This window comes from Castor canadensis, chromosome 14, assembly GCF_047511655.1.
Source record: "Castor canadensis chromosome 14, mCasCan1.hap1v2, whole genome shotgun sequence".
NCBI lineage: Eukaryota > Metazoa > Chordata > Mammalia > Rodentia > Castoridae > Castor > Castor canadensis.
In genome coordinates this window covers 36,183,675-36,245,780 of record NC_133399.1, presented here as the reverse complement: position 1 = coordinate 36,245,780, position 62,106 = coordinate 36,183,675, and the positions used below count along the sequence as shown (strand labels likewise).

Sequence of the window (62,106 nt, the reverse complement as noted above, 5' to 3'; positions counted from 1 at the left end):
TTATTTATTTATTTATTTTTGCGTTGCTGGGGTTTGAACTCAGGGCCTACACCTTGACCCACTCTGCCACCCCATTTTTTGATGGGTTTTTTCTTTTTTTTTTTTTCATTTTTCTTTTATTATTCATATGTGCATACAAGGCTTGGTTCATTTCTCCCCCCTGCCCCCACCCCCTCCCTTACCACCCACTCCGCCCCCTCCCGCTCCCCCCCTCAATACCCAGCAGAAACTATTTTGCCCTTATCTCTAATTTTGTTGTAGAGAGAGTATAAGCAATAATAGGAAGGAACAAGGGGTTTTGCTGGTTGAGATAAGGATAGCTATACAGGGCATTGACTCACATTGATTTCCTGTGTGTGGGTGTTACCTTCTAGGTTAATTCTTTTTGATCTAACCTTTTCTCTAGTTCCTGGTCCCCTTTTCCTATTGGCCTCAGTTGCTTTAAGGTATCTGCTTTAGTTTCTCTGCGTTAAGGGCAACAAATGCTAGCTAGTTTTTTAGGTGTCTTACCTATCCTCACCCCTCCCTTGTGTGCTCTCGCTTTTATCATGTGCTCATAGTCCAATCCCCTTGTTGTGTTTGCCCTTGATCTAATGTCCACATATGAGGGAGAACATACGATTTTTGGTCTTTTGAGCCAGGCTAACCTCACTCAGAATGATGTTCTCCAATTCCATCCATTTACCAGCGAATGATAACATTTCGTTCTTCTTCATGGCTGCATAAAATTCCATTGTGTATAGATACCACATTTTCTTAATCCATTCGTCAGTGCTGGGACATCTTGGCTGTTTCCATAACTTGGCTATTGTGAATAGTGCCGCAATAAACATGGATGTGCAGGTGCCTCTGGAGTAACAGTCTTTTGGGTATATCCCCAAGAGTGGTATTGCTGGATCAAATGGTAGATCGATGTCTGATGGGTTTTTTCGAGCTAGGGTCTCACAAACTTCAAACCATGACCATTCTTATCTCTGCCTCCTGAGTAGCTAGGATTATAGGCGAGAGCCACCAGCACCTGTCTGGACAAAAGTTATTGAGACCGCATCTTAATCAATAAGCCAGGTGTGGTGGTATGCACGTATGGTCCCAGCTACTGTGAGGCCTAAGTAAGAGGATGGTAGTCCAGACAGGCCCTGGGCAAAATACCACCTAATCTGCAAAAGAACTGAAGCAAAAAGCATTGGTGGAGGGGCTCAAGTGGTAGAGCACCTGCCTAGCAAGCGCAAGGCCCTGAGTTCAAACCCCAAAAAACCCAACAACAACAAAAAACCCAGCTGTGCACTTAATGTACTCCAGCTATTTTTCTCAAGTGATTGTGTTTTCATTTAATCCTAGCAGCAAGTCTGAGTGAGGTCAATATTGGAATTATTCTGTTTTACAGATGACATCAGGATGGAAAGAAGCTAGTATGGTGCAAGTTCACTCAGCTGTCTAGACAGAGCTGGGGTTTGAAACCAGGGTGTCTGTCTTTCAGCTGTGTTCTCTGCAGCCATGCATGCTGCCTTTAGTAAGAATGAATGGTTCAGGCTGGGGGTGTAGCTCCACGTGCTTAGCGGGTTCAAGGCCCTGGGTTCCACCCCTAGTGCTGTAAAAAATAATAACTTTAAAATTTTTCACAATAAAAACCAGACATGGTGGCTCATGCCTATAATCCTAGCTACTTGGGAGGCTGAGATTAGGAAGATCACTGTGCAAGCCCCAGCTTGGGCAAGTAGTTCAAGAAATTCCATGTCCAAAATAACCAAAACGAAATGGACTGGAGGTGTGGCTCAAGTGGGAGAGTGCCTGCTTTGCAAGAGACTGCAGTTCCACAATTCTTTTCCAGGGTACACCCTCAGGAACCTAAACATTTCCCATGAGGCCCACAGCTTTTTTTTTTTTTTTTTTGAGACAGTGTATCACTATGTAGCCCAGGCTGGCCTTGAACTCACAATCCTCCTGCTGATCTCAGTCTCCTGAGTGCTAGGATTACAGGTGTGCACCAGCACTCCCAGTTGGCTCTACACCCTAAAGGTCTCTATCAGCTCCCAATACCAACACCCTGGAGACCAAGGCTATGCATATGAATCTTGGGAGAGCTTTCCTCCAAACTATAGTGTCATTACAACATGGCAGCCAAGCAGCTGCACAATCTGCTGCCTGTAGCTGGAAACCCTGTGCTGGAGCAGGTCATGTAATTAGTCTGAGACTGAAGGCCCAAGAACCAGGAGCAAATGGATGTCCCAGTTCCAGAGAGACAGAGGCAGAGTTTGTCCTTCTTCCACCTTTTTATTCTGTGTGATTCTCCATGGACTAGATAATGCCCACCCACATTGGTGGGGATGGATTTTCATTACTCAGTCTATTGATTCAAATGCTAATCGATTCCAGAAATCCCCTCAAAGGGACACACCCAGAAATAATGTTTTATCGGCTATCTGGGCACCTCCTAGCTCAGTCAAGTGGGCACATGAAATTACCATCATAGACACCGTCAGCAACATCACCACCACCACCAGGCAAGGAATTGTGGTTGCTATTGTTTGAATGTGGTTTGAGTGCATCCTCCAAAGATTCATATGTGGGAAGCTTTATCCTGGGGTTATTTACGTTGAGGTGGTTGAAACTGTAGGGACTAAGGACTTATGGAAGGTAGAGAAGTCATTGGTCTGCTTAATCCCTAAAAAGATTAATGTTGTTCTGCAAGATCCCAGCTAGTTCCCATGAGAGTGAGTTGTTATTAAAAGAGCAACCCTGGCCCCTGAGTCTGTCTGGCTTCTGGTATTGCCATGTAATCTCTCCATCACAAGAACTCCCACCATGATATCATCCGCCATGTTGTGATGCAGCCAAGGGGGTCCTTACCAGAGGCTGAACCCATGCGGCTACTCGATCTTGGACTTTCAGCTTCCAAAACTATGAGCTACATCTTTGCTTTATACATTACCCAACCTCTAGTATTTTGTTATGGCAACAGAAAATGGAGCAAGACAGATGTGTTTGTGTAATTTCACATATTCCCTTCTCAACCATGCTACTTATGGGGGCCCAGGACTCCAATCCCACTTTAGACAGTTATCTTCTTTAGGACCACCCTTACAACAGCCAGTGCCCAGCTTAAATGCACTTTTGACTTAAAATATTTTCAATTAATGATGGGTGTATTAGCCCATTTTTAATTTCCATAACAAAATGTCTGGGGAGGCATACTTCACAAAGAAAAAAAGGCTTAGCTGGGCGCTGGTGGTTTGTTCCTGTAATGCTAGCTACTCGAGGGGCAGAGATTAGGAGGATGGCAGTTCAAAGCCAGCCCAAGGCAAATAGTTCCTGAGACCCTATCTTGAAAAAAAACAATATAAAGTAGGACTGGTGGAATGGCTCAAATGGTAGAGCACCTGTCTAGCAAGCCTAGCAAATGTAAGGCCCTGAGTTCAAGCCTCAACACCGCCAAAAAGAGAAAAGAAAAAAGGCTTATTTTTGGTAGAGCACCTGTCTAGCAAGCCTAGCAAGTGTAAGGCCCTGAGTTCAAGCCTGAGTTCAAAAAAAGAAAAAAAAAAGGCTTATTTTTGGCTCATGGTTCTAGTCTAAAGTAGAGGGCCCATATATTGTAATGGCCTTCTTGCTGGCAGAATCCCCAGGTGGTGCAAAGTGTCCTGTGGCAAGAGGTGGAACAAGTCAGGACCCGATGCTCATACCTGTAATCCTAGCTAGTCAGGAGGCAGAGATCAGGAGGATTGCAGTTCGAGGCCAGCCAGGGGAAATAATTTGCAACACCCAACCCAAAATAGGGCTGACAGAGTGGCTCAAGTGGTAAAGTACCTGCCTAGCAAGCATGAGGACCTGAGTTCAAACCCCAGTGCCACCAAAAAAAGAAAAGAAAATACAAATGAAAGGGCTGGGGATACGGCTCAAGTGGTAGAGTGTTTGCCTTGCATGCATGAGGCCCTAGGTTGAATTCCCAGTATGGAAGAGAGAGAGAGACAGACAGACAGATACTGGAAAGGGACTGGGTCCCACAGTCCCCTTCAAGGACATCCCTAATGACTTGAAAACCTCCTGCTAGGCCCCACCTCTTAAAGGTTCCACCACCAACCCATGGTGCCAAGCTGGAGACCAAGTCTCTAACACATGGACCTTTGGGAGATATTCAGGATCCAAATTATAAAGCTGTGCATGGTGGCACATACCTATAATCCCAGCATTCAGGAGGCAGGAGGATTGGTTTTCTGTGTGTGTGTGGTTCTGGGGTTTGAACTCAGGGCCTACACCTTGAGCCACTCTACCAGCACTTTTTTGTGATGAGTTTTTTCGAGATAGGGTCTTGTGAACTATTTGTCCAGGCTGACTTCGAACCGTGATCTCCTGATCTCTGCCTCCTGAATAGCTAGGATTACAGGAGTGAGCCACCAGTGCCTGGCAGCAGGAGAATTTTGAATTAAAAGCCAGCCTGGGATGCACAATGAGGTTCTTTCTCAAAAAAAAAAAAAAAGCAAAACAAAACAAAACAAAAAAACAGCACCAGTGTTTCATGGCTATAATCCTAGCTACTCAGGAGGCAGAAATCAGGAGGATCGAGGTTCAAAGCCAACCCTGGGCAAACAATTCATGAGACCCTGTCTTGAAAAAACCCATCACAAAAAAGGGGCTGGTGTAATGACTCAAGGTGTAAGCCCTAAATTCAAGCCCCAGTACTGCAAAAAAAAATTATATATATACACACACACACAAAATACAAATGCATATACATAGGTATATATAAAATACACATCAGGGTGTCTCTGTATGTACAATAGGGACATCTGAAAGATATACATACATTTATAATGCACACAAAAGTATTTATATGGAAAGAGTCATATGTACAGAGAAACACATATATGATATACCCACATATATTACACACACACACATATATATAATACACACATAGAAGCATATGTTGTAAACTGAGTATGGTGGCACATGTCTATAATCCCAGCACTCTGGAGGTTGAAGTAGGAGGATCACAAGCATGAGGCCAGCCTGAGCTACACAGTGAGACCCTGACTCAAAAAACCAAAGAACAAAGAAAAAAAGAAACATATATTTGTGTATATATATATATATATATATATATATATATATATATAATATATGAAGGCCCATATACACATATATGCGTGTTAATCCATATAACACACAGAGAGAACATACTCTCTCACACACTCACCCATCACCTTTCTCTGAACCACGGGAGGGTGTGCTGCACAGGTATGTGTGCCTTCCGCCCTTTTGCCCTTTCCTGAAAACAGGAGCATGCTCACGTAACCACAGTAGAGTCAGCAGCTTCAGGAAATGTAACCCTGACCTAGTACTTTTATCTAATCTATGGTCCATAATCCAGTTTCATCAGTGGTCCAATCAAATGTTTCACAGTTGTACTGGTTTTGTTTTCTTTCCCCCTCCATCAGGATCCCATCCAGGATCCCAGGTTACATGCCGTTGTCATGCCTCTTTGGTTGTCCTTTGTCCTTTGGGACACTGAAGTTTCTGAAACGTACAGCCAATTATTTGCAGAGCACCGTTCACTGTGCTTTTCTCTGAAGTTTCTTTCCTACCAAGTTCCCATGATGCATTTTTGGCAGTGATGTTGTGTCCTTCTCAGTGCCTAATTTGGGAGACATAGGATGTCCCTCTGCCCCTTCTTGGCACATTTATCATGATCCTTTTAAGCACATAATTTAAATCCCAAATGACCAATGCTAACATGAAAGAAACACTAACAGGGAATGACTCCTATGAGGTAAGGCTCCCAGAGCTGAGGCCCCAAGGCTGAGGGATTCCTGAGATGTATCTGGACAAAGAATTTAGGGAACAAGTGACCCAAGCTAGGAAAGAGCCTAAAACACATGGGGTGAGGTGGAGCAGGTTTGTAATTCCAGTTGCTGAGGAGGCTGAAATTGAGGTCAACCTAATGAGATTCTGTCTCAAAAAAAAAAAATTACTTGCTGGGAGTCAGGGGCTCATGCCTGTAGTCATAACTACTTGGGAAGCTGAGATCAGGAGTCTCAATGTTCAAAGCCAGCCCAGGGAACTAGTTTGAGAGACTCTATTTCCAAAATAACCAGAGCAAAGTGGACTGGAGGTATGATTAGAGTGGTAGAGCACCTGCTTTACAAGTGTGAAGTCCTGAGTTCAAACTCCAGTCCCACAAAAATAAAATAAAAAGCACTCTGGTCTCAGAGATAAACCCAACTCTTCCCAGAGGAGCCTATAAGATCATTGGGGCTATTTATGTGGATCATCTGCCTAGAAAATGGCCTTTACTGCCCTTGACAGCTGACCATGGTATTTCCTACCCTATTTTGTTCACATCCAGGTCACCAATAAAGGTCAGCTCTAGGGCAGGGAGTTCAGAAAAGATGACTCAGAATCTGAGCTGGGGTTCAGACAGGAATGGAGCCACCTCTGTCCCTTCCTGAACCAGTGCCCTGACCCATACTTTCTTCCAGCTTCGGAGCTGGTCTTAGCCCCTGAGTAACTAAGAAAATAATTACTATAGCAGTGAACAGTGACAGCCCCTCTTGTACACCATCAGATATTTGTGCAATTCATTTTATGTCACCCCAGATCAGTTCTAGAAAAGAGAAAGGTCCTTCCTTTTCACAGAGAATGTGAGAAATTAAGCTTCCAAGACATCCAGGCACTTGGCCAAAATCACACAGCTTTCAAGGGCAAAGGTCTGAACCTAGTTCTCCCTAGTTACATTTTTTTGTGTGCGTGTGATACTGGGGTTTGAACTCAAGGCCTCAGATTTGCTAAATAGAAGCTCTATCCCTTGAGCTACTCTGCCAGCCCTTTGGGTATTTTTGAGATAGGGTTTTGCTTTTTTTTTTTTTTGCCTAGGCTGGCTTCAAACTGTAATCCTCCTGATCTCTGCCTCCCAAGTAGCTAGGATTACAATTGTGAGCCACTAGTGCCAGGCTACTTGCATCATTTTCTAAAAATAAAACTTAATTTGTGATCTGCAGTTTTAAATGGACAATGTGTTTTGTTTTGTTTTTTTTCCTTTTCTTTTTTTCGGTGGTACTGGGGTTTGAACTCAGGGTCTTGTGCTTGCTAGGTAGGCACTCTACTGGGTAATACATTTACATCTCACCAAACCCCCAAAAGTGTAGAAAGCATAGCTAGAAAAAAAAAATCTTTCCTCTCTAATCACAGAAAATCTTATTCAAGAATATTTTAGGGGGCCAGGCATGGTGTTGAGTGCCTGTAATCCCAGCTACTCAGGAAGGAAAGATTGGGAGAATCACAGTTCAAGGTCAGCCCAGGCAAAAAGTTAGTGAGGTCCTATTTCAATCAATAACCCAGACATGGTGGTGGGCGCCTGGGATCCCAGCTACTCGGAGAGCTTAAATAAGAGAATGTCGGTCCAGACCTGCCCTGGCAAAAAACTCAAGACACTGTTTCAAAAATAACTAAAGCAAAAAGAATTGGGGACATGACTCAAGTGGTAGAGGGCCTGCCCAGCAAGTACCAGGTCAAGTTTAACCCTCAAAATAGCCGAAAAAGAAAAAAATATTGGGGAACATGGTGGTTCACATCTATAATCCCAGCACTTGGAAGGCTAAGGCAGGAGGATCTCGAGTTCAAGGTTAGCCTGGATTACCCAGCCAGACCCTGTCCCAAAAAGCAAAAAGAGTAAAAAAAAAAAGGAATATTTTATTAAGAATCACTTTCAACTTTTTTTGTATGCGTTCACATTTTCATTTTACAAACAGTGGGAAAATGTTTTGGCACTTTATTGAAGCATAATTGACATGCTATAATTTGTATGCATTTTAAGTGCACGTTTAATAGACTTTGACATGTGCTCCCCGTGAAGTCATCACCATCATTAAAGTAATAGACACATCCACACACCCAAAAGTTTCCTGGGGCTGCTGGAAACTTCTCCCACTGGCTCCTCTCCCTTCCTGCCTGCTTGCTTTCTTTTCATTATGACCTGTTTTTTGTTGTTTTTTTTTTTTGCCATTCTGGGGTTTGAATTCAGGCCTTCACCTTGAGCCACTCCACCAGCCCTATTTTTATGAAGGGTTTTTGAGATAGGGACTCTGGCACTATTTGCCTGGGCTAGCTTTGAGCCACAATCCTCCTGATCTCTGGCTCCAGAGTAGCTAGGATCCCAGGCATGAGCCACTGGCTGTCACTTGCTTTGTTTTTTTTATGGCACTAGGGTTTGAATTCAGGGCCTCACGCTTGCTAGGCAGGCATTCCACCTTCTGAGCCATGCCCCCAGCCCAGTTCATCATTTGTTTTTATTGCTGTTATCAACGAACATGTTTGTGTGTGTGTGTGTGTGTGTGAGAGAGATTGGGGTTTGAACTCAGGGCTTCACACTTGCAAAGTGGGTGCTCTACTGCTTGAGCCACAACCCCCAGTTCATCTTGCTCTGCTTATTTTGCAGATGGGAGTGTCTCTGGAACTATTTGCCTGGGTTGGCCTCAAACCATGATCCTCCCAATCTCAGCTTCTCAAGTAGCTTAAAGGCGTGAGTTACTGCACCTGGTCATTTTATTCTGTTTCAAAAATTAAAAATTTTAATTTAAATCTCTCTAGCACTCCTGTCCCCCAGCTGCCTGCTCACACATGATCACTGTCAATAGTTCTCTCAAGGACTGGAGGTGTGGCTTAAGCAGTAGAGCGCCTGCCCAGCAAGTGTGAAGACCTGAGTTCAAATCTCAGTACTGCAAAAAGAAAAGTTACTTCTCTGTCCACTTTGAGTTCATTTATACAGATGTTAGCAATATTCCTCACTTTTTACACAGAGGACAGAACATCAGACAGTGTTTTCTGGTTTGTTTGGGGCAGTGAGAATGCACCTCAGGACCCCGTGTATGCTACAGCTCTTGCCTCACAAGCACAGTTTTTCATTTCACATGAATCTCAGAGCTCGTTTATATTTTTTGGCCATCCATGCTGGGCACCAAACCCAGGGCCTTGTGCCTGCCAGGCAAGTGTTCCACCACTGAGCTATACCCCCAACTTCTCAGAGATTTTTTTCCTATCAACATGTAGAAGGGTCCTCATTTTTTATAGCTGTATACTATCCCATTTTCTGTTTATACTGTAAAATTGATTTACCCAGTTCCCTATTGATGGGTGCTTGCATTGTTCTAAATTTTTTCCTATTACAATGAACAATTGGGGGATTTTTGACCACGCTGGGGACTGACCCCAGTGCCTTCCTTCTGCCTGCTAAGCAAGTGCTTTGCCATTGAGCCACACCCACCCCCAAGTCTTTTTCTTTTCTTTGTGTGTGTGTGGTTTTGGGTTTTGATCTCAGGACCTCGCGCTTGCTAGGCAGGTGCTGTACTATTTGAGCCATTCTGTCAGCCCCTTCTTTGGCCTTTGGAAATAGGGTCTCACTATGTAGCCAGGGCTGGACCAATTTTAGGTCTCCTTGCCCCTGTCTCCCAAGTACTGAAATTAAGGCCAGTAATGACTAATCTAGCCTGCTGTTATTTTTGTGCATGTACAATTATACCTGTAGGCTAAATTACCCAAAGTGGAATTGAATTACTGGGTGAAAGGACATGCATATTTGTAATTCAGATAAATGTTACTGAATCATCTTCCAAGGACATTGGACTAACCCATCCCAACTGTGTATAAGAGCTCTGGCTTGTTTCCCCCGAGCCTTGTCAACAAATTATTTCATTAAACTTTTGAGTTTTTGCCAATCTGATAGGTGGGAAATGACATCTCACACAGTTTTAATTTTCATCTAAATACAAGATTGTCTTTCCAAACATTTAACAGCCATTGCTATTATCTTTGTCGAATTTTCATTGCTACACTTGCTACATTTTATTCTTCAGTTTGTCATTTGCATTCTGAGTTGGTTTTGTTTGTTTTTATATTGTGGGTCTGGGGTTTGAACTCATGATGGCACTTGTGAAACAGTTGCTCTATGGCTTGAGCCACCTCCAGTCCATTTTGCTCTGCTTATTCTGCAGATAGGGTCTCACAAACTATTTGCCCAGGCTGTCCTTGAACCGGGATCCTCCCAATCTCAGACTGCCAAGTAGCCAGGATTCCATGCAGGAGTCACTGGCGCCTGACTGGCTGATTTTTTTTTTTTCCCCTTGTGACAGGGCCTCAGTATGTAACAGGCTGGCCTTGAATTCTTGATGAACTCTCAATCCTCCTGCCACAGTCTTCCACGTGCTGGGATTATGGGCGTGCACCACTATGTTTAGCTGTTTTGATTTTTTTTGGCAGTACTGGAATTTGAACTCAGGGCCTTGCACTTACTAGGCAGGCTACTCTATCAATTGAGTCACTCCACTAGTATCTATCTTTATTTCCATTTTATTCTTTCTTTTGAGACAGGGTCTCACTAGGTATGGCATCCCTAGCAGACTAATACAATAACAAAAATAAATGATAACATTTGTAACACAATTGAAAATGTGAACACCTACTGAATATTTGATGATATTAAGTTTTAAAAACTATTTATGCTAGCCTGGTGCTGGTGGCTCACATCTTTAATTCTAATTGCTCAACAGGCAGAGATCAGGAGGATCGAAGTTCAAAACCAGCCTGGGCAAATAGTTCGTGAGACTCTATCTTGAAAAACACCCATCATAAAAAAGCACTGGTGGAGTAGCTCAAGGGGAAGGCCCTGAGTTCAAGCCCCAGTACTGCAAAAAAAAAAAAAATTTATGCTATTACAGTATTTTAAAAGAAATCATGCATGTCTTCTGCAATGTAAAAATATTTGCAGGTGATGGTATGTCTGGAACTTGCTTTGAAACAATTCAGTGCTGAGGTAGTGAGAAGAAGGGAGGAGATGACACAAAATTGAGTTGGTAATTTTTGGTGAGACTGGGGTTTGAACTCAGGGCTTCCAGCTTGCAAAGGAGGTACTCTATTGCTTGAGCCACACCTCTAGTCAATGTTTTTGTTATTTTGAGACAGGGTCTTGCTATGAACTTGGAATCCTCCTCCTTCATCCCAAGGGCTGGAATTACAGGGGTTCACTACCATGCTGGGCTTGTTTGTTTGGAGGGCTGGAGATGACACCCAGGGTGTCAGCTATGTTGGACAATTGCTCTACTACTGAGCTAAACCACTTCAGCCATTCTTCTTTTTTTTTTTTTTTTTTTTTGCAGTAGAGGGGTTTAAACTCAGGGCCTCCATCCCGAGCCATTGGTAATTATAACAGCTCAGAGAAATGTGTCAAGTACATTTATCTACTATTTTGTTGCTTAAAACTGTCTAAAATAAGCCAGGCACAGTGGCTCAAACCTATAAAGCTACTTAGGAGGCAGATATTGAGAGGATTACAGTTCTTGGCCAGCGTGGGCAGATAGTTTGGAAGACCCCATCACCAAAATAACCAGAGCAAAATGGACTGGAGGTGTGGCTGAAGTGGTAGAGCGTTTGCCTGGCAAGTGCAAAGCCCTGAGTTCAAACCTCAGTACCACCAAAGAGAAAAAAAATTAAAAATTTGATTACGCAAGTTATAAGCAATGTAAAATCTGACTTCCTAGAAGTGATTGGGTTCTCAGTGAACAGATTTATATTAACTTCTTTAGAGTTCCTTAATTTCCTATAATGTGTATGTTATTTTTCAGAAATGTATAAATTATTTTTATGGCAAAAAGAGGAAGCAAGTGGTGTTTTTTTGTTGTTGCTTTTTGGTTGTTTTTCTCTCTGAAGGAATTCTTACAGGTAGATGGCTTAGGTACCTCTGGTTTAGCAGGCCAAAGCGCCCCCTGGTGGCGAATCTGAGCGCAGTCTTGGAGGTCGTTGAACCGTATCCTTTCCTTCTGTTCCCAGGCCCGGGAGGAAGGACAGCGACTCTGGCGGCTCCTAAAGCAGCTAGGCCACTCCAGGCAGATGAATGAATTATGTCCAAGACTTTGACTAGGTGCTAGAGCAGGAAATAGAAATAATGAGTAGTAAGTTTTCTCTTTCCCTACTTTTCATTCTTCCCATTTTCAATTCATCGCATTTATTTAACAGTAATTCATTCGTCAAATATTTATGGAGCACCTGTCCTGTTCCGAGCACTAGGGACAAAGGTCTTGATCTTAATGGAGCTGACACTACTACATAATAAACATGATAAGACAGGAAAACGTACAGCATGTTACATGGTTATAAGCTCTAAGGAGAAAAATTAATTCAAGAAGGGAGATAGAGAGATATGGAATGGGAGAGGAATGTTTGCAATTTTAAATAGCGTCATCAGGAAAGCGCTCATTAGAAAGAGAGCATTGGAGCAAAGAGGTGAAGAAACAAGCCAAGCAGATATCTGGAGGAAGAACATTCGGGCAGAGGAAATGGCCAGTGCAAAGGTCCTGAGGCAGATACATGCATGATTATTGGATGATAGTAAAGAGGCTGTTGTGGCTGGAGCAGAGAGAGAAGAGGGGAAGGCAGGAAGATGACAAGGGAAGATCTTTATAGGACACTAGAAGGACTTGGGCTTTTACCAGTGGTGGGAGCATGGAGGGTTTATATGATAAGTTTTAGATGTTAAGAGACTCCTCCAGCTGATACGTGTGTGGGGGTCTAACATGGAATCTAGGTGAGGAGGGAGGAGGTGATGTCACTAGTCTAAACCCAACAAACTATGATGGGGGCTGGACCCGGGTAGGTGGGAATCTTGGTGGTTGAAAGAAATACTGGATACTGGATAGATTTTTTTTTTTTTTTGGCAGTACTAGAGTTTGAACTCAGGACCTCACGCTTGCTAGGCCGGCACTGTTAGTACTTGAGCCACTCCATCAATCCTTTTTTGTGTTGGGTATTTTTCAAGATAGGGTCTCACAAACTTTTTGTCTGGGCTGGGTTTGAACTTTGATGCTCCTGATACCTGCTTTCTGAGTAGTTAGGATTACTGGTGTGAGCCACCAGTGCCTGGCTTCATTCTTATTCTTTTATTCTTATTCTTCGCATTCTCCTCCTTTCCTTCTCTGTCTTCCTCACCTCCCTCCCTCCCTCCCTCCCTCCCTTCTTTTTAACACGGTTTCACCATGCAGCCTAGGCCGGTCCTGAACTCACTCTTATCTTTCTCCTTGATGAGATCCAGGCAAATGTCACAGAGTGATACTGTGTCCTTCTCTGTGCGTCTTATCAGGAGGCACATAAAATCCCTTCTCCCACTGCTGGCAATCTGAACTATGATCACTTGTTTAAAGGGGGTTTATGTCAGTTTTTCCCCTGCAAAGATAAAATCTCTCCCTTTTGTAGTTCCTGCATATTATGGGCTGACACACTGAAGCTATGCAAATACCCTGTTTCTCCCAAAACTCAGCAGTAGCTTCACAGCTGAGTCCTGACTAAATCCATTGATCTGAATGACTGCTTTTAAGAGTATTTATTTATTGTTCACTTTGTGGTGCTAGGACTGTAACCCAGGGCCTCACACTTGCTAGGCGAGTACTCTACTGCCAAGCTACACCCGGGTGCTCAGTAACAGTATTGCATAAACACTGAGCGGGTGCTGGCGGCTCGTGCCCATGACCCCAGCTACCCAGGAGGCAGAGGCCGAGAGAGCCAAGCAAATGGCTCATGAGACCCATCACAGAAAGGGGCTGGTGGAGTGACTCACGTGGCAGAACACCTGCCTAGCAAGTGTGAGGCCCTGAGCTCAAACCCCAGTACACCACAAAATAAATAAATAAATACTAAGAACAAAAAGCTCCTTTTAGAATGCATGTGAGGGGTAAAGAATAATGAGAGAAGGCATATTTGTGTAACTTTCCACCAAAGTAAGAAAGAGAGGTCAGCAGAGCCACGTGTCATGGTACACATCTGTAATCCCAGCTACTTGGGAGGCAGAGGCAAGAAGATCTCAAGTTAGAAGTTAGCCAGGGCAAAGTTAGCAAGGCCTGCCTCAAAAACAAATTCCTGGACTGGTGGAGTGGCTCAAATGGTAGAGCACTTACCTGGCAAGCATGAGACCCTGAGTTCAAACACCAGTATTGGAAAAACAAACAAACAAATACAGGGTGTGGTGGTTCACATTATAATTTCAGCTACTCAGGAGGCAGATATTGGGAGGATCATGGTTGGAGGCCAGCTGGGGCAAAAAGTTAGTAAGACCCCCCCTCTCAATCAATAAGCTGCATGTGTACCTGTGGTCCCAGCTACCTGAGAAACCTTAGGTAGGAGGATCATGACCTGAGGCCAGCCCCAGGGAAAAAAATGCTAGACCTTATCTGAAAAATAACTAAAGCTAAAAAAGGGCTTAAGTGGCAGAGTAAACACTAGATTACTCTGGTTCAATCCCCAGTACACACACACACACACACACACAGAGAGAGAGAGAGAGAGAGAGAGAGAGAGAGAGAGAGAGAGCGCATGCTTCTGCATGGTAACATAAACTGTTCAGATGGAGCTGAGGACAGGAGCAGGTACAGTAGAGCTTCAGGGATGAGACAGTCTTCCACCCCTAGAAGTAGGAGACAGGAGTGAATTCCAGAGCTGTTCAGGCGAAATGGACAGATGTGACCGGCTGCATTTAGAGCCCAGGGAGAGGGTGGAGGGTGAGGCTGGGGGCTTCGTGGATGGAGATGCCTTTCCAGCCCACATCCTGGCCAGCAGCTCTCACTGTGAGGGTGGGAGTGCCGAGCGCAGCCGCAGCCTCTCCTGGCAGCCTGGCATTCCGGGTGGGGTGAGGGTGCTCTGGACTTCTGGAAGGTCCTTGAAATGGCAAAGGGGTTGAAAGTGGCTTCCAAAGGCTTCATGTACTTTCTGGAGTGACTGTCAGATTCCTTGTCCCTCCCTTTCTCTACTGACTCAGCCCTGGGGTGGGGACAGCGTGGTAGAGAGAAGGGTCACGTTTTCTCCCATGGACATGAAGGGTATCAGGAATGGGGGTAAGGAATTTTTTGGGGGTGATACTGGGGTTTGAACTATCTCTCTCTCTTTTCCTTTATTGTTGTGATGGGTGAGGGTACATTGTGGCAGTTACACAGGTTCTTACAATATATCAAATATATTATCCTCTTTCTCTTCTTCTCTTTTCTTTCTCTTTTCTCCCTCTCCCTCTCCCTCGCTCTCTTTCTCTTTTTCTGAGACTGGGTCACACTATGTAGCCCAAGCAGCCTTTGAACTTGCAGCGTCCTGCCTCCACCTCCAGAGACCTGGGATTATAAGCATGTACCACCATACCTGGCTTAGGCTGAGATAATCTTGCAGGGCCCTGAAGAAATCCCTGATCCGCAGGAAGCTCAAATTTACCTTTGATCCCTTCTGTTCAGTGAACAAGCTTATTATTATTATTATTATTTTGTTGGGACTGGGATTTGAACTCAGTGTTTCAAACTTGCAAAGCAGGTGCACTACCACTTGATCCATACTCCAGTCCATTTGCTCTAGTTATGTTGGAGATGGGGCCTCACAAACTATTTGCCTGGGCTAGCCTTGAACTGCAGTCCTCCTAATCTCAGCCTCCCAAGTAGCTAGGATTACAGGTGTGAGCCATTGGCACCTGTTTAAGGGTTTTGTTTTGCTTTGTTTTTGCTGCTGGGAATGGAACCCAGGGCCTCAAACATGCTAGGCACGTGCTCTTACCACTGAGTTACACCTCCAACCCAACAAGTATTTACTGAATACCTACTGAGTGTCAGACACTGTTCTGGGCTCTGGAGAACAGGTAGTGGATAAAACAGACAAAAGTACATGGCCTCATGGGGCTGACATTTCAGTAAGGAAGACAAGCTGGGCGCTTGTGGCTCACACCTGTAATCCTAGCTCCTCAGGAGGCAGAGATGAGGAGGATCAAGGTTCAAAGCCAGCCTGGGTAAATAGTTCTGGAGATCCTATCTTGAAAAAAACCCATCTCAAAAAGGGCTGGTGGAGTGGCTCAAGGTGTAGGCCCTGAGTTCAAATTCCAGTACCAAAAAAAAAAAAGACAGTTGTAATGAAGTAAGTGTGTGAAATGGTTTCAAATGCAGGCTGGGCACAGTGGCTCATATCAGTAATCCCAGCTACTTGGGATCTGGAAGATCAGAAGAATCTCAATTCAATGGCAGCCTAGGCAAAAAAATTAGCAAGACCCCCATCTCAACAATGACCTGAGTGTGATGGCATACACCTGCCATTCCAACTTCTTTTTTTGGGAGGGGGGGAATCTGAGGATTGAACTCACATTTGCTAGTGAGTGCTCACCCACTGAGTCATGTCCTCAGCCCCATGCCAGATTCTTGGGAGGTGTAAATAGGATCTTGGTCCAGGCTGGCAGGGGCAAAAATGTAAGACCACATTTGAAAAATATGCAAACTAAAGCAAAAAGGTCTGAGAATGTGGCCCCAAAACTTAAAATTAAAAAAGAACAACAAAAGAAGAAGAAGAAGAAGAAGAAGAAGAAGAAGAAGAAGAAGAAGAAGAAGAAGAAGAAGAAGAAGAAGAAGAAGAAGAAGAAAAATTTTAGTGCAAAGGAAAAAAATAGTGCAAGCTAGTGGGATATTGTGAGGTGACGCAAAAGAGGTGAGTGAGAAGCCGGGCACAATAATATGAATCTAAAATCCCAGCCACTTGAGAGGCTGAGGCAGGAGGATCCCTTAAATCCAGGAGTTCAAGGCCAGCCTAGGGAACATCGCGATACCCCATCTCAAAAAAAAAAAGGCAAGTGGAGAGAGCACATGCAATTGTTTTCAGTTGCATGTGGAAGTATCGGTCTTATTATTCTGAGAGTGACCTGTGAGCAACGTTTATTAAAGTAAATGAGTAATTAAGAGGTACTCTTTTTTTTTTTTTTCAGTACTGGGGTTTGAGTTCAGGGCCTTGCAGTTGTTAAGCAATTGCTCCATTATTTGAGCCACAGCCCCAGTCCAAATTATGGGATGTTCTAATTATGTGTTCTGTATTTTTAAGAACCAGAATTCCTATGGAAGAAAGGAGAAATGGACAGAAGAATATTAGTATTAGTTTTCCATAGCTGCTCTAACAAATGGCTCCAAACTTAGTACCTTAAAACAACACAAGGCTGGGATGTAGCTTGGTGCTAGAGTGTGTGCCTAGCATCCATGAGACCCTGGGTTCCATTCCCAGCACCCCAAAACAAAACCCAAACAAACAAAAAACCCACAAAGCCAGGAATAGTGGTGCACACCTGTAATCCCAACTACTCAGAAGGCAGAGGTAGGAGAATTGTGGACAGAGCCTGTCCTGGGCAAAAGTGTGAAACCCTATCTCAAAAATAACTAAAGCAAAAGAGGCTGGGGTATCTCCAGGTGGCAGAGAGCTTGCCTAGCAAACAGTGACCCCGAGTTCAAACCCCAGTACTGCAAAATAGTAATAATAATAATGAATAAGTAATAATAATAAATCAAACATCACACATGGATTATCTCCCGGTTATGGAGGTCAGCAGTATGGAAATGGGTCTCCCTGGGATAAATTCAAGTGTCATGGGAGCCTTTGGGAGGCACTGGGTGGGGGTGGGGCGGTTTCCAGCTCCTGGAAACCACTGCATTCATTGGTTTGTGGCAATTGAACCATTCTGTCCTCTGCTTCCTTTGTCACATCTTTTTCCTGACCTGGACCCTCCTCTCTGCCTCATATAAGGACTCTTGTGATGATCTTACCCCCCCCCCAGATAATCCGGATAATCTTCCTGTCGAGGTCCTTAATTTAGCCACATCTGCAAGTCCCCTTTTCCCTGCAAGGGGACACATTTATGATTTCCAGAGATTAGGATATGAACATCTCTGGGGAGGTGTTTTCTACCACCACAAAGAGGTTAAGGGGAAAAAAAAATCACATAGGCCTGAACTTGAATTGGAAATATCAGAATGAACTCACAAAGTGGGATTTGTCGTCAGCCCTCCGTGTGTGTTGGTTCCATATCTGCAGATTCAACCAATGACACATCTAAAATATTTGGAGAAACACCGCATCCATATTGAACATGTACAGATTTTTTTTATAGGACTGGGGTTTGAACTCAGGGCTTTGCACTTGCAAAGCAAGGGCTCTCTACCACTTGAGCCACACCTCTAATCAGTCCATTTTGCCCTGATTTGTTTGCAGATGGGGTCTTGGAAACTTTTTGCCCAGACTGGCCTCAAATAGCCATCCTCCCAATCTCAGTCTCTCAAGTAGCTAGGATTGCAGGTGTGAGCCACCTGTGTCCAGCTAGACTTTTTTTCTTTTTTGGTTATTATTTGCTAAACACCATTTAATATTTTCAGACTGCGGTTGATTACAGTTAAGTAAAGCCATGGAAATTAACTTCATGGTGAATAGGGGGAGGTTGTGTGTTTTGAAAGTGGATGTATAAAGGGAAAGAATCAAGCTCTTGCCTTTCCACCATGAAGGTACTACAGTTAACTGAATAATGCATAAGGGGAAACACCTGCAAAGGAAGATGTCTTGCTGACAAATGAGGAAAAAATACAAAAGTCAGGTGTGCTGGTGAGCACACCTATAATCCCAGCACTCAGGAAGTGGAGGCAACAGGATCTTGAGTTTGAGGCCAGTCCAGGCTACATAAGTAGACCGTGTCTCAAAAACAAATGCTGTGAGTTCAAACCTCAGTACTGAAAGAAAGAAAGAAAAGGAAAGGAGGGAGGTAGGAAAGAAAGAAAAACATAGCTGCAAACTAGATTCAACAACACATCAAAAAAGTCATATATCATGATCAAGTTCATTCTGTACAAGGGATGCAAGGATGGTTCATCACACGCAAGTCAATGAATGTAATATAGCACATAAGTAGAATTACAAATAAAATCAAGAAAGAAAGGAAGGAAAGAAAAAGGAAAGGCTTCCCATCTTCTGGGTGCTGGCTGAGCACCGGTGGCTCACACCTGTAATCCTAGCTACTCAGGAGGCAGAGATCAGGAGGATCAAGTTTCAAAGCTAGCCCTGGGCAAATAGTTCTGGAGACCCTATCTTGAAAACACCCTTCACAAAAAAAGGGCTGGTGGAGAGGCTCAAGGTGTAGGCCCTGAGTTTAAACCCCAGTACTAAAACAAACAAACAAAAAAGCAACACTGAAGGTATCACAATACCTAATGTCAAATTATACTACAAAGCCATAGTAACAAAAGCAGCATGGTACTGGCACAGAAACTAAACAAAGACTAATGGAATAGAATAGAAGACACCAAAATAAATCCACACAGCTACAGCACTCTGATCCTTGACAAAGGAGCCAAAAGCAAATACTGGAGAAAAGACAGCTTCTTTAACAAAGGGTGCTGGGAAAAGTGTATACTACATGTAGAAGACACACTAACCCCCTGCTTCTCACCTCATACAAAAATCAATTCAAAAAAAGGAAGGAAAAACAGCCAAACATCCCAAGTCTCCTCTGCAAAACCACAGTAACACCAGTAAGTGTGCCAATGCAGTTGAAGTGAAGTCTCATCCCAGTTCTAGAAACAATGCCACTGTGCTGGGAAGATGGAGAATGAGTGATCAGTGACATAGCTGCACTATGGAGATGAGAATGGCAGGCGGTAGGCCCTGGGAAATGCTTCGTAACAAGCAGCCAGAGTTGTGCAATGGATTTATTGTAAGGAAAGAAAGGGCTGGAGGGGGATCTGAGAATGAAAGGGTTTAGGAGCTGAGGGCATGACTCAGTGGTAGAGAACCTGCCTAGCGAGCATGAAGCCCTGAGTTCGAACCCCAGTACGGGGGCAGGGGGAACAAAATAGAACAAACAAAAACTAGTCACACCATTGGTCACCCTGGGGAGAAGGGGCTGTTGTGATTGGGATGTGGCCCATAGAGGGCCTTCTGCAGCAGCAGCAAAAGTACTACCTGTTGATCTTGGTGTACCTGGCTTTCTCTCTCTTTCTCTCTCTCTCTCAACAGAATTTCTACACTTCATCAACCAATGAAAATAGACCAGGAGTTTTCTGAAAAGAGGAGGAGAATTTTAATATATTAATTACATTATACAAGGTGCAATATATTACTGTAGTTTTATTTTGGTAGCTGTAGTTAAAATAGAGATGAATTGGGACAGACAGAAGGATCTTAGAAATATAAAAGACTTCCTCCTAATGGACCTTAATTTACTAGATAAATTCTGAGCTGAGTAGCAGGCATCGTGGTACATACCTATAATCCCAGCACTTGGGAGGATGGGACAGGAAGATACTGACTTCCAGGCTAGGGCTACATGGTGAAACCCTGACTCAAAAAAAGAAAAGAAATAAATAAAGGCAGGAAGGAAGAAAGAAGAAAGGAAGAAAAGAAATAGGAAGGAAGGAAGGAAAGAAAGAAAGAGAAAGAAAGAAAGAAAGAAAGAAAGAAAGAAAGAAAGAAAGAAAGAAAGAAAGAAAGAGAAAGAAAGAAAAGAAAGAAAGAAAGAAGGAAAAGTAAAGGAGCTGGGTGGCACAGGTTGGCTCACAGCTATAATATCCTATACTTGGGAGGCTGAGATCAGAAGGATGTCAGGCCAGCCCAGGCAAATAGTTCTTGAGACCCCATCTCTCAAACAACCAAAGCAAAATGGACTGGAGGTCTGGCTCAAGCAGTAGAGTGCCTGCTTTCCAAGTGTGAAGCCTTGAGTTCAATCACAGTCCTACCAAAAAAAAAAAAAAAAAAAAAAGAGAGAGAAAGAAAGAAAAATGAATGGAAGTCTGAGCTGTTTTAAACCTCCTCTATTCAGCTCACCTACTACCAATACATGGAATGAGTCAAAGGTTCCCATATAGCCAGAAGCAGTGGCTCATGCCTATAATCCTAGCTACTTGGGAGGCAGAGAGCTGGAGGATTGCAGTTTTAGTCGAGCCCCAGGCAATAAGCAAAATCCTATCTAAAAAAAAAAAAAAAACTAATGCAAGTAGGAAGTACTGAGTTCAAACCCCATAATAAAAAAAATAATAATAAAAGGAGTTTCATACTTCTTTTCCTTTGTACCTATAGTTTCCCCAGCCTACCCCTGTAGGCTGCCTTCCAGAACCTTCCTTTTTCCTCCCACGGACTACCCACTTGCCACCGCTTAACAAAACCTTAACACAAACCTTAGTTTGAAAGGCCCAGGATGGCAGCGCTTGTAACCCCTCAGGGACTCACGGTGCTGGGGACTCAATACATACTAAATTAATAGGGGAAATCTATAGTCACTTTAGCTCATAATATACCCCAAGTGGGTTAAAGAGGTAAATATAATTTTAAATCATCAAAACAAAAACAAAAACCCCAATCAATAAGCATCTACTGTATGCCAGGGGCATTGTCTAAAGCAGTGACCAAAATCAATTATTTTCCCATCCCTATAATGTTGACACTTTAGTGGGGGAGACAGATGGGAAAAAAAGCAGTCCGTTTTTCATGTAGTGAAATTTGCTAATAAGTTAAACAGAATGATAGGAAAGATAGTCCTGGAATGGGCCACCTTATGCCTTTAAGGGATAGGAACATATAGGTTGAACATCGCCCCCCAAGTAGGGGAAGGTGGACACGTGAACATGCGCAGGAAGAATGTTTAAGGATGGCGGCCCAGCATATGCAAAGACCCTGTGGTAGGGAAGATCCAAGGTCAGGTACCTCATGCAGGCACTGGGAATTAAGTTCTTGTCACATAAATCCCAACGGAATATTCTGCTCACAGCCCTCCTGTGAATCCCTTGTGCCTTGTGAATTAAATGCAAACTCCTTAATCCTGGGCTGAACAGGACTTGGCCGCCTCCAGGTCACAAATTCTGTCCCCTTCCCGCTTGTCGCCTGCCCTCGGAGACCTTCACTGCACGCCACGCCCCCAGTCACGCCCACATTCCCAGCCCCGCCCATATGACCCACTTCGCTTCACCATTGGGCAGCTCGGAGAACACCGGGCGCTGGTTGGCTGCTGTGGCCGTCAGTTAGGATCAAAGCCTTGATAATCGGTCCCCGAGCTTCGAGGGGGCGGGCTCGGGTACTGGCGCGGCCAGGGCTGTCGCTGCCGGTGAAACGCCAGCTTGAAGGGACTCTGGTGCGTGTCCTGGAGGGGATCAAGGGACGTACCGGGACGGGCGGGGCGTTGTGGTATGCAGTCCCTCTGCGGGCTCGGCGCGCTGCGACGGGGTGGGCGCTGCGTCCTGAGACCAGGACACTGACAGCTCCAGGTGGGTAACGAGTCGAGTGGGGAGGAGGGCTGTGGATTTCGGAGATTGCTTCACTGTCGTTCTCCAGGACGACACCGGTCGGCGTGCTTGATCGCCCCCTGGCATCCCAGGGGACCCTTCCCCAGAGTCGCTAGCTCCCGGATGGCTTGGGGACACGGGCCCAGCCCTCTCGCGCTGGGCTGGGTGCGGGGAGTTTGGGGGAGAGATTCGGAAACGGTGTTGGGGGGAGGGACAGATAGCCCCCGGACCTGCACACAATAGGCAGCGGATGGGACCGCCCGGCGGCGTTTCCTGTAGGAAACTTCCCTGTCTTTGCGAATCTGACCTGATGGTGTGTTTGGTGGGAGGGGGGGAGGTATCCCCCTCTCCCGCTGTCATCTGCCTCCACCCCAACGTCATGAGTCTGAGAGTCCCGCCCCAACATTAGGAGGTGGCACCACCCAGGGTCTCAGGCCAGGCAGGCGTTCCTTCCCCAGGGCCCGGATGCCTATTGCCTGCCGTGTCCCCTACCTCTCGGGTTCCAGGATCACAGCTCCGCGTCCCGAAATAGTCCCAGGGGTGGGAGTGGGGGCGTGTGGCATCGGCTCTGACGGCCTAATGAGGGGATCTCAGGCAGAGGATCCGGATCTAGCTGTGACAGCCAAGACAGGGAGCAGAGGAGAGAAGAGGACAGCAACACGCCCCCACGCAGTGAGGCTGCAGCACAGGTGTGGGCTTGCCCCTCCACACTCTCTCCATCCGTCCCAAACCCAACCAGGGACCCAGGTAGGGACTGACAGGTGCAGGCTAGGAAGGCCACACTGCCTAGGCTCCCTGCCCATCCTGGGGAGGTGAAGGGAAGGGAAAAGGATCTTTCTAAAAGGCAGTCAAGGGTAGTGGCCAATGCAGGAATCTAAGCTACACGGGTTCAAATCCTGCTTCTGTCCATGTGTGACTTTGTTCTCTGACTCAGTTTCTCTGTCTGCACAATGGGGGATGGGACAATGATAACAGGAGAACAAACTTTAGAGGATTTAGAGAGAATTTTAAAACAATGTACATAAATTACTTTGGATAGAAACTAATCCATAATAAAAAGCAAAAGAGCTATTACTGTTATTTACCATCCCTGGCCCCATCCACCCATTTCCCGGCTTTTGGGTCCAGGTCCAGCTGCTTCCGCTGGTTTAGGTCTTAGGGATGTCCCACAGCTGTTTTCTTCATCCCAGAGCCTCCAATCTGGGTGTGACCAGGTCACCACAACAGGGGGATGACCGCACTGAGTCATGAACTCGCTGTTTGAAAGGCAGGTCCAGAACCCTGAGCCCTAGTTCAGGCTTTTTCCAAAACCCAGTTCTTCCCTGGTAATTTCCTGAAAACAAGTCATGAGAGGTACTGGCTGTCCTCCGTGATGACCCCTGCCCTACTGGCCAACTCCTCACAACTGGTGCGAGGGGACAGGAAACAGCTGCTTGGGAACTGGAAGAGGCCCTGGCTGGCCTTGGGGTGGAGAGGGAGGTATCAGGGACTCAGGTGGGGAGTGGAAGGGGGTCCCCCCTGCAGTGGAGAGGGTGATGCATTAAGAAGGCTGATAAATGCTGAATGGCTGGTGGTGTCAGGCACGCAAGTGGCCATCAGGAATGCAAGAGGCTGGGAGGGTTACCAGGTGTTTAGACGAGATGGGCAGCCAGCCAGGGAGTGGAAGAATTGGTTCTGGCAGGCAGAGGGCTGGGCAGGCAAAGGTGTAGTGAGAATGGTGGCTGAGCACTGCTGGCTAGAGGTTCCCAGAAGGTAGGTAGAATGAAATCTGAGGGGCTTTCTCACAGGCAATGAACTTAATTGCTCCATCTCAGATTTCCACCTCTGTAAAAATGTCAATGATATCTACCTTGCAGAATTGCATGGGGATTACATTTAACCAGGCAGGGCATACAGAAGGCACTCGATACAAACTGCTTCCATCTGCTCTTTTTTTTTTTGGCAAAATTGGGGTTTGAACTCAGGGCCTCATGCTTGCTAGGTAGGCATTCTACCACTTGAGCCACTCTACCAACCCTGGTTTTTTTGTGTGTGTTGGGTATTTTTGAGGTAGAGTCTCATGAACTATTTGCCTGAGGTGGCTTGGAACCGCTATCCTCCTGAACTCTGCCTCCTGAGTAGTTAGGAGTGCCCAGCTCTTCTACTCTTTAGGGTTTTCTATGTGGGTTCTACAAAGCACCATCTTTCCTTTCCTATGCTTCCCCCCCACCCAGGGATGGATCCAGGTCCTCATGTATGATGCTAGGCACTGAGCTACACCTCCAGCCCCCATTCTGGTTAGTTTTTTGTTTTTTTTTTAATTCTGTGTTTTTTGAACCAAAGTTCTGGATTTTTTTTTTTTTCGGTGGTACTGGGGATTGAACTCAGGGTCTCTTACTACTTGAGCCACACCTCCAGTCCTGGCCTCAATTTTTTTTTTTTCTTTTGGTGGGACTGAAGTGTGAACTCAGGGCTTGTGCTTGCAAAGCAAGCAAAAATCCCACACTTTCTTAGAGTCTTCATTTTGTCACTTGAAGAGTCACCCTCCCCTCATTCCTCATGGATAACCACAGCTTTGGCCACCTGGGCCAAAGAGCGTGTGTTTCCAGCCCTTACAAGCCAAGGACAGTGCCCTGTGGCATTCTACTAGAGACAATCCAGAGACACATGTATTCATTAACTGCATACTTAGTATAGCCAGTCCAAAACTCTCCATAATTCCTAGATTTTGGTAAACATTCTAGGGATTTTCAGATGAACAATTATATTGTGTTTGCATTTCTCTAAGAAAAAAGCTTTAAGAAATACCACTTTGTTTTTGTTTGTTAGTTTTTCTGGTGGTACTGGGAATTGAACTCAGGGCCTCACTCTTGCTAGGCAGGCACTCTACTTGAGTCACTCCGATAATCCTTTTTACTTTTGTGTGTTGGGTATTTTCAAGATAGGGTCTCAACAACTATTTGCCTGGGCTGGCTTGGAACCTCAAGACTCCTGATCTCTGCTTCCTGAGAAGCTAGAATTACAGGCACGAGCCACAGCCACAGGCCCTGGCTGTTTGAAGCCTTTCTGGCTTCCTTCTGCCCAAGCCCAGACCAGGTTCCCTACATTCATTCAATCCAAAGTTTCAAGATCTGTGCAAGGAGGAGGAAGGAGAGAGCCTGAGTGTGTGTTTGTGGGGCGGGGGTGGAGGATGGGCCGGTTGGAGAAAGGCTCTTGGGTCTAATTTGCTCACAGACCCAAAGTTGGGCCTCAGAGATTCAGAGGGACAGGGCTGGGGTCCCACCCTCACTTTTCTGGGGTCTTTTTTCAGGGTGCATCTGGAAGCTATTCCAAGAAACATGGCCAAGTTTGCCCTGAATCAGAATCTGCCTGGTGAGTGTGTGAAATGGGTTATATGTGTGTGCACAGATCCACAGTTGGTGCCTGTGTTGCAGCCCAGAGGTTTATTCTTTAACACAGTTAGAGACCTTTTCAATGGTCCATTGATCAATGTCATGGCCCTGTGTAAAACCAGCCATGGCACCCTACTGCAAGTAGGCTAACATCCTAACTCCCCGTGGTGGCCCTCGAGGCCGCAGTGTGGCCTCTGCTTATCTCTCTAGCTCTTCTCCTTCTCCTTTCTTCACTCTGCTGGGAACTGGCCTCCACCCCAAGTTACTCTTGCTGCCCCTGCCAGCCCCTACCCCCAGTGTCTTGTATGGGCTTTTTTTTTTTTTTTTCTTTTTTTTATTCTTGGAACCTTCTGTCCTTGCAGCTGCTTCCTCATCATGTAGTGCTCAACTTTTAAGTCCCCATTCACAGGAAATGTTCCCTGACACCACAGCCAAACTTGCACTCCTCCAGCCATTCTCTAGTTCACCGTGCTATTATTCCTTAGTTGGAATGATTGTGTTTATCTGTCCTCTTCAAAAAAGCACGGATATTGTCTTGTTCACTGCTGTATCCCAGGGTCTAGAAAAGTGCTTGGCTCCCAGTAGGCGCTCGATAAACGCATGACTGCGTGCCTATTTGGGTGCAGGTAGGTGTGAGAGCCTGGCGGGGAGAGGGGTTGTGTAATGACAGCCGTGCATGTGCGTCGTGGGGGCCGCCTATTTTTGTCCTTCTCTCTGGGAACTCTCTGGTCTGACCGCCCCTCACGCCCCTGTCATGACTGCAGACCTGGGCGGCCCTCGCCTGTGCGCGGGCCCCACGGGGAGCGCCCGCAGCCCGAGCTCGCCCTACACTGTGGAGACGCCCTACGGCTTCCACTTGGACCTGGACTTCCTCAAGTACGTGGAGGAGCTGGAGCGCGGCCCTGCCTCCCGCCGAGCCCCAGGACCCTCGTCTGCGCGCCGTCCCCGCACGCTGCGGCCGGGCCTGCCGGGCGTGCGGAGCCCAGGCGCCTGGACATCCAGCGAGTCCCTGGCCAGTGACGATGGAGGAGCGTTGGGCGCACTCTCTCCCCGAGCGTCTCCGGGTCTCTCGTTGCCGCCGCTGTCGCCGCGCTCACTCGTGCGTAACCCTCGGGTTGAGCACACTCTCCGGGAGACCAGCCGGCGACTGGAGCAGGCACAGGAACAGGCGTGCGAGCTCGCGCTCAGCCCTTCCCGCGCGGCTCGGCGCAGTCCGCGCGGGTCTGGCCGCAGTAGTCCTACCCCCAGCCCCGCCCCCAACCCCGCCCTTGCCTCTCCTGGCCCTGCGCAACTGCAGCTGGTGCGCGAGCAGATGGCCTTGGCGCTGCGGCGCTTGCGCGAGCTCGAGGATCAGGCGCGCGCGTTGCCCGAGCTGCAAGAGCAGGTGCGCGCGCTGCGCGCAGAGAAGGCGCAGCTACTGGCTGGGCGCGCGCAACCAGAGCCAGACGGGGAAGCTGAGCTGCGCCCGGACAAGCTCGCCCAGCTGCGGCGGCTCACTGAACGCCTGGCCACCTCCGAGCGAGGCGTCCGCTCTAGGGCCAGCCTTCGGGCTGATGGCCCCGACGGCTTGGCTGCAAGGCGCAGCGAGGGCGCGATACAAATCCTAGACGGGGCGGCTGCGACCCTTGATGGGGCGCCTCAGACCCAGGAGATGGGCAACGATGCTGTGCCCGAGACCCGAGAGGAGGGTACCCAGGCAGTGCCGGAGATCCGGGAGGCCAGCGTGGAAGTGGTCCCCAAGACCGTTGAGGCGGACGCGTGGGTGACCGAGGCGCTGCTGGGGCTGCCCGAGGCCGCAGAGCGCGAGCTGGAGCTGCTGCGCGCCAGCCTGGAACACCAGCGAGGGGTGAGCGAACTCCTGCGGAGCCGATTGCAGGAGTTGGAGGAGGCCCTCGAGGCTGCGGAGAATAAAGCGACGGCGGCCAGGTCCCCATCATGCGAGGCCGCCACCCAGACTCCGTGGGTTTGTGCGGAGAAGACTACGCAGACCGACCCCCCAGCAGAGACCTCCTTCCTTACTCTGGAGACCCCATCTGTACCCACCGCTGGAGACCAGGCCATGGCCCCTGCGGGTGAGTTTCAACCACTAGCTGAGTCCTGGTCTGCCAGCTGTCTTACTCAAAACTCAGCACCCTCATCTGATCCCTGCCAGGCATCCTCAAGTCCATTATGAAGAAGAAAGATGGTACACCTGGTGCCCAGCCTAGCCCGGGACCCAAGAGCCTGCAGTTTGTTGGGGTCCTCAACGGAGAGTGAGCTTTTCCCCTTTTTCCATGGCAGCAGCTTTGGGGAACTAGACGGGGTGTGAATTCCAGTTCTGTTCCTCTGCTTGCAGCGTGGTCTTGGCAATCCTCATTTTTCTCATCTATAAAATGGGGACAGCCGGGCGCTGGTGGCTCACGCCTGTAATCCTAGCTACTCGATCAGGAGGATCGAGATTCGAAGCCAGCTTGGGCAATATTTCACGAGACCCTATCTCAAAAAAACTCATTACACAAAAGGGCTGGTGGAGGGCTCGAGGTGTAGGCCCTGAGTTCAAACTCCAGTACTGAAAAATTAAGTAAATAAATAAAATGGGGATAGCCTTTCCCACCTCGCAGCACTCCCGGAACGAGCCCACAGGGGCGGCTTAGCAGATGCCTCCCACCTTCCTCCAGGTATGAGAGCTCGTCCAGCGAGGATGCCAGCGACAGCAACAGCGACGACGGCGCCGCCGAAGCCCAGAGTAGCTCTTCCGGCTCTGGGGACGACTGCAGCGGGAGATCCGACTCCAGCACCCCTGGGCTTCCCAACGATGAGGACACCCGAGATCCCAAGCCTGAGGCGGAGTCAGAACCTCAACCGGCCACACAGGGGAGGTAAGCGTCGCCAGAAGTCTGGAGTGGGGGCGGTTGCACTCCTGGTTGCCGCTGTCCCCGAATCCTTCCTGAACCTCGCTGGGCCTCCTTCCGCAGGTGCGAGCTGAGTCCGCGCTTGAGAGAGGCGTGTATTGCGCTGCACCGGCAGCTGAGCCGGCCCCGAGGAGTCACCCGCGACGGCGTGAGTGCTGCGAGAGCCCTTGCCAGTGGGGGCGCTGAGGTCCCATGAGGGACCTCCCCTCACTCTCTCTTAGGGAAGTGCGTTCGGTTTTCTGGAGCGCGAATTCCAAGTTTGGTCCCCTCTCGCCTGGGGCCTCCGCTGAGCTCAGATTTTCCAAAGGAATCTCCGCCCTAGCACAGCGCTGTTTTCCTTGGTTCTCCCAAAGCACGGATGCAAGTACCAGCCCCACTCCTGGACTCCCAAGAGCAAACGCTCACTATCTCCCCTCCAAGTTCTCCCTCAGATTTTTCCCGGAAGGGTAGAACTTGGGAACTCTCCAAAAGAGGTGTGGCCTCAGCCCTCTACTTGAGTTCCTATGGTCTCCCTACTCTGACCATCAGGAGACTTCCACCCTGCCGGGATCACCAAAGGGGTCTTCCCCGCGCCGCCTCCACAGCTTCCCTCTGCCACCTTGCCTTGGACCATCGTGACACCTTCTTTGCCCCTATCCCGGCAGAGCGCAGCGCGTCTTGTGGGCCAGGAATGGTTTCGAGTGTCCAGTCAGCGGCGCTCTCAGGCTGAGTCCGTGGCTGGGGTGCTGCGAGGTGTGACACGCATGGGAACTGAGCTGCTGGCGTACGTGGTCAACCTGGCCGATGGCAATGGGAACACGGCCCTGCACTACAGTGTATCCCATGGGAACTTGGCTATCTCAAACCTGCTGCTGGATACGGGTCAGAGCCAAGGAATGGTGGATGGGAGACCAAGGAATGGGGGACCCTCAAGGGGAGGTCCAGGGAGCACCCAGGCTGTGGAACTATGGGGGAAAAAAACGCATAAAAGGGCTTGCCGACAGACGGTGCCAGCCACTACGCTTTCCTCAAGATTCTTCCTAAAATTGACTCCACCACACTCCCGGATCTCTGCCCTGACTCCACTGTTTGCAGGGGAAGAGAATACCCAGGTTTGAGATTTAATGCATTACTCAATCTCACCAGTTTTAGCTTATTTTTCTGTGAAATGGGGATGGCAACGCCTCCCTTCCCCCAGCAGTTGTGATAACACGTATTAGGTCAGTTAATTGCTGCAAAGCCCTGTCCTTGAATTTCCAGCCCTGGTGCTCCCTGAATTCCTAAGCCCCAATTCCAGCCTCTAGAGCAGAAACTCACTGGTTAGGGCTCTGACTGCTGGTCCCCCAGGCTGGGGTGCTGTCCCTCACTTACCTGCCTCCTGCTTGCTCTTGCTTCATCTTCCTCTGAAGCAGATGGACACACCCAAAGTGGCTGAGTACAGACATTTATTTGAGTCTACTGGGTACCAGTACAGCCCTGGGTGGGGTGCACCACCCATAGACAGCTCCTTTGTGTAAGAGACTGAGCGAGGGGATGGTGGGTCACAGGCTGACCATTGGCCCCACTTACCAATTTTACTGTCCTAGATGGTCCTTCCAACCTCTGGGTTTCTCAGTTCTTTGACCTCTGCTCCACATCAGCCTTACCAAGTCACTACCAGACCTTGACATCAATACTGTGCCCTTACCATAATGTCACTTTTCCCAGGAACCCTCTTCCTGACACTATATGCTTCTTCTACCCACTCATCTCCCAAACCATCTCTACTGTCATGGAGCTTAAAACAGCCACAGCAGTGAATGTGGTCCCAACAGAGATAGGTGTGGGGAAGAGTGGGATGGTATTAGAACGAGCCCCCAAGAAACTACGTTAAATTCTGGAGGTTGAACCAGGATGTTGCCTAGAATAGTCATAAAAAGTATCACCATGTGAACAGCTTAACAGAGTATTTCCTTTCACTTCAGGAGGCCAGAAGTGGGAATCAGGTGACAGCTTGGTCAGTTCCTTTTTGGGGGCTCACAGGAGAATTTGCTTTCTCCTAGCCTCAGGTAGTTGACAGCTTAACTGTCTCTGTCTCCATCATTACATGACATTCTGCTTGACTCAGTCTCTTCTTGCAAACTCACAGGTACAGAGGGATAGGATTTCAACTTAACCTTTTTTTTAGGTTGGGGGGCAGTACTGGTATTTGAACTCAGGGCTTCACACTTGCTAGACCAGCCCTCTACCACTTCAGCCATGTCCCCAGCCCTCTTTATGGTTCAACCCACACATGGGCTGTGGAGTAGCTGAGGATTCCAGAAGAATGGTAATACAAAGCTGAATAACACAGCCTTGTAGGTAATGGTCTATATTCTGGGAGAACTGGGGAGGATAACAGGGGTTTAAATAGGCAGGTGACTGGGCTGCTTCTGGCTGCTGTATGGAAACTGGGGTATATTTGGAGATCAGGGTGGCAGGTGGTACATTTCTCTAGGGAAGCAACAATGGTAGGTGGCAGCTGTGGAAATAAGAGGAATCTTCTCAGCCAACAGATGCTTATCAAGCACCTACTGTGTGCCAGGTATATTGTTCCAAGTCCTGAAACAGCCTGACCAGTCTGAAGTAGGGAGCCAGCGAAGTCTTAGCTGAGGTGAGATTTGAGCAAAACCCTGAGGCAAGAGAGGAGCACTGCAGCAGAGGGCACAGGAAGCATGTTAGTCTTAAAAAATGGGCCTTAAGGCAGCACCAATGACTTAATCCCAGCTACATGGCTTATGGTTTTCCAGAGGCCAGCTGAGACAAATAGTTTGTCAGACCCCATCTCCAAAAAACCAGAGCAAAATGGACTGGAGGTGTGGCTCAAGCAGTAGAGCACGTGCTTCGAAAGCCCAAAGCCCTGAGCTTAAACCCTGTTCCCCCTTCCCCCAAAATAATACCAAGGCTTGGAGTGACCAGTCCGTTTCTCTCTCAGGGGTCTGTGAGGTCAACCATCAGAATCGAGCTGGCTACTCTGCACTTATGTTGGCTGCACTTGCCTCTCTGGGGCGGGAGGAGGAGGACATGGCTGTGGTTCAGAGACTCTTCAGCATGGGTGATGTCAATGCCAAGGCTAGCCAGGTCTGTGGACACTCCTACTCCAGCTAAGTTGAGGAGGGTCATTTTCTACTTGGGGAATCAAGCCCATCTTCCCTGTTTCCCAGACAGGACAGACAGCTCTCATGCTGGCCATAAGCCATGGTCGCCAGGACATGGTGGCAGCTCTGCTGGAGAATGGGGCTGACGTGAATGCTCAGGATGCAGATGGGGCCACAGCGCTGATGTGTGCCAGCGAGTATGGGCGACTGGATACTGTTCGATTGTTGCTGGCCCAGCCAGGCTGCGACCCTGCCATCCTGGACAATGTGAGCAACTAACGTGGGGCAGGCAGGCAGAGGGTCCTGTGTGCCCATCATCTGTGGCTCAAGGACTGACATCCTGCCATTCCTTAGGAGGGCACCAGTGCACTGGCCATTGCTCTGGAGGCCGAGCAGGATGAGGTGGCCACTCTGCTGCATGCCCACCTGAGCTTGAGCGAACCTGACTCTCAGGTGAGTGTGGCCCCAAGAAATAGACCATCCCAGCTGCAAGTCACATTTGGGGAGAGAGGCTTAGACCTCTCTCTTCCGGGGAGAACCCGTCTGAATTTTCCTACATGGCTAGGATTGTTGTTTAACCTGCAAAACCTCTTTTGAAGTAGATATACCTCCAGTTCATAAGACTAAGGCCCTAAAAGAGGAAGTAACTTGGTTAAGGTCACACACATGAAAAGTAGGCTGGGGGAGCTCCTGCTACTTGCCCCTAGCAGGATCCTATCAAAGGGAAAGTAAACCGTTTGATGTAGGCAGGGAGAGGGAAGAGATACAGGTTCCCCAAACTCAAGAACTCCAGGTCTGGGTACAAAACACACCCAAAGAGTAGAGGTCATACCAGATGGCAAGTGCCAGGCAGTTCTCAGTACTTTCACCAAACTCATCTAACCCACCTGTCCACCCCAAACTTACCCCACTGTAGAGATGTGGGAATGGAAGCCATGTCCCTCTTCCAAACCAGGAAAGGGTAGGGCTTCTCCTTGAATAACCAGAGGGGCCTCTGCCAGATGGCACATCCTTAAGCTGAGGTGGTGAAAGTCCCCTAACTTCCAGAGGAAAACTGCAACAAGACCTCTTCCCTTCTTTCTAGAGCCATTTACCCCCAGAGTTTCCCACAGCCTTGCTTGGTGACGGAAGATGCAGTGACAATACAGGGGACTCTCAGCCTCAGTGAGAGGACACCAGACTTGGACTCAAGATTCTTCTTTTTCCCCACTTCAGCCTCTGGGTCAGAGCAGGGGCCAGGGTGCTCTGTCCAGATGCTCAAGCAGTTCCAGAAAAGCGCTACTTCAGCTGAGATGGTTCAGCGTCAGGGAAGGAGCTCACCTTGAACCCACTGAGGTGAAATGGGCCCAAGGAGCCACATAACCCCCGGGCTCACCAACCTATAAAGTTCTTTTCTAATAAAAAACTTCTACTAAGCTTGAGTTTTGTCTGGGGAAGAGCGGGAGTGGGAACACACCCCTTAAAGCTTCCAGAGTGCAGAGGTAGGTAACCACTTAGGCAAAGGGCATAGAGAAATCCTAGCCAGACAACCCAAAGAAGAACCAGAGTTTACACCTGTAATTGTGGCTTCTTGGGAGGTTCACTGTTTGAAGCCAGCCTGGGCAAATAGTTCTCGAGACCCTGTCTCGAAAAAACTCATCACAAAGAAGGGCTGGTAGAATGGCCCAAGTGGTAAGAGCACCTGCCACCCTAACAAGTATGAGGCTCTGAGTTCAAACCCCAGTACGGCCAACCGCCCCCCCCAAAACAAACAAAAAACCTCCAAAGTTTACATACAATACAAACGCTTTATTTAAGAGTTGCAGGTCATCCCGTGGGCCAAGCGGTCGGTATCTAGGACCCTGTAAACAAACCCAAGCGTGAGATGCACAGGTTCCCCAACAACTGGCAGAATCCTTTCAGCCAGTCTCTGCTTTCGTTCTCCCAAGATCCCCTCACCCACGCACTTAGCCAAAGGTCCAACAGGAGCCACCTCTCGGTACCCACCAGGAGCAAGTTTCAGCGCAACCTCCGGGCCTCTCGCTCCGACTCCAACAGGGTGAGCACGTCGCCCTCGCGCACGGGGCCTTTCACGTTACGGATGATAGAACGGCTCGTGTCGTCCATAAATTCCACGCGAACCTACGGCCCACCCGGAGGGCAGGAAGTAGTTAGGGCGGATGGCTGTTAGTCACCATATGGGGTGGGCCGATATGGATTCAGAGGCTCTGTCGGGACCGGATCCGAGACACTTAATGGGGAAGATATGAGCTCAACTGAATGAGCTGTTCGGACTAGCTGGCAGAGACTTGGGGAGGGGTGGAAGCCCGTGGATAAAGAGAACATCCGTTTTCAGATGCCTCTGGCAGGGCTTGGGGCACGAAACAGGCCTTTAGCAGGGCTCAGACCCCAGAAAGTCATCGGGGCGCCCCCACTCGCTCACCTGCGTGCACTGACCCTGGGACCCGGTCCTGCCCAACACTTTGGTAACCTGGAGGAAAGAAGCTAAAGTCAGACCTGGCGTACTCGGCTTTTGTACCCTCTCCCTCCTTCCCCGGCGCTCAAAATCGGTCCTCCAACTCACCCTGGCCAACTTAATGGGCTGCACACGGCTCGTGTCCATGATGGCGGCTCGGCGGCGGTCTGACGGAGAGGAGTCACGTGTTTCGACGAGACCTATTTATACGACGCTCTAGCCACGCCCACTAGTGCTCTCGCGATACCACACGTGCGCTTCCCAGCAATCCCCGCAGGAGAGACGTCAAGCCCTTCGGGATTGACGGAAGATGGCGTCCGCTACTCGCATTATCCAGAGGCTTCGGAACTGGGCATCAGGGGTGCGAGGAGCGGGCAGGGCCAAGTTGGGGAAGATGTGGGCTCCGTGCCCCCCGAACCCGCTCCCGTTACTCTTCACCCTCCTAAATCGGACCCTCGCTTAGCCCGGAGAATCTCTGGGATTCTCCAATTGTGACCTCTCCGTTCCTGATTCACTTGTCCCGTCCTTCTCGCCCTCCCCCCCGCCCTCCGGCTTCCTACCTTAGCTCTGAATCTCCTGACCCTAGCTTGCCTCTTCACCCTCAGGGCCCATATTCCTATCCTGACTGTGTGTCCCCTGCCTTTCCTTCATCTGCTCATCCTCGGCCATCCCTGTTCCCACGCCTTCTCTCCTGCAGTGTCCCGCAGGCTGACCTCCCCTCTCCTCCTCCCACAGCAAGACCTGCAGGCGAAGCTGCAGCTGCGCTACCAGGAGATCGCCAAGCGGTGAGCAGGCCCCGCTCGCTGCCCAGCCCCGATTGGGTTTTTCCTTCACCAAAAACAACGAGTGTTCCTTTAGACCCTTGGAGCACTGGACAGAGATCCTACCTCCAGTCGCCTGCCAGGCTGTGGAGGTAGAAATCGGACTTCAACTTCGCTGGACTCTCTGTGTACCAGCTAGGTTGGGCGTGCATTCTGGGTTGGAATTAGGAATAGATTTGCAGTCTTAAGTGTGGTCTTGCCAGTTGAGTGTTTCATACCCAAACTACTGATGAAAAAATAAGAGACCCAAAGAAACTAAATCTTGCTTACCATCATTCTTTTTCCTTTTTGGTGTTACTGGGGATTGAACTCAGGCCCTCGCGCTTGGTAGGTAGGTAGGTAGGCACTCAACCACTTGAACCACACCCTATCCCTTTACAGTCATTTCAAAGCTAGAAAGTGACAGCAGGGGTTGAACCCTAAAGTGTCCTCATTTCAAGCATTTACATACTTATTATTTACAAGTCCTTGGTATGTCCTCAGTCTTGAAGAAAAGTTCTTCATTTTTTTATTTAAAAGGTTTAGTGTTGGCGGTACTGGGATTTGAACTCTGGGCCTTACCCTTGTTAGGCAGGCATGCTATCACTTGAGCCAGTCCACCAGCCGTTTATTCTCATTCCTTTCATGGAGCTCACCTGGGAGAGAGAAACATTGTAGGGAAACGAACATAGCAAGTACCACTGTTTTAGACTTTTCTCCTGAGACGGGGTGTCCCTATGTAGCCTCAAATTCCAGATCCTCTTGTCTTAGCCTCCTGTATGCTGGGATTACACACCAACACCTGGCTTTTTTTTCTGCAATGTTTTGAAGACAAAGTGAATGAGGGTAAACTGGAACATGGCTGAGATCAGGTGATTGGAAAGGTCTCTTTTCTGGGATTGACATTTGAGTCACTTGATCATGGGAAGAAGTCAAAGAGTAACTATTGAAAAAGCATAGCAGGCAGAGGAGACAGCAAGTGCTGAGGTTGTGAGGCTGCACAGAACCTGAAGTAAGAAGGAGGCCAGTGTGGCTGGAACACAGTGAGGGAAGGAATAGTGGTATGTGAAGTCACAGGGGTAAGGTAGTCATTGAAGGTTATCAAGAAAGGAAGAAAAATAGTGCTGAAATACCCAAACTTATGTGAATGCTGTATATTGTGATTAATTTCAACTACAAAGAATTGAATTTCTTTTCTACCAGGGCAATTGCTGGGCCAGTTAAGAAAATGACTTTGTGCAATGATTTTTCAGTCTCTTTTTGTGGCACTGGGCTTTGAACTCAGGGTCTACACCTTGAGCCACTCCACCAACCCTTTGTTGTGAAGGATTTTTTCAAGATATGGTCTCTTGAATTATTTGCCCTACCTGGCTTCAAACCGGGATCCTCCTGATCTCTGCCTCCTGAGTAGCTAGGATCACAGGCGTGAGCCACCTGGCAATTTTTCAGTTTCTTTAAGATAATGGCACCCTGTGGTGTTTCATTTGGGCCTTGGCATTGGGCAACTGGTTCTTTTCACCATTCTGAACATAGGTGCTCAAAGCTATGGCCTGATACATAGAGGGTCATATCTATATTCCTTAGGCAAATTCCAACTTCCACATAATATATTACCTGTCACTTAAATTTATTTCTTTTATTATAATTATTATTTTTGATGGTACAGGGGTTTGAACTCAGAGCCTCATGATTGCTTGGCAAGCACTCTACCACTCCACCAGCCCCCATGTGGGTCGTGGTTTTTTTTGAGGTACTGGGGATTGAACTCAGGACCTTCAACTTAGGCCACTCCACCAGCCCTATTTTTGTGAAGGGTTTTTCGAGATAGGGTCTCACTGAACTATTTGCCCATGCTGGGTTCAAACCTCAATCCTCCTGATCTCTGCCTCTTGAGTAGCTAGGATTACAGACATGAGCCACCAGCGCCTGGCCATGTGTCATTTTAAAATCTTATTTATATCAAGTTTTCTATCCTCTTCCCCTCCGTTCTCCTCTCCCCTCTCTCCCGCCTCTCTCCCTGTCTTTTGTTTGTAGATAGAGGGGCTCACTAAGTAGCTAAGGCTAGCCTGGAACTTGTTATGTAGCCCAGGCTGCCTTTGAACTTGCCATCCTCTTCCCTTAGCCTCCTAAGTGCTGGGACTACAGGTGTGCACCACCATGCCTAGCTGTATCTCTCATTTTTAAAATACAATGGCTGTCAGCGGGACTTAGTGCCTCAAGCCTATCATCCTAGCTACTTGGGAGATGAAGATCAGAAGGCTCACAGTTCCAGGCCAGCCCAGGCAAAAAGTTCTTGAGGTCCTACCTAAACCAGTAATGGCTGGGTGTGGTGGCATGAGCCTGTCGCCTGTCATCACAGCTAGTGTAAATAAGAGGATACTGGTCCAGGCCAGCTCAGACATAAATGTGAGACCCTATTTGAAAAATAAAGCAAAAAGGGCTGGAAGCATGGTTCGAATGGTAGAGCACCTGCCTGGCAAGCTCGAGGCCCTTAGTTCATACCCCAGTACTGCACCCAAATAAATAAAAATAAAAGACGTTATCAGTTGTTTAGAAAAAAACTTGAATTGTGGCAAAGTTACCAGATAATTTTTTTTTAAAACAATGTGGCTAAATAAAAACTAGATATTATTTAATGATTTTTTTTTTTCCCCCACCTTTTCTACTCTTTCCCTATTTGTCACTGGGAAGCTCCTCTTTTGCTTGGAATTCAGCATTTCCTTTTAGGGAATCAGGCTTCTGGTAAATTCAACCCAGGGTTTAGCCAAAGCAGCTCTGGCTGTAGGGAGTTCTGGCGTCAGACCACATGGTGGCAGGAAAAACAGAGATCTGGACAGGCTCCAAGGGCAAGGTGTTCTTTGAGTAATAAGCCTTGATCCCAGCAGGGTTCCTCAAAATGTTCCTGACATAACAGGAAACTCTGGCTTTCCATAGCTCAACCTTTGGTGATAAAAGAGGCATAATCTGGGGCTGCTACCCAAGTGTTTATGAACTGTTAGCTGCTGGATAAATGGTGATCACAGCCTAGCACTCTGGCCTTCTAATTTCCTGAATACCTGGTGAGAACAGGTGGAGGTGAGGTCAGGTGACAAATTCATCTGTGCACTGGGGATGGGAACATGTCTAGGCTCCCCCTGCTCTGGAAGCTTCACAAAGTACCTTTTATACCTACAACATTTGAGACATGGAGGGGGACAGACCTCCTCAGTCTGACTTTGTATCCAGAGTAGTATTTGCTACCTGCTTCTAGGTCTGTGGCCTGCAGTCCATCTCTGAGGCTGCAGACCCCAAGTCTTGCAAATAAGTTGGAACAGTGAGAGGGACCCTTGGTTTGCTTCAGTGCCAATGTTCTTTTTCCTCAGGACTCAGCCTCCTCCCAAACTCCCTGTGGGCCCCAGTCACAAGCTCTCCAACAATTACTACTGTACTCGTGATGGCCGCCGGGAAATGGTGCCCCCCTCGATCATCATGTCCTCACGGAAGGTGCTGGTGTCAGGAAAAACTGCAGAGAGGTGAGGACATCCAATGATGTTTGTCAGGAGCCCTACAATGTTCCCTCCTGCTGCTTGTCCTTCCTCTCCTGCTGGAGGAAAGGTGCTTTTCAAGAGCAATTATATCAATCAGCCAGGTGTGGTGGTGCATGCCTGTAATCCCAGCAGGAGGATCCCGTGTTTGAGGGCATCCTGGGCTACATAGTGAGACCCTGTCTCAAAAAAAAAAGAGTTGGGTGCTGGTGGCTCACGCCTGTAATTCTAGCTGCTTCGGGGCCAAGATTGAGAGGATCATGGTTCAAGGCCAGCCCAGGCAAATAGTTTGAGAGACCCCACCTCCAAAAATAACCAGAGCAAAATGGACTGGAGATGGCTCAAGTCATAGAGCACCTGTTTTGCAAGTGTGAAGACCTAAATTCAAACCCCAAACCCACTCCCCACAAAAAAAGTCCCATTTCCAATTGGGAGTGTAGCTAAGTGGTAGAGCACTTGCTTAATGTGGGCGTGGCCCTGGGTTCCATCTTCATCACCCATCAACCATTGACTGAATTAGGGACTTTGCTGCCAGGGGTTTTTCATCTCAGAGCTCATTTAACCCTGCTTAGCCCAGAGGAGAAGTTAGTGCTCAGATGAAGTCCAAGGTCCCTTCAAGGGTCCTAGAAAGTCCAGACATTACTTTCTTTTTTTTTTTTTGAGATAGGGTCTTGCCATGTAGCCCAGGCTGGCCTCCAACTTGTGATCCTCCTACCTCCCAAATGCTGGGATTATAGGCCTGAGCACCATGCCCAGCATAATTTTGTTCTCTTGGTAGTAATGCTGAGAATTGAACTTCACCTCTTGCATGCTATACAAGCACTCCTGCCACTGAGCTACATCCCGAGATCCTCCTGCTCTCTGATCCTGAGTACCTAGGATTACAGGTGCGAGCCACCAGCGCCTGGGTATAATTTTGTATTCTTTTTTTTGGCAGTACTGGGGCTGGAACTCAGGGCCTCGGGGCTTGTAGGAGGCACTCTACTACCTGAACTAGTCCACTAGCCCTTATATATTTTTTTTTTTTTTTTTTTTTTTTTGCAGTAATGGGGCTTGAACTCAGGGCCTTCACCTTGAGCCCTACCTGGCTTCAAATCTCAATCCTTCTGATCTCTGCCTCCTGAGTAGCTAGGATTATAGGCGTGAGCCACTGGCCCCCAGCTAATTTTGTATTCTTAAAAAAAAATTATAAACCTTGGGCCCCTCAAAATCCAGTTTGATAAGCCAGGCTGGATATTGCATGCCTTTAATCCAGCTACTCTGGAGACTGAGGCAGGAGGATCACTTAAGCCCAGAAATTCAAGGTCAGCCTTGGTAACATAATGAGACCCCACCTGAACAAAAAAAGTTGAAAGAAAAATCCCAGTTTGGTTCCTGGCTTTGGGCACCTTCTCTTAATTAAATGGGGACACTAATAGTATTCCATGGTTTATAGGGAGCCATTGGTGTGGACTGAGCTCCTGCACTAGGCCCAGCAGACAAAGTCAAAACAGTTACTTTTGTAGAAGTTCTGTGCCACCAAGTGACACGGAGTTGTTTGTCTGACCTCGGAGAATTCAGATATTATTTTTTGTTTTTCTGATTTTTTTTTTTTTTTTTTTTGGTGGCACTGGGGTTTGAGCTGAGCCTCACACTTGATAGGCAGGCGCTCTTACCACTTGAGCCACTCTACCAGCCCAGCCTTGAATTCAGGTGAGCAAGCCAGTTTTGTCTGGTCCAATAAAGAACTTCCCTCAGCTTCAGCCTTTGCAAGGAAAGTAAATGAAATGACCAGTCTGATTTTTATTTGGCTTCTCCGTTCTTTTCTTTCTTTTATTTTCCCCCTTTGGTAGTATTGGGTTTTGAACTCAGAACCTCACAATTGCTAGGCAGGTGGTCTACCATTTGATTTGTGTTCCAGTCCTTGGTTTCTGCTTTCTTCAGCCCTTTCCATCTGTAAAACCAACCTCCTGTGCCTAATTTATCAGGACACCCATTCTGTTTTTTAGAATGAGATGTTGCCCAGTTCTAGCATCTCAAATCAAAGGCAATTAAGTGTAGAGTAAACGTGTTTGTCTTTTTTTTTTTTTGGTACTGGGGTTTGAACTCAGGGCCATACCTTGAGCTACTCCCAGCCTTTTTTTTGCGAAGGGTTTTTTCAAGATAGGGTCTCTCAAACTATTTACCTGGGCTGACTTCAAACCTTGATCCTCCTGATCTCTGCCTCTGAGTAAATGGGGTTACAGGCGTGAGCCACCGGCGCCCTTCATGATTATGTCTTTTGACTATGTCTCCGCCTCAGAGAGTTGATTAATGTGTGTGAGTGCTTAGAGAGCAGGTAGCACAGAGTCCATGGCACCTGATAACTCTGTCAGTTAGATAGAAGCCAAGTGACTGGCCTGGGTCACACAGTTAGCAGGCAGCTAAAGCAGGATTTCAAATCTGTTTGCCCAGTGCCCGAGTGGTGTGTGGGCTCCTAAAGCCGACCCAGTGTATGGTCCTCAGCCTTCAAGGGCTTTAGTTTCTTTATTGGTGAAATGGAGGTGGTAGGTTTGCAGTGTGAGATCTGTCAGGTGATGAGGCCAGGCAGGACTCAGTGATGGTCCTTGTCACTTTCTGATTTTCTGGAGGCCAGTGCCAGAGTGTGGCTATCACAGAGTGAGGCAGCCTTCTGTGTCTCCCCACTCCCCCACCGCCTCCTCCGTAGTCCTGCCCTCTTGGCCTCTGTTCCTTTCTGGCTTATAGTGTGTCTGAGCCTCCCCAGCCAGAGGCCCCAGGGGCTCAGAGTGGCAGGGAGAGGGAGGGTGAATGCCCTGGATTTGCTAGTGTGATGCCTCTTTGGGGCTCCCCTTGGTCAACGGTGGACTGAAAAGTAGTTCTCTTATCTTTGTTCCTTTTTTTTTTTTTGGTGGTACTGGGGTTTGAACTCAGGACCTCTTGCTTGCTAGACAGGCGTTCTATCACTTGGGCCATTCTGCCAGCCCTCTTTTTTTAAATTTTTCTTCTATTTTTTTGGTGGTACTGGAGGTTGAACTCAGAGCCTCTCCCTTGGTAGGCAGGTACTTTACTATTTGAGCCACATCCCGCTCCCCAACCTTTTTTTTTTCTTTTTTTAAGAGATAGGTCTCACTGTGTTGCTCAGGCTGGCCCAGAGCTTCTGGGCTCAAGTGATTCTTTTGCCTCAGCCTCCCAGGTAGCTGGAACGACAGGCACATGTATTTTGCAATTGCACAGTGACTCAGGCCCACTAGCATGGGCGGGGCCTCACTAGCCCTGTGCAGCATGCAGTACCTGTCATGTACTAGTTGTGCAGAGCCCGGTACTTCAGGAAAGAAGACCAAGGGACACCTGTCACCCAGCATCCTGTTATGGGGTAGCAAGAATGGGTGGGTGGGTGCTTGTCTACCCCTGGACTAAAGTGGGGAAGAAGGAGCCTAGCTCCTCGTGGCCAGGTTCTGGGCCTGCAAGCTAGGGCAGGCTAACTGGGGGTCCATGTGGGTTTGGGCGGCATCAGCTGGCCCTCTGAGGGACCTCATTAGAGGGCTTTGGGTTCTGCAACATCTCTCTGCTCTCCAACCAGACAGTCCCAGCAGGCACGTTTATACTATAAGAGGGATTGTTTGAACAAAAGGACCAATCAGATTGAGCAAAAAGGTCAGGAGGGAAAGGGAGGCTGGGCACAATGTGCAGAGGCCACTAGGAGGGCAACGCAGAGGGCTTCCAGAGGTGCCATAGAAGGTGTAACATTGAAGATGCCTGAATAAAGTTACTAACCTGACATGAAATTTGGTAAGGGAGTGGACCGGAGGAGAGGTGAGACACCTCCTGACGTCTTTCGGGTCCTTCTGCACTGTTTTCTGGAGACCTTGTCCTAACAGAAGTCTGTCTTCCTTCTTTCAGCTCAGCTGTGACAGCTACTGAGAAGAAGGCCGTGACACCTGCTCCTCCTATGAGGAAGTGGGAGCTATCCAAGGACCAGCCATATCTGTGACACTGTGCCCCAGGCCACCTGGCTATGTCCTCAGTGCCACCTGACTGCTTTTCCTCCTTGGGGAGAATGTGACCTAATTTATGATAAATAATGGAGTTCCATATTGCTTCTGTGTTACCTTTTTAAAAGTAAAAAAAAAAAAAAAAAAAAAAATAGGGGTCTCACTATGCTGCACTCCTGGGCTCAAGTGAACCCTCTGCCTCAGACTTCACAGTAGCTGGGACTACAGATGCCCAGTCTCCTGTTTTTACTTTTCTTTTTATTTGATGGTACTGAGGATTGAACTCAGAGCCTCACACTTGATAAACAAATGCTCTACCAGTTGAGCCATGCCCCCATTCTTTTTACTTTAGTTTATTTTTCAGATAGGGTCTTTTTGCCCAGGACCAGGATTCTGCCTCTGCCTCTTGCCTACTTGAGACTACAGCCATGGACCAGCTTGCCTGGCCTGCCATTTTTACTTTATTCTTTTGGTGGCATTGGGGTTGGAACTCAGGGCCTCATGCTTGCTAGGCAGGCGTTCTACCACTTGAGCCACTCTGCCGGCCCCTTATTTTTACTGTTGTAAGTGACCTCCCCAACCCCACCCCCAGCTTACTCGCATTTTGTGTTGAGGTTGATGCTGAGCTTCCTGTCAGTGTTCCAGTGGTGGGAGAGGTATGGTGTTTCCTGAGCTCCATGGTGACATGCTGTCTCTGGGTGCAAAGACAGATAATATGGTGCAAGAGACCCAGAGATAACCAATATTCCTTGGCTGATGGCTTGGCCCTGGGCTGAAAGTGGTGGGAATGAATGACCCCTCTTGCTTGGGAGGTTGGGTTCCAGGACCCTTGGGTGTTGGGGAGTGTTGAACACGAAGGCCTGCGGAAGATGATTGTGCACAGGAGACAGCTCGCTGGAGAGCTCCCAGCCGTTGCTCACATGGACATTCACCAGCGCTTTTCCACTCAGGGCCTTGCTTGATCTGAGCCATTCTACATCTCCGCAGTGAACACAGAACAGCAAGGCTCACCTGGGACACCTGGAAACCATTATGCTTGTAGCCTATGGGGTGAGGCCCAATTAGCCCAGGAAGCTGGCAGAAGGGATAAGAGTGGCTGCTGAGGTGGCCTGGATTGGGGGATGGGGTTGTCATGGACCAACCCTGTAACCCTTCAGTATGTGCCAAAGACCCTGCTGAGTGCCAAGAGAGCATCAAGACTGTTGCCCTTGGAGGCTGAGAGCAGTCCCAGGTAGTGAGTGAAAGTGGGTGTTAAAAGTGCTGCAGTACAGGCTTCTGGAGGAGGTGAGACTTTGGTTGGGACAGAAGATGAATTATATTCAACAAAAAGATCATCAGGGAGAGGAAGGCTAGGCATGGTGTGCAGAGGCCACTAGGAGGGCAACACAGCTTTGAGAGGTCCTGGGCAAGATGTGACATTGAAGGTATCTGAATAAAGTTACCCTGACTTGAAATTTGATGTGGGAATGGGATGGGGGAGAGGTCTGACCTGAGCACTCCATGGTGGGGGGGAACGGTTCTGAATGGTGCACACCCACCATCTGGGCTCATTCACTGTTGTGAACTCTGTATCCTTGATTTTGGCATGTTCCTGGTGCAAATCTGTGGGGTCATCTTGCAGAACAATTTTTTTTTTTTGTTCTTTGGGCCATTTCTCCCCCCCATCCCTGCCCCCTTCCTCTCTCCCCCACCGCCCCTCGCTTCCAGGGTGGGGTGCCTTTATCTCTACTTTTGTTGAAGAGAAAGTATAAGCAATAATAAGAAAGACAAAAGCATTTTTGCTAGTTGAGATAAGGATAGCTATACAGAGAGATTCCTAGCATTGCTTCCATGTACAAATGTGTTACATCCCAAGTTGATTCATCTCTAACTGATCTTTACACTGGTTCCTGATCCTCCTCATATTGACCTCTGTCGCTTTAAGGTTTCTGTATTAGTTCCTCTGTAGTGGAGACATCAAATACTATCATGTTTTGGGTTTCTTATCTATCCCCATTCCTCCTGTGTGCGCTCTCCCCTTGTCTTGTGACCCAAGTCCAACCACATTGCTGTATTTGTCCTAGATCTAAAGTCCGCATATGAGGGAGAACATACAATTTTTTGTCTTCCAAGCCTGGCTAACCTCGCTCAGAATGTTCTCCAGTTCCACCCATTTATGATAACATTTCATTCTTCATGGCTGAGTAGAACTCCATTGTGTATAAATACCACATTTTCTTGATCCATTCGTCAGTAGTGGGGCATCTTGGCTGATTCCACAACTTGGCTATTGTGAATAACAGAGCAATTCTTGAATCGTTCATTTGGCTCTGAACCAATGGCCACTGAGCTGGCACTCCACTGCCCTGTGTGAATCTACAGCTCCTTCAGCTTCCATTCCTGGATCCCCAGACCTCCCTCAGCAAGCTCTCATCCTCAACAGCAGGGTACTCCCCTCCCTTTTTCTAGGTGGTCCTATTTACCACCCTTTTCATCTGTCTGTCTTCAATCTGAGCATTGTTGCCTAGGAATTTAGGAGACTTATGAAAAAAAAAATACACTCCAAAAAGCAATACCCCTAACCTTTGCAAATAGTGAAGCACAAGGCTGGGTGTAGTTGCTTGTAATCCCAGCCACTTTGGAGGCTTTGATCGTGACTTGAGGTCAGCTCTGGTCTTCTCCATACCCCCATCTCAAAAAACAAGCCTGGGTCAGGCACCGGAGACTCACACCTGTAAACCTAGCTACTCAGGAGGCAGAGATCAGGAGGATGACGGTTCAAAGCCAGCCTGGGCAAATAGTTCATGAGACCCTAACTCGAAAAATCTTCACAAAAAAGGACTGGAGGAGTGGCTCAAGGTGTAGGCCCTGAGTTGGAGCCCCAATACCACAAAACAAAACCCAAGCCTGGTGTGTTAGTACATGTCTGTAATCCCAGCTACCCGGAAGATGGACATAGGAAGATAGTGGTCTGAGATGGGTCTGCAAGACCGTATCTGAAAAATGAACTAAAGCAAAAACAGCTCTCCAGCCATTGGCTAATGTGGTAGACATTGCACAATGCCTTGTCAAACCTCAGTACCGGAAAAAAAAAAAAAAAAAAGCCCTTCATCAATCTGCAAATAAAACTCTTTCTGTGAAAATCTAGACTCCTGATCAGGCACCAGTGGTTCACACCTGTAATTCTAGCTATTTGGGAGACTGAGTTCAGGAGAATCACGGTTTGAGGCCAGCTAGGGCAAATAGTTCTCGAGATCCCATTTCCAAAATAACCAGAGCAAAATGGACTGGAGTGTGGCTCAAGCGGTAGAGTGCCTGCTTTGTAAGTGTCAAACCCTGAGTTCAAACTCTAGTCCCACCAGAGAGAGGGAGAGGAAGCAAGGGAGAAAGGGCGAGAGGAGAGAGAGAGGTGTATAGAGGGCAGAGCAATGAGGAACACGGCATCCACACCCTCCTAGAGCTGGTATTCTAGTAGGGAATCACGCAATTAACCAAAATAAGTAAACAAAATATAAAACCTGGCGGTGGCACCAAAGGGGGCAGAAGAAGGGACAGGGAGTGCATGAAGGGTGTGGCGGTCATATCAGATACACTCATTAGGCAGTAACCTCTGCGGCAAGTATACTTGTGGAACGCGAAGTGTGGACACTGAGTTCATTTACATCCCCAGAAGTTTCTGAACTTCACGTTGGCTCCGTTTCCTTTCAACAGACTTCGCCACTGGGAAAAGCAGGGGAAGGCTGCAAGGTTTGGGTTCTCTTGTATTCTGGCATTTACGGTACGCGTAGCCCTGGGCGCCCAGCGGGAGCGAGGGGTTCAGGCCCCGCCCCCTCACCCCTCTCCTGCAGGCGCACGCGCATGCGCAGAAACAAACGCGAGGCTTGGACGGCGTGCGACGGGCGCCGAGGTTTGGGTGGTGTGACTAGCGGCTGGATGGCGCGGGGCGGAGCACGGCGGGCAGCGGCCCTGGGCCTGGCGCTGCGGCTGCTGTTCACTCTCGGACTAGGCCTAGAGGCCGCCCCGACCCATAACAGGACCTCACTCCCAGCCCCAGGTGAGTGAGCCACAGAATCGCGCGCCCCAACCCCTCCAGCGGCTTCGCCCGGCTCCCGCGCGCCCGCAGCGCCGCGCCATTGGCTGCGCCGCTGGCCGGTCCGAGACACTCCCCCAGCACGTGGTTTTGGACTCGCGTGCCGGGAGCCCGCGAGCCTTGAATGGGGGACCCTCTGCCTGTCCTTAAAGGTCCTGCCCCCCGCCTCCTTTGCTTTGTCATGTGTCCATCGCCACCTCCGAGCCCCCCTTCAGCTCAGCGTGGTCGGGAAGGCTCGTAGCAGGCACCGGTTGTCCGACCTCTAACCACACTGAACGGGTCACGTGGCACATCCTGCAGGAGGTGTGCCCCCCCCAAAACCCCTCGCCCCCGAGCTTGAGGCCTTGGGGCTGTATCTTCAGTCACCAGCTCCATGCTTCCAGTTTCTCCACCTTAGAGAGAAATACACTCCAGGTTGGGAGTGTATTTCACCTGTGACCCCAACTTCTCAGGTAAAATTAACCGCAGTGGACACGGTTTCTCTGGCCCAAGTGGTTGTGACGGTCCAGAGATACCTGGGAAGGTTGGAGTGACCTTTCTAAGCGTATAGGAACCTCTGACTTTCAGCTGTTATTAGTTTTTCTATTTTTATTTCTGGTTCATTTTGGGGTTTTTGGTTTTGTTTTGTTTTGTTTCTGGCGGTTGGTACTGGGTTTGAATTCAGGGCCCTGGCTTGCTAGGCAGGTGCTCTACCTACCACTTAAACCACCTCCCAGCTCTTTTTGCATTGGTTATTTTTGAGATAGGGTCTTCTTTTATGCCCAGTAAGGGCCTGCCTGCACAGCGATCTCCTATTTATGTTTCCCTGCATCCAGTGGTTGATTGACATGGGGGTCTGGTGAACTTTTCGCCCTGTTTGACCTCAAACTGCAATCCTAAACTTTGCCTCCCAAGTAACTAGGATTATAGTCTTGAACTGCCATGCCCAGCCACGTGCCTGGTTCTCTTAGTGATGTTGCATTCATTTTAACCAAGCACGGAATTCTTTACACAACAAGCTGCTCCTTTTAGGGGATGCTAAGATAGGAACGCAAGCTAGGAACTCTCTGGTGTGACCTGTTGTCCGTGGTTGTCAGGCACTGCCCTGGTCAGAGGCATGAGGTCACATCCCTGACCTCCACTGAGTGTACACTTTGCCCCACTCAGGCCTTACTGTTTTTTGTTTGTTTTTTTTTTGAGACAGGTTTCACTATGTTGTCCAGGCTGGCTTCAAACTCTTGATTCTCCTGCTTCAGCATCGAAAGTGTTGAGATTATAGGTGCGCACCACCACACCGAGCTTCCTTATTGTTTTGTTTTGGGTTTTTTGTGGCAGTACTGGGGTTTGAACTCGGGGCCTCACACTTACTGGGCTTGCTAGGCAGGCGCTCTACCACTTAAGCCATTCTGCCAGCCCTTCCTCACTGGTTTAAGGCCCATTACATGTGGTAGGCAGAGTTTCATGGGTTTCTAATGTGTCCCTTTTACAGATGAAGAAACAGGCTGGGAGAAGTTGCTGGCCACTCATCTCCTTTCTAACCCACTGCCCCATGATGCGGAGTCTGCTCCCCTAGAGGGATACATACTCCAGAAGACCAGGGAGGGGAGATCAGATGCATCAGGGATCTGGGTTGCTATGGAAAGGAAACCTCACCTGGAAGCTGCCAGACTCCCTGCGGACAGGGAGGGAAGCTGGCTCCAGGTTGTCCCCAGCTCTTCCGCACCTCATGAAGCTCAGGGACTGCAGTTACAGTTAGGCCTGGGAAAGGGCTGTCTTGTGGGAAGGGAGATTGGTAGCTCAGGCCATGTAGAAGGTGGGAAGCAAAATGAGACCTGGCACCAGGCTGAGGAATTTGCTTCTGTCCTTGCTACACCCAGGAGGAAGGAAGCCCTTAAGGCCACCTTCTGTCTTTGTCCCCTCAGACTTCCTCCTGCTGGCCCAGGTTCCTGGCCCCCACCCTACCCCTGTTCCTCTCCCTGCAGATCAGCAAACAGCCCCCTCTTGCCTGTTCAGAGTTCAGGAAGGCTCATGCTTCATCTGGATTCAGCTTGGACCCTCATTTGATCTGTTCTACGTTTTGTCAGACACTGTCCTGGGATTGGCTGGAGGGTCACAGCCTTGACTTCCACTGACTGTTCAGTCAATGGGAGGGCAGATGTTACTGTTGTGGATTTGGGAGTCACAGGTTAGAGAACTTATTGAGACAGAGAGTAGGAGAATGCAAAGATTTATTAGGACACTATTGAAAGGAATAGAATGGTGGGCCAGCTCTGCAAAGGAGCATAGTGCACCAGGATAGGGTTGAAGAAAGGGGTTTTTGTTTGTTTGGTTTTTTTCCAGTACTGGAGTTTGAACTCAGGGCCTACACCTTGAGCCACTCCACCAGTCCTTTTTTGGTGATAGGTTTTTTGAGATAGGATCTCCCCAACTATTTGCTCGATCTGGCTTCAAACCACGATCCTCCTGACTTCTGCCTTGTGAGTACCTGGGATTACAGGTGTGAGCCACCTGGGAGAATAAGTTTTATACCTCCAGCTAGCCCACTTTTTTTTTTTTTTTTTTTCAGACTGGGGCTTGAACTCAGGCCCTACATCTTGAGCCACTCCACCAGCCCCAGCCCTTTTTTGTGATGAGTTTTTTCAAGATAGGGTCTCACGAACTATTTCCCTGGACCAGGTATTTCCCCTGACAGCCATCCTTAGGTGGCTTCTTCTCTAAGTTGAGAAGCTTGGTGGGTTGAATGATGAGCCACTGGCACTGGCAGGAATTTTTTGCTTGTTTGTTTGGGCCTCCAGAGGCCAAAGGTGGTGGAATCAATTTAAGGGGCTTTCCCAATCTAGGGAGGCTTATTCTAATTCCTGATAGCCTGAGAAGCGGTAAGACAAATGGAAGACTCCTGAATCTGTCTAGATTTTAACCAGCAGTGCAAAGAGGAAAGAAAATCTGAAGAGAATAAAAGGGCAGAGGGTAGAACATCAAAGTCAGTTTGGGAGATTTTCAGAGGAATGAAGACAAAGAGGGAGATTTAATTTCTCAGGATACAGAGTCAGGACAGGATTCATTGGACTTATGTTCACCCCAGAATTTCCAACCCTGAGAGGGACATGAAGTTCTGAACATAAGGAACCTCGGACTGTTTAAAAGAGTTATAGCAGAAGAGATCAAGTTGGAAAATGGTGCTGTGATTAAAAGTGCTGTTTTGAAGCTGTAGATCCTAGCTGCTCAGGAGGCAGAGATCAGGAGGATTGGGGATTGAAGCCACCCCTGGGCAAATAGTTCACTAGACCCTATCTTGAAAAAACCCGTCACAAAAAAGAAAAAAAAAAAGTGTTGGTGGAGTGGCTCAAGCAGTTAGAGGCCGGACTAGTAAGTGAGGCCCTAAGTTCAAACTCCAGTGTCTCCAAAAGAGTGCCATTTTAAGGCCAGACTTCTCAATCTAGCAGTTTGTGAGCTGGCCATGCCACATTATGGGGAAGGATTAAGCATTTCTTTCTAAGTGTTTGAGGATCAAATTTAGCACAGTGGCAGAGAATATAGCCCAGGCATGAGTCTGAGGGGATCAGCAGCTGGATGCATGTCATGGGAAGGGGGATCTAAGTCTCCTGGAGGCATCCCACTGGGAGAGAGGGGCCTACTGACCTTATGGGGACAAAATAGGATGCTTGCTCTGTTGGGGCATACTGCTAAGTCAGAGGGACCCCTAATTTTGGGTGTGACTCTCCAGGATGAGAGGACCCCTCCACCCCAGAGTGCTGTTCTCAGGGTTGACAGGATTCTCAAACATCAAGTCAGGGTGTGCTGTCCTGACAGAGAAGGAGAGGGACAAAGGGAAAGGGGGGGACTCACCGCTGGTAGCAAAACTCCTTCCACAAGACAGGGCAGAAATAATCCTTCTGCAGGGCAGAAATTACGTCATCCGAGGAGTCAATAAGATTTGAAGTAAGTGTGAGGAGAGAGGTAGGGTTCCCTACAGCATACATGGGTTGGCATGGAGAGCTTTCATTGCTAGTTGCACCATGTTTTGAAAGTGGAGACTTAAAAATGGAGAGGACAGACAGGCTCTTAAGCTCTTCACCCTCGTGGGCTGTAGGTGGAAAGGCCCCTTTTTCCCAATATTTTTAGTTTCACCAGAGGATTGTCCTGGCCAGGGTCCTGAAAATTTCAGGGGAAGACACTTGTTCCTCTGAAAAGTCTAGTCTCAGGTTCTTCACCTCTATGGGCAGTGGGTTCCAGACACCCAAGAAGAGACCTTTGGATCTCACCAGGGAGTTGGCTGGCCAAAGACCCATACTGTCCCCAAGCCCCAGCGCAATATTACCAAAGGTCCTGATGTGAGAAAGAAGGAGTTCTTTGAATTCCTATTTGGTGTACAGGGACTCCCCATATTAATTACTGTACAAGACACCAGTTTATGTCATGGATTTGGGAGCCTTTCATTGGTAAAATAATTTACCAAGACAGAGAACAGGAGAAAGCAAAGATTTATTAGGACACCATTGACAGGATAGAATGGTGGGTAGCTGTGCAGAGGCTCATAGCTCAGTGAGGTAGGGTTGAGGATAGGTTTTATACCTTAGGCCACTTTTTTTTTATTGTTATAAAAATATTACATGTACTATCACATGTATACATATTACATATTACATACTATACATGTATTATACATTAATGCATATTTTCATATGTGTGTCAATGTACTAGGGGTACATTGTGACATTTACAGAAGTTCTTTCAATATATCATAGTTGAATTCACCCCCTCCATCATTCCCCTTTATCTCCCCCTCCCCTCATTCCTGGAGTAGCTTCAGCAGGTCTCATTTTTCCATTTTCATACATGAGTACATAGTATTTCTGCCACATTCTCCCTTCTGCACCCTTCCTTATATCCTCCTCCCTCCCAGTGGTATCAACCCCCAAACAGGACCTGTTTTACCTTCCGGTCCTCTGTTTCTGATAAAAGACGTTTTTGTTTGTTTAAAATAGCTATACAGGGAGTTTCATTGTGACATTTATATAGTTATTAGTGTGACATTGTATATAGTTATTAGAACCCAAATTGGTTCATCTCCTCTTTCTCCTTTCTATCTTAGTCCCCTTCTTACCGTGATTTTAACAGTTTTAAAACTTCTATATTCAGCTGGGCGCCAGTAGCTCACATCTGTACTCATAGCTACTCAGGAGGCAGAGATCAGGAAAATCGCAGTTCGAAGCCAGCCTGGGCATATTTGCTGAATATGAGACCCTATCTTGAAAAAACCCATCACAAAAATAGGGCTGGTGGAGGGGCTTAAGGTGAAGGCCCTGAGTTCAAGCCTCAGTACTGTAAGAAAAAAAAATTCTGTATTCATTCTTGTACAGAAAGTACATCAAGCCGGGTGCCAGTGGCTCACGCCTGTAATCTTAGCTGCTTAGGAGGATCTCCGTTTGAAGCCAGCCCAGGCAAATAGCTCATGAGACCCTGTGTCAAAAAAACCCTTTATAAAAAAAGGGTTGGGGGAGTGGCTCAAGGTATAGGCCCTGAGTTCAAGCCCCAGTACTGCAAAAGAAAAAAAAAAAGTACATAAATCACATTCATCTTAACTTCTTTCCTTTATTCTCCCTCTCCCATTAGTGACCTCTCCTTACCGTGACCTGTTTTTCATAATATTGCTTGTATTTGTATTGTATCTGTATTCCACGTATGAGAGAAAACATGTGGCTTTTATCTTTCTGAGCCTGACTTACTTCACTTAACATGATGTCCTTCACTTGCATCCATTTATCTTCAAACGACATGATTTCTTTTTCAGGTTAGGCCACTTTTGATTGTCTGTTTCCCTTTTCGTGGCCCTTACTGATTGGTGTGTCTTCCTTGGATAATGGTTTGAATTTTCTGCACATGGGAATATCTCTGCAAGCTTGACTTTTACTTCTGTGTTCCATCTGAGCCCCTCAGCAGACCCAATCCAGCCACACACCCCATCTGTTCCTTTGTATTTCTTTGTCTGCCATGTTTCCTTAAAATGGAGGCCTCTTCCAGAGTTACCACTGTTGTTGTATGTAGGAGGCAGAGCCTCCTAGGTCTCTGAGACACTTACCAGAAATTCAGTGGAAATCTGAAGGCAGCGGAAGAAATCCCAGGTGCAGAGTGGGAGAGGGGTGGGCCTTCTGGGCCAGGGAAGGTACAAGCAAAGGCCATATGGTAAAAGTCAGTTAAGTCCTTTAGATGAGCCACAAGAAGGCCAGGATTGAGGAGCTTAATAAAGAGGAAGAATGTGGGAGGACCTGGGAGCTAGGGAAGGGGGTACAGAATGATGTGACTTACAGAGTCTCTGGTGTCCTGTCCTAAATCAGATCCTGGGGTTTCCGTGAGGAGGTGACACATTGAGGTCATGGAGAGTAGTCAGATCTAGGAAGAGTTTAGGAGCTGAGGCAACAGGGCTTGGTGACTGAGCAGGTTCTCTACCCAGGCCTCAGTTTCCCCTTGCTAAGCAGGTAGGGTGGAACAAGTCCCATTGACATTAACCATGAGCCTGTCCCAGGTAGCCTGGTGGATGGCCCCTCCCCACATCTTTTCTTTTTTTTTTTTGGTACTGGGGTTTGAACTCAGGACTTCAAGACTGCATGGCAGGGCACTTTACCACTTGAGCCATGTCCCCAGCTTTTTTGCTTTGTATTTTTCTGGATAGGGTCTTAGGCTTTTGCCCAGGCTGGCCTGGACCTTAATCATCCTATCTATGCCTCCATTGAAGCTGCAATTCCAGGCTCACACCACCATGCCCAACTTATTGTTTGAGAAGTCTCACTAACTTTTTGCCCAAGCTGACTTCAAATCAGATTCTTCCGATCTCCACCTCCTAAAGTAGCTGGGATTACAGGTATGTACCTCCAGGCCTGGCTCTGCACCAGTCTGTTTAACCACAGAACTTGAAGGTCTCCAGAGTAGCCATCTGGCTATTTGGAACCTGGTAAAGTCTGTAGGGTTAGTGACACCTGAGTTCTAACCCCAACTTTGCCACTCGCTTTGTGGCTCACTCCTCTGGTGTCTTCTGCAGACCAAGGATTGTAGCAGAACCTGCTCAGTAGGGGTCCTTCTGAAGCCATGAACTTCTGGCCTCTAAACTCCACATACAGGGCTCAGCAAAGGACAGCCACCAATGTAGTTCCAGCATCCCTGGACCTGGCTTGTACCCTGGTGGTTGCAGTCTATGCCCACAGTCCTCTTAGAGAAGGATCCAGATTCGGGACTCCCACACTTCACTTGTGCACATTTCATAGGCCCCAGCACTGGCTCCTGCCAGCCCACCAAATTCCAGTGCCGTACCAGTGGCTTGTGTGTGCCCCTCACCTGGCGCTGTGATGGTGACCTGGACTGCAGGGATGGCAGTGATGAGGATGAGTGCAGTAAGTAGCCATGCCCTGGTATGGGTCCTTCTGGGGTGGGGCCTGAGAATAGAAGTCTATGGTCCTGGGGCCTGGTACAAGGTGGGTGGGGCTTGTGGAAAGGGCAGAACCAGAGGGTTGGGTGGGGCTTGCAAAGCAAGGTAAGGCAGAGTCTGTGAGACTTAAGAAGAGCTGGGGTGTAAGGTGGGCTTACAGGGAAGTGAGGTTGGAGGAGGAACCTGTAAGAAGGATGGCTCTTTGAAGGTGGAGCTAATAGGAGCAAGGGGTAGAACAGTTATGCAGGATAGCTGTTAATAGGGTCAGCTGTCTTTAGAAGGCAGGATTTACAGGGTAGAGGAAGTATTTTGGGTGGGTGTTTGGGACCTGACTGACCCTGTTGCCCCAGGAATTGAGCCATGTACCCAGAACAGCCAGTGCCCACCACGCCCTGCCCTCCCTTGCTTGTGTGATAACATCAGCAGTTGTCCTGGTGGCATGGACAAGAACCTTCACAACTGCAGCCGCCGGCCCTGCCCAGCAGGCCAGCTGCCTTGCATGCTGAGCAATGTCTGCATCCCACACACATGGCGCTGTGATGGCCACCCGGACTGTGCCGACTCCAGTGATGAGCTTGGCTGTGGTGTGTATCTGTTTGGGTGCAGGGACTGGTGGTTACTGAAGGACATCTGATTCCTGCCAGTGGGATGTGTGGCTAGACAGGGCATGGACACTTTTATCCTCTCCTGCATGCATCCCCGTAGGGGTGGTGAGATAATTAGGACTGGTGAATCCCACCACCTCCACCCTGTCCTGGATTAAGATGAGCCCCCAGGGCTTCACTGGTTACCGGAACCCCTGTGCATCCCCCCACACCCTAGATACCCCCCTTTAACTACTGAATGCCTGGCCTTATTGCAGAAACCAATGAGACCTTCCAGGGAGAGAATGCCACGACCATGGGGACCTCTGTGGCCCTGGAGAGTGTCACCTCTCTCAGGAATGCCACAGCTTCTTTTGTCGGGGACCAGTCTGGAAACCCAAGTGCCTATGGGGTTATTGCAGCTGCTGGTAAGACAAGACAGCCTTTCCATGCCACGAGCTTGGAGTGACTGCTTTAGGGCCAGGGAGGGGACAGGAAACAGATCACCCATCCATAACATATTGGGTGTGGCAGCTCTGCCTCCCTCCCCCTCACTCCTCTGTCTGTCTATCTGTCCCCCACAGGGGTGGTGAGTGCCATTCTGGTTGCTGCTACCTTCCTTATATTGTTTCGGCTCCGAACCCAAGGGTACTTGCCCCCTCTGGGGCTGTTGGTGGCTGTGAAGGAGTCCCTGCTGCTGTCAGAAAGGAAGACCTCGCAGCTCTGAGGACGAGCTCTCACTGCGGCCCTGAGCGGATCCAGCCTCAGGGAGAGCTGTGGTGGGGACATGCAGGCCGCTGCTGGCATCCCAGCCCTCAGAGACCTGGACTCTTCTGGCCACCTCGAATCCAGGCTCCTGAAGATGTGGCCAGAGGCTGGGGATCTTCAGACACTCCCCTTTGACTTGGGGAGCGTGGATGAAGAACTGTGCCACAGCCAGAACTGAGGGACTTAGCCCCAGGCCACTCCCAAAGGGTGAGACAGCCCTGTGTTCAGACACTCCTGCCATCCCATAGACGGTGCCAATTAAAGTTCTTTCACATGTTCTGCCTGACTGTGGGCCTCTGTCTCCTGGGCCTGTGCAGCCTGGGCTCTCTGCTGTACACCTCCTCCAGATGGATGCCCAGGCACAGGCACGTGGACTCAAGGATCCTGTCCTGGGCACTCTGAGCCACACCACTCCTTGCTTCCTGGGAGCAGGGAAAGCAAGTGGGGTGGTGAGGTGGTCTGCATTAATGGAGGACTTCATGGAGGATGAGCTAAACTCAGGCAGTGCCTCCCCCGTTTGTGAGTTGGGCACCCCCATCCATCGTGGCTTCCTCCTCTGTGAGATGGACGCTGGACAAACTGTTGGTTTTGGCTCTACCCTATTTTAGTGCATTTTTTTTTTTTTTTTTTTGTGGCACTGGGGTTTGAACTCAGAGCCTTGTCCTTGCTAAGCAGGCACTCTGTCCCTTGAACCATACTGTCAACCCCACTGTATTTTAAAATGTAGATTTTATTGGTGAAGCCAAAAGATCAAGAAAGACCACCATTGAAAAGACACTTTTTGCCAGGTGAGGTGGTTCATGTTTGTAATCCCAGCTACTGAAGAGGTGGAGCTGGGAGGTATCCGTAATCACAGCTACTTGGGAGATATACGTAGGAGGATCACAAAACGTGAGACCCTCTCTGAAAGACAATTAAAGCAAAAAGGGTTGAGGGTATGGCTCAAGTGGTAGCATGTGCCTGCCTGGCAAGTGCAAGGCGTGAGTTTAAACCCCAATACCACCACCAAAAAAAAAAAAAAGATATTATTACTCACAGATTCCCTACTGAGGTGTTCACGCCACATCATACCACATGGGGCTACACGAGAAAGGGGCTTGGGGGTGGTGGTGAGAGGTGGGGTTTGGTCAGTAGGCAGAGGGAACTAGGGTCATGGCTTATCTAGCAAACAGAGGCCCTGAGTTCAATTCCCACTACTGCCAAAAAAAAAGTCAGAAACCAAGGGCAAAGCCTTTATGGTGGTTTCTGCAGGAAGGGGTGGGTGAGGCAGGCTCAGGATTGGCTAGTTTGGATCATTTTAGTGGACTCCAGGCAGAGGGGCTGTTGTGCATTGTCTGGTACCTGGTCCTAGGATAGGCCAAGTGGAGTGTGTCCTAGAGTGTAAGAGTCCAATAGAAGAGGGGGTTGGGTGGTTGGTTTGCAAGTGAAAGGGCATGTGCCTTCGGGTAGGGCAGGCAGGTTGTTTACTGTTTCAGATTGAGCTAGCCCTGGGAGAGGCCATCCCATCCCTATGGTCAGTGAGGTCTCAGATGCCTGAGCGTGAACAATACAGAAAATAAAACAATAGGTTGGGTGTAGTGACACCCTATCTCAAAAACAAGATAGCTGGGTGTGGTAGCTCATATCTGTAATCCCAGTTAGGTGGGAGGCAGAGGTAGGAAAATCATGGTTCGAGGCTAGGACAATCCAGGAAAAGTTAGCAAGAGACCCTCTCTGAAAAACTAAAAGTAAAAGGTCTGGGAGTGTGACTTAAGTGGTAGAAAGTGGCAGGCCTTGAGTTCAAACCCCAGAACTACAAAAAAAAAAAAAAAAACACTTGATTTCTGGGAGACAGGGCAAAGCTCTCCTCTGACCCTGTTTCTAAATTGCTGAATGGGGTGTTGGGGACCCTGGAGAGTCCCCTTGCAGAGGAGAGGGGCTCCCTGGCATTCTTGGAGGTGGACATGAGACTGCTGCTTGCTGGCCTTGGTCAGCTCAGCCGTGGGGGACACCTGGGATCCCATATGGGATATTGGAGCCCTGATATCTGGTGCGCGTCAAGGTGGCCACTGATGGTGAGATGCCAAGTGGAGAGAGGGGTGCGTACTTCAGGAGGGCTTCCTGGAGGCAGCAAAGACTTGGAGGCAAGTTAAGGGAGAAAGGTGTGGCGCATATGCATGCCGGGCCATGAAGCCACATGCCACCTAAGCAGACATCTGGGATCTGGAGTTTCCAGGGCATTGTTTGGGTTCTTGGTTCTCACTGGAGCAAACCACCCCAAGACTGGTGGCTACAGACACCCGCCATGGCTCTGTCTCAGGGTGGCTCCACAGCTCACTGGTAGTTATTTTGTTTCCAGATGATGGCGACTGCTGCCATTAATGGGGCTGACTGTAAGTCACCATGTCTCTTCTTGACATGGTGACACATGGCCTCCCAAGCAGACTGGCTGCACTCCTTCCTCTAGAAATTGGAGCTCAGAACCTCTGTGTGTATCACATAAAGGTGTGACCCTCCTGCCAAACAAGCTGCCACAAATGGGTCAGAGGGCACAGCGAATGAACTGGGAACGGGGCAGTTTGCCAACCCTGACATCTGGCTTCGCCTTGTCATCTCTGGATGTGGGTTGCACTAGTGTCTTCACTGTGAGCACCCTGGGATTTCAGCCCTGCTCCCTCCAGCAGGACATGCTTTGTGCCCGTCCCTAAGAACCAGTCCAGTGAGTGAAGGACAGGTTTAAAAGGGAATGGGGGTGGAAGTGTTGGCAGCGGGGTGCAGTCCATGATGAGAAGCCTCCCATATTCTCTTCTCTGTGTCCCTCAGGGAAGAATCCATGGCAGGACACGTGGGTGTAAAATGGAGTTTGTTAAAAGTTAGAGAGGGGAAATACAAAAGGGGCACGGTGGGGCCCAGGTGGAATCTGGAGGCAGAGAGTGTGCTTTTCTTCTCCAGGTGCTTTTAAGACTTAGGCTTATCTATGGGCAGGGAAGAACCAAGTGATTCCCATCCAATAATCAATGAGGGGGGAGCATGGGCGGTTCCTGGCCAGGTAAGGGTGGTCCCTGAACCAGGGCATGGTCAATCTGGAATGCAATATTTTTATATGAGTTCCGAACTTTCCCTAATTTTAGCGTGTCATAAGAGGACAGTGGGGCCCAGATCTTTTTGAGCCGAGAACCTGGACCTGCAGGGGTTCTGCTCCCTGCCTGAGACCCAGCCTGTGGGCAAGGCTGGGGATGAGCTCCACTCAGCTCCACAGGCCTCCCTCTTCCACATTGAGGAGGCACAACAGTGCTTATATCCACTTTGTGTCCTCCAGCCCCTTGTCTGTGGTGCTCAGCCCTACAGCCCCTGGGCAGCTCATCGTGCCTTTTCATCCCCTGTCTGTGGTCTGGACCTTCAAGGTGGTTTGGGGATCCCACAAGGAGTGGGACCTGGTCTACATGGTCACAGGTCCCAGCACTTGGTGGGCGAGCACTTGGTAAATCCTAGGTAGCTCAAGGTGGCCTAGAAGAAGTGCTGGGGTTTGGTGTGGAAAGATGGGGAGTATGTGGAGGGTTATGTGTGTGTCCTTGACAGCAGTCCTCACCCCCACCGCTTTTTGTTGTTGAGGAAAATTTCACATAAAATTAACCATTAACCATCTTAAAGTGTACAATTCAGTGACATTTAGTTCATTCGTGGTGTTGTGCAACCACCACGGTATCTGGTTCTAAGAGATTCTCGTCTCCCCAAAAGGAAACCTTGTCCCCATTAGCAGTAGTTCCTCAGCCCCTCTCCCCCAGCTCCCAGTAAACCAGTCACTTTCTGTCCCTATGGATTTGTCTGTTGTGGAGATTTCATATAATTGGCATTGTAGCTATGTGATCTTTTGTGGCTGCCTCCTTTTCCTGAGCTCAAGGGTTTCCAGGTTCATTTGAGCTGTAGCTGTGTGGGCTTTTTTCATTTTGTGGCTGAGCTGTACCCCGTTGTGTGACTTAACCACATCTCATTAACCAAATCTTACTGTTCATTCTTCAGTCGCTAGGCCTGTGTATTGTTCCCACTGGCTGTGCTCAATTTATAGGGATAAAAATTAAGGTGTATGAACTCAAGGTCACAGTGTCTGAGCTGGATTTTTTTTTTTTTTGAGGTAGGGAACTTCTATTCACTATATAGCCCAGGCTGACCTCTCTTTCTCTCTCTCTCTCTCTCTCTCTCTCTCTCTCTCTCTCTCTCTCTCTCTCGGTACTGGGACTTGAACTCAGGGCCTCACACTTGCTAGGAAGGCAGTCCTACCACTTGATTCACTCCACCAACCCCGACCTCAACTCTCAATCTTCCTGCTTCTGTCAAAGTGCTGGATTACAGGCATGCACCACCACACCACTAAACTGGGGTTTGAACCTAATAATCCACTCAGTGTACTCTGGACCACTGTGCCCAGCTGTTCCTTGCCCTTGTAAGACTGGATGGAAACCCACAGTCCCAAGGTACACATGGCTGCTTGGTCTCAGAGCCCCAGCATTCCCTGCATGGGCAGGGATCAAGTGTAGAGTGGTCCCTCACCCATGGTGGTGGTGTGAGGTCTTGGTTAGGCCATGTACAGGTTAGGCAGAGCTTGGCTGTCACCACAGGTGTCTGGAGCCTCTGCTTGCCCACCCTGGTTCAGGAAGCAAGCTTGTGGGGTGGGCACTGCTCAGTCTGGAACCTGTGGCCCAGCTCCTTATGCCAACTCCATCCCCATTGTCACCTTCATTGTCCCTTAGGTCACTTTAGTTGCTCACCCCCCCATCAATATTGCTGCCCCCTTTATCCTATTACTTTTGTCATTGTTGTCACCTCCAAGGCCACACCCTGCCTCAGTCACTCTCTCTGGTCTGTGTCACACATTTGGAAGAGGTAAATCCATAGGGATAGGAAATAGAGACATGAGTTTCTATGTTGAAACAAGTTCCAGTCCCCTCAGAATGTGATTCTATTTGGAAATCTCAGCAACCTTTTTGCAAGTTATTTGTTTTGTTTTCTGTGTTTTGCACCGGTTATTAAAGTGGCACTGGGGTTTTATCTCAGGGCCTCACACTTGCCAGGCAGGTACTCCACCACTTGAGCTATGCCCCTGCCCTTTTTGCTTTACTTATTTTTGGGGTAGAGTCCCAATGTTATGCCCAGGCTGGCCTGGACCCTGATCTTCCTTTTTCTGCTTCCCATGTAGCTGAAATGACAGATGTGCACAACTGCACCCAGCTTTTATTGGTTGAGTTGGGGTCTTCTGAACTTCTTCTTGCCCAGATTGTCCTCAAACTGAGATCCTCCTGATCTCCACATCCTTTTTTTTTTTTTGGTGGTGGTATGGGATTTGAACTCAGGGCCTCCCACTTGCCAGGCACTCTGCCTACCCTGTCTTCCTCTTCTGACGTCTGTTTTCCCAGCAACGCTGCCTGTCAGCTACAAGGACTGGCAAGGAGTAATGAAGTCATTTATAAGAATAATAACATGGTAGTAGAAAAGCAAAAGGATACAAACGTGCCTTTTTTCCAGCCTCTTAAAGGGCTCAGCGGACTGCAGCAAGTCGCCCCTAGGTGGCGCTGTCTCCCCGCCCGATGCCCTCCAGCCTTGGGTTGCCCTTGGACGCAGATTGTGCCTATTTGGTGGTTCTGCCTTTGCTGTAGCTTTAGCTCTTCCTCTCTCTGTTTCCGATCATGGGACGTTCAACTTTGTGTTTCATGAATGTTACACAGGCAGGCACCACATAAGGACATTGCCTTCAGTGGCCTGACCGCTTGTATGATGGGGGTTCCTCTCTTAAGTGTACACTGGCGGGCTGGATGTAGCGCGGTGGTATAGCACTTGCCTAACTCTGGGTTCCATCGCCAGCACTGCCAAAAAAAAAAAAAAAGTGTAATGTAGCTGAAAGCTTCCAATTGCCTAGTGATAGCATAGCCCCCGTGTGCTGACCTCACATGCTAGGTAAATGCTCTACCTCTGAGCTGCACCCCAGCCCTTTTTTCTTTTGGTGGTACTGGGCTTTGAATTCAGGGCTAGGCAGGTGCTCTACCGCTTGACTCATGCCCCGGCCCTTTTTTGTATTGAGTATTCTTGCTTTTTTTTGCCCAGGCTGGCCTGGAACCTTGATCCTCCTGATCTCAGCTTTCCAAGTAGCTAGGGTTCCTAGTGTGAACCATCAGTGCCTGGCTAGATATTTTTATCTTTAAAAAATAAAACGTTTAAAAAATATTTTATTCAAAATATTTATTTTAAATTCAAGAATATAAAATATATTTTATATTCATGAATTTCCCTTATAGGACTTCTTAAGCTGCATCCCACGAGTATTATTATTAATTGGCACTACTGGAGTCTGAACTCAGGGCCTCCAGGTAGGTGCTCCACCTGAGCCATGTCTCTAGCGGTGCATCCCACAAGTGCTGACATGCAGTACTTTTGTAACTCACTTATGTGTGCATGCATCATTTGCTTTCTTTTTTCTTTTTTTGCAGTACTGGAGCTTGAACTCTGGGCCTACACCTTGAGCCACTCCACCAGCCCTTTTTTGTGATGGGTTTTTTTCAAGGTAGGAGCTCATGAACTATTTGCTGGGGCTGGCTTTGAACCTCGATCCTCCTGATCTCTACCTCCTGAGTAGCTGGGATTACAGGCGTGCACCACTGACCCAGCTAGTACATGCATTTTTCTAATGTCCATTACGATTTCTCTTTGACCCAGAGGATTTGTGTGTGTGTGTGTGTGTGTGTGTGTGTGTGAGATAGGATATGGGGAACAAGGGTGACTGGATGGAGGACACCAGGTCTATGGAATTTGAACAATCATAATGCTGTTTCATGAGACACTGTTAATTATGGGTTTACGCAGACCCCATTTTCATGCATTTTTATTAAACTGAAATTCACATAACATAAAATCAACCATGTTAAAGTGAACATTTCAGTGGCATTTAGTGTGCTTATGGATGTTGTACAACTAAACTTTAGTTCCAAACATTCCAGAGAAAAGAAAAGCTCTGTACGCATTAAACACCTACACCCATTCCCTCACTCCCCAGAACTTGGCATCTACAAATTTGCATTTTGTTTTTATAAGTTTATTTCCTCTGGGTATTTCATATAGACTCATAAAAATGTGTGACCTGTGAC

At 48.2% G+C, this 62,106-nt stretch overlaps 4 protein-coding genes across 10 annotated transcripts; 3 read left to right on the top strand and 1 right to left on the bottom strand.

Annotated features, from left to right (window-relative positions):
• The first annotated feature begins 21,856 nt into the window (after positions 1-21,856).
• On the top strand, positions 21,857-32,839 carry Kank3 (KN motif and ankyrin repeat domains 3). Of its 7 annotated transcripts, none has more exons than XM_074054254.1 (12): positions 21,859-22,049; positions 22,662-22,756; positions 25,357-25,418; positions 26,203-27,510; positions 27,591-27,690; positions 28,096-28,296; positions 28,393-28,477; positions 28,974-29,190; positions 31,262-31,407; positions 31,491-31,691; positions 31,779-31,877; positions 32,509-32,839. In XM_074054254.1, the coding sequence occupies exons 3-12, from the start codon at positions 25,385-25,387 to the stop codon at positions 32,590-32,592; spliced, it is 2,475 nt and encodes an 824-aa protein (XP_073910355.1). In that variant the 5' UTR covers positions 21,859-22,049; positions 22,662-22,756; positions 25,357-25,384; the 3' UTR covers positions 32,593-32,839. The 7 variants fall into 7 exon arrangements, 6 of the variants coding, with proteins under 6 accessions (XP_073910357.1, XP_073910355.1, XP_073910356.1 ...); XM_074054255.1 differs by having other exon boundaries at positions 22,662-22,814; XM_074054256.1 differs by lacking the exon at positions 22,662-22,756 and having other exon boundaries at positions 21,857-21,916.
• A 352-nt stretch (positions 32,840-33,191) lies between these two features.
• Rps28 (ribosomal protein S28) lies at positions 33,192-34,109 on the bottom strand. Its single transcript, XM_020182668.2, has 4 exons — positions 33,988-34,109; positions 33,847-33,894; positions 33,411-33,545; positions 33,192-33,265 (listed from the first exon to the last, which is right to left on the bottom strand). The coding sequence occupies exons 1-3, from the start codon at positions 34,024-34,026 to the stop codon at positions 33,423-33,425; spliced, it is 210 nt and encodes a 69-aa protein (XP_020038257.1). The 5' UTR covers positions 34,027-34,109; the 3' UTR covers positions 33,192-33,265; positions 33,411-33,422.
• Positions 34,110-34,128: 19 nt separating this feature from the next.
• Positions 34,129-42,274, top strand: Ndufa7 (NADH:ubiquinone oxidoreductase subunit A7). Its single transcript, XM_020182654.2, has 4 exons — positions 34,129-34,240; positions 34,615-34,664; positions 38,042-38,191; positions 42,083-42,274. The coding sequence occupies exons 1-4, from the start codon at positions 34,190-34,192 to the stop codon at positions 42,171-42,173; spliced, it is 342 nt and encodes a 113-aa protein (XP_020038243.2). The 5' UTR covers positions 34,129-34,189; the 3' UTR covers positions 42,174-42,274.
• Positions 42,275-46,003: 3,729 nt separating this feature from the next.
• Cd320 (CD320 molecule) lies at positions 46,004-55,273 on the top strand. Its single transcript, XM_020182663.2, has 5 exons — positions 46,004-46,207; positions 53,482-53,607; positions 53,993-54,226; positions 54,505-54,654; positions 54,811-55,273. The coding sequence occupies exons 1-5, from the start codon at positions 46,012-46,014 to the stop codon at positions 54,951-54,953; spliced, it is 849 nt and encodes a 282-aa protein (XP_020038252.2). The 5' UTR covers positions 46,004-46,011; the 3' UTR covers positions 54,954-55,273.
• The last annotated feature ends 6,833 nt before the right edge of the window (positions 55,274-62,106 follow it).

Bases quoted from the DNA above. Each gene is read 5' to 3' on its own strand.
- Kank3 (XM_074054253.1), top strand. From the start codon at position 23,440: ATGACCCCTGCCCTACTGGCCAACTCCTCACAACTGGTGCGAGGGGAC. The intron at 25,419-26,202 runs GTGAGTGTGTGA...TCATGACTGCAG, and splicing joins CCTGAATCAGAATCTGCCTG to ACCTGGGCGGCCCTCGCCTG. The intron at 31,408-31,490 runs GTCTGTGGACAC...CCTGTTTCCCAG, and splicing joins TCAATGCCAAGGCTAGCCAG to ACAGGACAGACAGCTCTCAT.
- Rps28 (XM_020182668.2), bottom strand. From the start codon at position 34,026: ATGGACACGAGCCGTGTGCAGCCCATTAAGTTGGCCAGG. The intron at 33,895-33,987 runs GTGAGTTGGAGG...TCTTTCCTCCAG, and splicing joins AGCCCATTAAGTTGGCCAGG to GTTACCAAAGTGTTGGGCAG. The intron at 33,546-33,846 runs GTGAGCGAGTGG...GGTGGGCCGTAG, and splicing joins CCCAGGGTCAGTGCACGCAG to GTTCGCGTGGAATTTATGGA.
- Ndufa7 (XM_020182654.2), top strand. From the start codon at position 34,190: ATGGCGTCCGCTACTCGCATTATCCAGAGGCTTCGGAACTGGGCATCA. The intron at 34,241-34,614 runs GTGCGAGGAGCG...CTCCTCCCACAG, and splicing joins TTCGGAACTGGGCATCAGGG to CAAGACCTGCAGGCGAAGCT. The intron at 38,192-42,082 runs GTGAGGACATCC...TCCTTCTTTCAG, and splicing joins TCAGGAAAAACTGCAGAGAG to CTCAGCTGTGACAGCTACTG.
- Cd320 (XM_020182663.2), top strand. From the start codon at position 46,012: ATGCGCAGAAACAAACGCGAGGCTTGGACGGCGTGCGACGGGCGCCGA. The intron at 46,208-53,481 runs GTGAGTGAGCCA...CACATTTCATAG, and splicing joins GACCTCACTCCCAGCCCCAG to GCCCCAGCACTGGCTCCTGC. The intron at 54,227-54,504 runs GTGTGTATCTGT...GCCTTATTGCAG, and splicing joins CAGTGATGAGCTTGGCTGTG to AAACCAATGAGACCTTCCAG.